This window comes from Callithrix jacchus, chromosome 14 (assembly GCF_049354715.1).
Source record: "Callithrix jacchus isolate 240 chromosome 14, calJac240_pri, whole genome shotgun sequence".
NCBI lineage: Eukaryota > Metazoa > Chordata > Mammalia > Primates > Cebidae > Callithrix > Callithrix jacchus.
Window position 1 is genome coordinate 21,238,298 of NC_133515.1, and position 71,146 is coordinate 21,309,443.

General features: G+C 46.1%; 1 protein-coding gene, 1 long non-coding RNA gene and 2 pseudogenes across 4 annotated transcripts in view; 3 read left to right on the plus strand and 1 right to left on the minus strand.

Moving 5' to 3' along the window:
• The first annotated feature begins 2,963 nt into the window (after positions 1–2,963).
• Positions 2,964–3,982, plus strand: LOC144579374 (uncharacterized). Its single transcript, XR_013526797.1, has 3 exons — positions 2,964–3,518; positions 3,686–3,841; positions 3,944–3,982. It is a non-coding gene; the product is annotated as an uncharacterized LOC144579374 (long non-coding RNA).
• A 2,643-nt stretch (positions 3,983–6,625) lies between these two features.
• Positions 6,626–43,644, plus strand: MALL (mal, T cell differentiation protein like). Of its 2 annotated transcripts, XM_035271907.3 has the most exons (4): positions 6,626–6,757; positions 35,647–35,814; positions 39,681–39,803; positions 42,382–43,644. In XM_035271907.3, the coding sequence occupies exons 1-4, from the start codon at positions 6,653–6,655 to the stop codon at positions 42,442–42,444; spliced, it is 459 nt and encodes a 152-aa protein (XP_035127798.1). In that variant the 5' UTR covers positions 6,626–6,652; the 3' UTR covers positions 42,445–43,644. The 2 variants fall into 2 exon arrangements, with proteins under 2 accessions (XP_035127798.1, XP_035127799.1); XM_035271908.3 differs by lacking the exon at positions 39,681–39,803.
• On the plus strand, positions 9,538–11,289 carry LOC118147240 (lon protease homolog, mitochondrial pseudogene; annotated as a pseudogene).
• Positions 43,645–66,057: 22,413 nt separating the features above from the next.
• LOC128929517 (protein canopy homolog 2 pseudogene) overlaps positions 66,058–71,146 on the minus strand; it is a 5,485-nt pseudogene continuing 396 nt past the window's right edge. The window contains exon 2 of the transcript XR_013526035.1: positions 66,058–67,328. The product of XR_013526035.1 is annotated as a protein canopy homolog 2 pseudogene (transcript). The remainder of the gene's footprint in view (positions 67,329–71,146) is intronic.

The following is a 71,146-nucleotide window of genomic DNA, read 5'->3' on the forward strand; positions in this document are numbered from 1 at the left end:
ACCTAAACTTAACTTGAGCCCCAGTCTTGGAAATTAACATGGTGTGAAAGAGTTTCCAGGCCAGGCACAGTGGCTCACGCCTGTAATTCCAGCACTTTGGGAGGCCAAGGCAGGTGGATCACCTGAGGTCAGGAGTTCGAGACCACCCTGGCCAACATGGTGAAACCCATCTCTACTAAAAATACAAAATTGGCTGGGCATGGTGGTGCGTGCCTGTAATCCCAGCTACTTGGGAGGCTGAAGCAGGAAAATTGCTTGAACCCAGGAGGTAGGTGGAGGTTGCAGTGAGCCGAGATTGCGCCTAGGCACTCCAGCCTTGTTGCACTCCAGCCTAGGTAACAAGGGTGAAACTCTGCCTCAAAAAAAAAAAGGAAGAAAGGGTTCCCAGGCACAAATGTGACAAGTGAGAACTGGGCCTTAGAAAAAGATTTCATTCTCCAGGAACTGGTTTTAGGAGCTCTCTCCCTGTGTGTGCCCTTTTACCCTCAACCACACAACACAAGGCTAAGTATGGCAGACACCTTCCTTTTGCCCAACAGCTGCCTGGGCATGATTACAAAGTGGTGCTCCCACTTCTCTAGCATGGCGGCCCTCCCCAGCTCCTGCTCTCAGGAAGAGGGCTTTGCCTTTCACATGGAGGTGGTAAATGTGCACAGAGACTTTTTTTCCTACTGTTACTGAGTTGGCTTATCTTACTCTTAGTCCCCTGCAGTCCTGTTTTTGAAAGAACATAAGCCCATATCACTCCTTACTGTGACAGTCATTTCTCTGTAGAATCTATAATTCCTAAGCTTCACCTTTTTATTTTTTATTTTTATTTATTTTTTGAGGCAGGGTCTCACCCTGTCACCTAGGCTGTAGTGCAATGGTGCAATCACAGCTCACTGCAGCCTCAACTTCCCTGGGCTCAGGTGATCTCCCACCTCAGTCTCCTGAATAGCTGAGAGCACACACAGATGCCACCGTGCCTGGCTAATTTTTGTATTTATTTATTTATTTTTTTTGTAGAAACTGTCTTACTGTGTTGCCCAGACTGGTCTCTAACTCCTAGATTCAAGCAATTCTCCTGCCTCAGCCTCCCAAAGTACTGGGAATACAGAGCCACAATTCCTGGCCATCTTTTTATTTTTTATTTTTAACAATTTGGCTTATTTTTAGCATTTAGCCATGGGTGGGGCATTTTGAATGAAAGAAAATGCGAGTGAATTTCTTTCAGTGCATATACAATATGAAAGAAAAGAAAGCTTTTTTTCAGAATGTATTTTCCAAGACTGTCTTCCATGTTCATTTGAGAATGTGCCATGAGCTGACAAATGTGGACAACCTCATAGTGTCTGACACATTAGGAAAATATGGGGACACCAGAGAAAAAGTTTCAGTGAAGCTTTGGCCAAAAAGTGAGGTACATCTAGAAGGGAGAGACCCAGGGGTGTGGGCATTTCTGCCGTAAGAGACTCCATCTTCTCTTCAGTCAGTGGAATCATTTTTTTTTTTCCAAACAACAAAATCTCTGTGACTTTAAAGGCCACTTACTGGCTTCCAAAACAGGAAGAGGTTGTCAAGGAGCCAAAAACATCTTGGAAATGAGTCCTCCTAGGTCTGTGTCAAGGAGTGTGACTTTAGCAACTCACTGAATTAATCATAAGAGTCATGGTGGTGGGTGGGCAGGCAGCAGCAGGGTGACCAGCAGGCCTTCGCTGAGTGACCACACATGTGGTGCCTACCTGTGAGACCAGGGGAACTCACCACATCTGAACCACGGAAAGACGGGCAGTGTGGGGAGTCTGAACTGCGAACTCCCGTGGCCCACTCCTCCCCACCCCCTCAACCTCTTTTCATTGGTTGAGTGTCATATTTATCAGGTCCACAGAGGTGAAAAATGTTGCAACTCACTTGCCTGGGTGCTTGGGATGAATGTCTAGGGGCAGAGGCAGATATTAAAAGGCAGGTATAGTCTCTGTCTTCAATGGTTTTATGATCTAATGTGCAAGGCCAGAGCAACTCACATAAAACCAGCTGAAATACAGAATACCGTGTACAAATGGAGCAAGTTTGACTTGCCAACCCAGTAGCAGTTGGGAAACTATCAGTGTAACATAGGAGGCCAGCAGTGTCCTCTTTCCGCAGAGGGCTTTGTCAGTTTGCAGCATTATAGGACATCCTTTGCTGTGAACTGCCTCAGCTTCCTCTTGTGTGAAGCATTCTAAGTTGGGAGGCTTTCTTGGATTGTGGAGGTGATCAGAGACAGCTGTCACCTAGCTGCTGTGATTTGCTTCCTCAAGACAGAGAGGCAGAGAGAGAACCTTACTTAGGGCACTTTGCGTCTAAGTGTTATGACTGTCCATTCCTCATTTACTCAACAAGTGTTATTGAGCACCTACTGTGCTCCAGGCATAGCATTGGGCTTTGAAGATAGAGTGAGAGCAGCGCTGGCAAGATCTCTGTCCTTAGAATGCATGAGGTGGGCAGTAATCACACAACACAAAATTCATTGCAACAATCCTATGGCTTGGGCTGTTAATGGCCCTGTGGCAGGCACAAAGTCAATGGCCATTAACGGGGCAGGCATCCTTCCTGTCCTCTCTGTCCCTCTCCCAACCCCACTGTCTGTTGTTCAGGACCAGTTAGATTCAACTAAGTTTTCAAATGAATCCCTTACTATCTGAATTCCCACATTTACCATCTGAATTCTCACATTTACTGTCTGATACATGGATTTGGTAACACTGTATCCCTCAAAACTCAAACTTGCTATCTGAATTCTGGTATTTGAATGCAGTAACCAAGTCTATTTGGATACAGATGGATGGGTATAAAGATAAGTGAATGGGCCAGGTGCAGTTCCTCACACCTTTGGGAGGCCAAATCAGCAGATTGCTTGAGACCTGGAATGCAAGACTAGCTTGGGCAACATGGCGACACCCCCATCTCTACAAAAAATACAAAAACTAGCTGGGTGTCATCATGCAGGTCTGTAGTTCCAGCTACTCAGGAGGCAGTTAGAGGATTGAGTCCAGAAGGTTGAGTCTGCAGTGAGCTGTGAAAGGCTATACTGTCTCATAGGCAGGAATATGGAGGTTGAGGATGTTCTGACTCAGTGATGACTGATACTGAATGAGGCATCAGGTCTGTGCACCAATATAAAACAGAAATCATTAATGGAATACAGCTCACACTCGGGACTTTGGTAGTGTGTCTGTCCTTCAGTCTTTTTCTGACTATATATATGACAGACTGGACCTTAACCTGCTCATTTGCATCTGACTTTGCCAGCAAAGATTAATAACTTTGCAGAACTTCGTCCTTTCAAAGAGGCCATTTTGGGGAATACAAGGGTCTCCATGCTTTCTGAACTCTTCTCCAGGTAGGAATCTCCGGATGACCCAGACATTATCCAGTTGAGTCCTTCCTATTTCCTGGCAGCTGTGCTGTACCTGCCCAACTCCAGAGACACAAGAAGCCAGACTCAATTCTGCCTCATGGCTATGAACATTAACCACGTCTTCCCAAGTCAATCGGTGTGTGCATTCTGTCTACTCCATTTGAGAGTTAAAGAGACGTTGAGTGTCATATCTGTCAGATCTGCAGAGGTGAAAAATGTTGCAAGCCACTAGCAAGCCAGGGCCAGTGGGACATGTGTGCTCTTGCAGCAGAAAAGGTGAAAGCTGTGCTTCTATTTTTACAGTGGGAAGCTACTGTAGTGGCATCTGGTGTTTCTGCTGCCCAGCCTCCATATACTTCTGTCCTGGTAATGTCACCTCCTCCTCGAGTGACATTGTTCAAGTCATTGGATGAAGTCTAGCCTGAAGCCATTTTTACTCTGAACTTCTAACTTCCTAAGGTAATAAGTTCCCTTCATGACTAAAGCCAGTTAGAATGGATTTTTCTAACATTTATTATTGAAAGAATCCCAATGGATACAACTGCCTATTCTTTCCCCCAGGTATCTCTGGATTTCTTCTGGCCCCTCTCTTCTTTTTCATGCAAGTAGTAAATTGCTTCTGAAAAAACAGATAAAGCAATTTCTTAGTGGGAAAAGAGTTTAATGAAGAGGAGTCAATAAGGAGATAAGCAATTGTCTCCAAAGTCTTTATGACTGTTTTCATGACTGTTTCAATCATTTAAAAACATTTATTCAAAAAATATGATTTATTGAGTACCTTCTGTGTACCAGGCAGTATTCAAGATGATGGACATGGCTGTGGTTCACCACATGAACAAAGTTATAGCTCTCCTTAAGCCCACAACCTAGAGAGCAGCAGGGGCGGGGGCAGGGAGACAAACAATAGGCAAATTAATACATTGGGGAAATCTTGGGTAGTGAAAAGTGCAGAGTTCAGCAGGATGTTACCGTTTGGGCTCTGGTCAAGTAGAGAGGGATACTCCCCCTCTTCCTTTCACTAAATGCAATTAACAGCCCTGGACAGAATGCATGGAGAACTAACTGAGGATTCTTTAAAAAAGAGAAAAAAAAAGGAGGATTTGGGAAGGAAACCAGATTCTACAGCTGTTTTTCCTCTGGTACCTCTTAGCTGGGGCCCAGAGACCACCTGAAACCCAGAACTGTACACAGGATGCAGACAAAGATGTTTCCCAGAGAATCCCTGTTTCTGGTCTGGGGAATGGGAAAGAGAGCCCCAAAGGGTCAGGGAGCGTTTAGAAAATCCCTGTTTATTTACTTATTTATTTTTTTCATTCTGTCCTTCCTCAGTTCCTGGGCAATCTAGTGACAGTGGCGGTGGCAATGGAGTAGCAGCCAGGCAGGTACCTGGAACTCTGAGAAAGGGGAACCTTTGTCTCTGACCAGAGGAACCATCATTCTAAAAGCATGGGGGAATAATTGTCACATCTGTGTTTCCCTCTTTCTCTCTCTCATTGCTTTTGGTCCTGAAGACAGACACAGTCACAAGAAGTGCACAGCAGAGCAGGAAAATGAAAACCCTGGTCTTTAGCCAGAGGACCAAGGCATATCTTAATTTCTTAACATACTAATTGCTTCAGTAGGTGGAAGTGGCTCAGACCCTCTCAACTTAAGAGTCTAAGGAGTTATGGGTTATGTTATCTCCATTTCATAGATGAGATATAAGCCTAAGAAGGTTGTTTTTCTTCTTAAGCTTCTCCTACTATGCCATGTTGTCCATGGGCAAGTCAAAGGTATACTACAGCCTGTAAGAGTGGCACAGTGCTTATTTTCAACCATTAAGAGGGTTGGCAAGATGTGAGATAAATGAAGAAACTCCCGCTTTGCTTGGATTCATCCTGTAAACAAGGTGGTGTAGGTGAGATTAGGGTTGGCAGGTGGGATTACGGTCTCCCTTCCTTCCTAGTTTCCATAGCCTGGGAAAAGGGCTGATCCGCCTGGTTTGAGATCCACTGCAATGCCTTTGCTTTAGGCTTCATTTGTCCAAACTCCTCTCTCCCTTAGCCCTCCCCAGACCAGGCAAAGGCCTAGTTGGCTGGTTTCCCCACCTGTGGCCCTGAGGGCAGGACCTGAAATTCACCATTTCTGCTAATGAAGTCAGGACGTGGAGTCTTCTAATTACTGCAGCCCTCACACAACCTTCCCCACATCCTCTCCACACTAGAGAGCAGCGAGGGGCAGGAAGAAGGGACCCAACCCCAGGCATCCTGAGTAGACTCTGGGACACCAGGCCTTTCAGGGTGGGTCAGGAAAATGAAGGTTCGCCAACTCAAAGGTGGTGGGGAAAATGGTTCGGCCTTTGGAACTTGTATTTGGTGTGAAATGAGTTCCTTGCCTCTGGGTCACGCCCTGCAGCCAGTTCCCCTACTTGCCTAGGAGTCAGGAAGAAACTTCTTGGTCCCAAGCCCAGTTAGGGGTGAGGCACTAGCTGGGAGGAAGGCCAGGGAGGGAAGGAGGGTGGGTGACCACTAGGGGTAGCAGCCAGCCAGCCCAGCCCATCTGGGGTGCCTGCTGGTGTGGTCCTCTCCCAGAGAGGGGGGCCTTCCTCCATCTGCCCCTTGAGGAAAAGAGGAGTGGAGGGCCATGAACAGGGATCCAGAGAAAGGAAACACCAAGTCCCAGCGGCATGTGCTGGAAGGGAGGGCTGCTCCTCCCAGGGGAGGTTAAGGACTGAGAGCTGCCCCCAAGAGTGGAAAAGGAGGGAGCTGGGCAAAACCCAGCATTGTTAGTGAGCAGTTCTGTGACCTTGACCTGACCTCACTGATTCTCAGTGTCCTCACTTATAAAAGGGCCAAACAGCCACGCGCAGGCGTGGTGGGCAGCCGGGCTGTCTGAAGATCGCTTGGCTCGAAGCTGGCCCTCATTACACAGCCCTCATCTCCAAGCAGCCTGAGCCTGCACTCTGGGCCCAGGGGAGTGGCTGTCGCTGGCATCCCCTGGAATAACACGCTCCAGGAGTCAAAGATTCCTTAGTTGGAAAGGTCAAGAAAGACTCCCACTGCTTGCCTTCTGCACCAGCGCTGTGCCCCAGCCTGCCAGGCAGAGCCCTCTGATGCCGCAGCGCGCGGCTCACTGAGGATCTGTTGGCTGCAGCGAGTGGAAGGACCTGCTCAACTGGAACTTTTTTTTCCCCTTCCTGGCGACGTCCGATGGGTGTGTCCGGCAGGAGGTGATATTTGACGGGTTGCGCGCGGGCGAGCTGCCGCAGAGTGCCCAGCAGGGGCTGACAGCATGGCCTCCCGCGACCCGCCCGTCACCAGCTACGCCCCGCCCGACGTGCCGTCGGGGGTCGCGCTGCTCCTCACCATCCCCTTCGCCTTTTTCCTGCCCGAGCTGGTGAGTGCGGCCCGCCGGCCACCTGCAGAGAGGGAGGGGCTGTGAAACCTGCCTAGGCCCCAGACCCGACCTCGGTCAGCTCCCTAGAGAAGGGGGACCCAGGGCAGAGGCTGCGGTGGCTGAGGGTCTCCCATGGACGCACAGCAGGATGCAGCTGTACTCAAGCAGCAGATCCCACTCTGTGCTCCCTCTTTGGCCACCAGGGGTTCCTTCCTCCAAAACAAAACCCACCTGGGTGTGGAGGCCTGGGGAAACGTTGCTAAAACGTCCAGGATTCCCAGGAAGAAGTTGGAAATTAATTTTAATAACGTGGAGTCCCTTTCTCCAACTATGTGTGCGTTTTTGGTTTGCAGTGGGAGACTGTTTCCCTCTAAGAGCAGGCCTTCAAGTGTTTTATTGTCATGTCCGCTGACTTTGAACTTTGACTTTGTGGGTCCCCACACAGGGTAGCTATGGCAACATCTGACATGAAACAGTCTGTGAGGCACCCTGGTTGCAAATGAGAACCTGTCACTGTGTTACTCCCTGGGGTGCCCCACAGCTGAGTTGTGTCCCTGATCCCTGGGGAGCCTGGCTGCTCCCATCTGCAGAGCTGTGCGGATGCAGTGTTCTGCACTGCACAAGTCCCCTCTGAACCGGTTGGTACCACACCCTCTTCATGGAGGAGCACTCTCAAGTCTGGGGTCCAGTCAGGACAAAGGAGTGTGTTTTGTTTTTCCAGCACCTTCTGAAATATCTAGCTTGTAGGTGATATTTTCTTACCTGCCCTGACATGCTGTCCCTGACGTGCTGTCCCTGAGCAGGGAGGAAAAGATAGAAAGTGGATTTACTTTTAAATTGGACGGGAGGTGACTAGTCCTTCTCATTCTTGTCATCTGCCTGGAAAGTGGGACCTGATGGAGCCACTTTTAGGCAAACTGGCTAAAGCATGGCCATTGATGGCAACCAGAGAGAACCAGGCAGGGTGGGCCTAGCATCTGGGTGGCTCGGGCTGAAAGCCCACCGAAGAGGCAGGTTTCTGCCAGGGTTGCCACCCCTGGCAGAGCCAGACAGTGGGCATCCTGCCAGACTGATGACATTACTGTGCTCTGATGAGTCCTATGTGCCAGGCCCTAGGTGTGCCCCTCACGTTGGAGCAGCTGCAAGGGCAACTGGGTTACTGGTTGACTCCACCTCTTTTTATTGAGCCTGTGGTTTATGTCAGTCCTGCAGGCCCCCAGTGACAGGGCACTGACTCCTGGTGGTCTCCTGTCTGCCAGGGAGTCGTGAGTGTCTCCTCCCCACAGTTGAACAGTGGCCCCAGCAAGGAGGGATCTGAACCCTCCAGGCCAGGGAGGGGTCCAGGCCTGCCACCAAGAGTTGGACCTCAAAGAACAGGTATTTCTAGGCTGGGGGGAAGAGAGGGAAAGGCCTAGAGGCCAAGGGAGAATTCCTGGCAGGAGGCTAGAGGCATGGAGTGTCTGGAATCAGGAAAACGCCCAGGATGAGAACTGTGAGAGGTCATGGTGGCCCCACCTGCCCTGCTCCTGCCAGTGCAACTCCTGGAAGAGCAAAGCATACACTCTTGTTGGACTCTGGGGACTTACATGCTGTGGGAGATGAAGGGCTCAGTGACAATCAAAATTGACATTGGCCCAATTTTCTTCATTTATTTGTACTGTTAAGTAACGTTAGATTTACAGTCAGGCTGCAATGATAGTACAGAAAGTTCTGTGTACTCTTCCCTCAGTTGCCCCTAATGCCCACATCTTCCACCATACAGCTATTGAAATCAGGAAACTAACACTGATACTGTGCTATAGAGTACTCTATAAACCTTACTCAAATTTTGCTGATTTCCCCACTAATGTCCTTTTACTGGTTCAGGATCCTGGCCAGGATCCCACATTGTACTTAGTTGTCGTATCTCTTTCATCTCCTTTAATCTGGGACAATCTGGGTCTTTCTCTTGACACTTCTGAAGAGTACTGATCAGTTTTTTTGTTGTTGTTTTGCTTTTCAAAAATGTATTTTTCCATAAGCTATTGGGGTACAGGTAGAATCTGGTTACATGAGTAAATTCTTCAGTGGTGAAAAACTTACAGTTCTTCCAGCAGGCCCCGCTTGCTGAGCTCCTCATCCACCATGTCCATCACGTGCTTGGGGACCACAAGCTCCTTCAGCCGCTTTTTTTTTTTTGGCCATAAAAATACTTCATTAGGCCAAACTACACACTATAAAAATGCTTTAAAATGTAGCAGGAGGAGATGTAGTTCCCCCGCTCCCTGGGAAAGCGTTTTGCATCAGCTTCCTTTTAGAGGCGATGATAGAATCTTTGGTGACAATTTTATTGAGGAAAGAAAACAAGGGCTGGAGCAGTTTATAAACAAGGTTCCTGGTCATCCTCTGGCACAGAATGAACATTGTCTTCACATGTTTTTACAAGACGAAATAATAGATAAAAGCTATACTCCATCTAAAATAAGACATGCCTGAAATTTGGCAAGAAGGGGCAAAAACGTGACTATTAGTGATTGATATGCACCAGTGAAGAAGTTCTAACTTTTAGCATGCTGCTCAGAAACTGGTATGACATGCCTTCAGTATACTAACACTCATGCTCGGTTTTGTTTTGGCAGTTGACAAGAGGTTAATTTGCTTTAGTGAAAAATCCCTCATTCCAGCCTTTCTATATGAATAGCTTTCTTGCTGTTTTAATGTGGTGCACACTATAGCCTCACAAACCTGTTATTCCAATGTGATCTGCAGTGTCCTAACTAAAGTTGCTGGCTTGGTCTTAAAAAAAAAAAAAAAAAAAAAAGCAGCTGCAGGAGCTTGTGGTCCCCAAGCACGTCATGCACGTGGTGGACGAGGAGCTCAGCAAGCTGGGCCTGCTGGATAACCACTCGTCGGAGTTCAACGTCACCCGAAACTACTTAGATTGGCTCACATCCATCCCTTGGGGCAAGTACAGCAAGGAGAACCTGGACCTGGCACGGGCCCAGGCACTGCTAGAGGAAGACCACTACCGCATGGAGGACGTCAAGATACGCATCCTGGAGTTCATCACCGTCAGCCAGCTCCGAGGCTCCACCCAGGGCAAGATCCTCTGCTTCTGTGGGCCCTCTGGTGTGGGCAAGACCAGCATCGACTGCTCCATCACCTGCGCCCTCAACAGAGAGTACTTCTACTTCAGCATCGGGGGCATGATGGACGTGGCTGAGATCAAGGGGCACAGGCGGACCTACTAGGTGCTAGGCCCGGGAAAATCATCCAGTGTCTGAAGAAGACCAAGACGGAGAACCCCCTGATCCTCATCAACGAGGTGGACAAGATCGGCCGGAGCTACCAGGGGGACCCTTCATCGGCGCTGCTGGAGCTGCTGGACCCAGAGCAGAACACCAACTTCCTGGACCACTACCTGGACGTGCCCGTGGACTTGTCCAAGGTACTGTTCATCTGCACGACCAATGTCACGGACACCATCCCTGAGCCACTGCGGGACCGCATGGAGATGATCAACGTTTCCGGCTACGTGGCCCAGGAGAAGCTGGCTATCGCAGAGCATTACCTGGTGCCCCAGGCCCGCGCCCTATGTGGCCTGGAAGAGAACAAGGCCAAGCTGTCGTCCGACGTGCTGTCACTGCTCATTAAGCAGTACTGCCGCGAGAGCGGTGTTCGCAACCTGCAGAAGCAGGTGGAGAAGGTGTTGCGGAAGTCGGCCTACAAGATTGTCAGCGGCAAGGCCGAGTCCGTGTAGGTGACAGCCGGGAACCTGCAGGACTTTGTGGGGAAGCCTATGTACAACGTGACGCCACCCGGAGTGGTCATGGGCCTGGCCTGGACAGCCATGGGAGGCTCCACATTGTTTGTGGAGACATCCCTGAGGCGGCCACGGGACAAAGATGCCAAGGGTGAAAAGGACGGCAGCCTGGAGGTGATAGGCCAGCTAGGGAAGGTGATGAAGGAGAGTGCCCGCATCGCCTACACCTTGGCCAGGGCCTTCCTCATGCAGCACACCCCTGACAACAAGTACCTGGTGACCTCACACATCCACCTGTATGTACCTGAGAGTGCCATCCCCAAGGACGGCCCAAGCGCAGGCTGCACCATCGTCACGGCCCTGCTGTCCCTGGCCATGGGCAGGCCCGTCTGGCAGAACCTGGCCATGACTGGTGAGGACTCTCTCAGAGGCAAGATCCTCCCTGTTGGCGGCATCAAGGAGAGGACCATCGCGGCCAAGCACTCAGGCATGACGTGCATCGTCCTACCAGTTGAGAACAAGAAGGACTTCTGCGACCTGGCAGGCTTCATCACCGAGGGCTTGGAGGTGCACTTCATGGAGGACTACCGCCAGATCTTCGACCTCGCCTTCCCGGAGAAGCAGGCAGAGGCGCTCGCTGTGGAGCGGTGATGGTCACCCCAGGACTGCAGGCGGCAGATGTCCGGCCCTATCTGGGCCCGAACTGAGCCCTTCGGGGAGCGCAGCAGGGCCTGGCAGCAGAGCCACCGAGCAAGCAGCTTGGTCCAGCGGCCCAGATCCCAGGGACCCCCAGTCAGTTTAATCAGTGTTGCATAGGACCTATTTAATCATTAAAGTCATTTCCAGTAAAAAAAAAAAAAAAAAAAAGATTTTGGTGCACTCATCACCCATGTATACACTGCACCGTATTTGTAGTTTTTTATCCCTCATCTCCCTCCCACTCTTCCCCCGAAGTCCCCAAAGTCCATTGTACCATTCTTGTGCTTTTGTGTCCTCATAGCTTAGCTCCCACATATCAGTGAGAACATATGATGTTTGGTTTTCTATTCCTGAGTTACATCACTTAGAATAAGAGTCGCCAATCTTATCCAGGTCACTGAAAATGCTGTTAAGTCATTCCTTTTTATGGCTGCATAGTATTCCATATATATATATACCACAGTTTCTTTATCCACCCGTTGATTGATGGGCATTTGGGTTGGTTCCACAATTTTGTAATTTTGAATCGTGCTCCTATAAACATGCATGTGCAAGTATCTTTTTTGAATAACATCTTCTTTTCCTATGGATAGATACCCAGTAGTGGGATTGCTGGATTGGATGGTAATTCTACTTTTAGTTCTTTAAGGAAACTCCATACTGTTTTCCATAGTGGATATACTAGTTTGCATTCCCACCAGAAGGGCAGAAGTGTTTCCTGTTCACTATATCCACACCAACATCTGTTGATTTTTTGATTATGGCCATTCTTGGGGGAGTAAGGTGGGATTGCTTTGTGGTTTTGATTTGCATTTCCCTGATCGTTAGTGATGTTGAGCATTTTTTCATATGTTTGTTGGCCATTTGCATATCTTCTTTTGAGAATTGTCTATTCATGTTCTTAGCCCACTTTTTGATGGGATTTTTTGTTTGTTTGTTATGTTTTGTTTTGTTTTGCTTTTGAGACAGAGTCTCGCTCTTTCACCCAGGCTGGAGTGCAGTGGCACGATCATGGCTCACTGCAATCTCCTCTTCCCAGGTTCAAGTAATTCTCCTGTTTCAGCCTCCCAAGTAGCTGGGACTATAGGGGCGTGCTACCATGCCCGGCTAATTTTTTGTATTTTTAGTAGAGATGGGGTTTCACCATGTTAGCCAGGATGGTCTTGATCTCCAGACCTCGTGATCTGCCTGCCTTGGCCTCCCAGAGTGCTGGGATTACAGGCATGAGCCATTGTGCCCTGTCTGTTTGTTTTTTTCTTACTGATTTGTTTGACTTCCTTGTAGTTTCTGGATATTAATCCTTTGTCAGATGAATACTTTGAGAATATTTTCTCCCACTCTGTGGGTTGTCTGTTTACTCTACTGTCTGTACCTTTTGCTATGCAAAAGCTCTTTAGTTTAATTAGGTCCCAGCTATTTATCTTTGTTTTTATTGCATTTGCTCTTGGGTTTTTTGTCATGAAATCCTTGCCTAAGCCAATGTCTAGAAAGGTTTTTTCAATGTTATTTTCTAGAATTTTTATACTTCCAGGCCTTAGGTTTAAATCCTTAATCCATCTTGAGTTGATTTTTGCATAAGGTGAGAGATGAAGATCCACTTTCATTCTCCTACGTGTGGCTTGCTGATTATCCCAGAACCATTTGTTGAAAAGGGTGTCCTTTCCCCAGTTTATGTTTTTGTTCGCTTCGTCACAGATCAGTTGACTGTAAGTATTTGGGTTTATTTCTGGGTTCTCTACTGTTCCATGGGTCTATGTGCCTTATTTTATACCAGTACCACACTGTTTTGGTGACTATGGTCTTATAGTATAGCTTGAAATCAGGTAGTGTGATGCCTCCAGATTTGTTCTTTTTGCTTTGTCTTGCTTTGGCTATGTGGGCTGTTTTTTTTGGTTCCATATTAATTTTAGATTTTTTTTTCTAATTCTGTGAAGAATGATGTTGGGATTCTGATAGGGATTGTGTTGAATTTGTAGATTGCTTTTGGCAGTATGGTTGTTTTCACTATATTGATTCTACCCATCCATGAGCATGGGATGTGTTTCCATTTGTGTCATCTGTGATTTATTTCAGCAGTGTTTTGTAATTTTCCTTGTAGAGGCCTTTCGACTTCTTGGTTAGGTATATTCCTCAGTATTTTATTTATTTATTTTTTTCAGCTATCGAGAAAGGGGTTGAGTTCTTGATTTGATTCTCTGGTCATTGTTGGTGTATAGAAAAGCTACTGATTTGTGTACACTAATCTTGTATCTGGAAACTTTGCTGAATTCTTGTATCAGTTCTAGGAGATTTCTGGAAGAGTCCGTAGAATTTTCAAGGTAAATGATCGAATCATCAGCAAACAGTGACAGTTTGACTTCCTCTTTACCAATTTGGATGCCCTTTATTTCTTTCTCTTTTCTGATTGCTCTGGCTAGGACTTCCAGGTTGAAAAGGAGTGGTGAGAGTGGGCATCCTTGTCTTGTTCCAGTTCTCAGAAGGGATGTTTTCAACTTTTCCCTATTCAGTGTTATGTTGGCTGTGGGTTTATCATAGGTGGCTTTTGTTACATTAAGGTATGTCTCTTGTATGCCAATTTTGCTGAGAGTTTTGACCATAAAGGGATGCTGGATTTTGTCAAATGCTTTTTCTGCATCTGTTGAAATGATCGTGTGATTTTTGTTTTTAATTCTGTTTATGTAGTGTATCACATTTATTGACTCGCATATGTTAAACCATCCCTGCATCCCTGGTATGAAACCCACTTGATCATGGTAGATTATTTTTTTGATATGTTATTGGATTCGGTTAGCTAATATGGATTTTAGCATCTATATTCATCAGTGATATTGGTCTGTAGTTTTTTGGTTATGTCCTTTCCTGATTTTGGTATTAGGATGATGCTGGCTTCACAGAATAAATTAGGGAGGGTTCCTTCTTTCTCTATCTTGTGGAATAGTGTCAAAAGGATTTATACCAATTCTTCTTTGAATATCTGGTAGAATTCTGCTGTGAATCCATCTGGTCCTGGACTTTTTTTGTTGGTAATTTTTAAATTACCATTTCAATCTTGCAGCTTACTATTGGTCTGTTCAGCGTATCTAATTCTTCCAGATTTAAGCTAGGAGGGTTGTGTTTTTACAGGATTTCATCCATCTCTTCTAGGTTTTCTAGTTTATGTGTGTAAAGGTGTACATAGTAGCCTTGAATAATCTTTTGTATTTTGGTGGTGTCAGTTGTAAAGTGTCCTGTTTCATTTCTTAGTTAGGTTATTTGGATTTTCTCTCTTCCTTCTTTGGTTAATCTTGCTAATGGTCTATTGATTTAATTTATCTTTTCAAAGAATCAACTTTTTGTTTCATTTATCTTTTTTTTTTCTTTTTTTGAGACAGAGTCTCGCTCTTGTTGCCCAGGCTGGAGTGCAATGGCGTGATCTTAGCTCACTGCAACCTCTGCCTCCTGAATTCAAGTGATTCTCCTGCTTCAGCCTCCCAAGTAGCTGGGTTTATAGGGATGTGCCACCATGCCTGGCCAATTTTTGTATTTTTAGTAGAAATGGGATTTCTCCATTTTAGTTGGTCTTGAACTCTTGACCTAAGGTGATCCGCCTGCCTTGGCCTCCCAAAGTGCTGGGATTACAGGCATGAGCCACTGCTCCTGGCCTGTTTCATTTATCTTTTATGTTTTTCGTTTGTTTGTTTCAATTTCATTTGGTTCTGCTCTGATCTTGGTTATTTCCTTTCTTCTGCTGGGTTTGGGTTTGGGTTGTTCTTGTTTCTCTAGTTCCTTGAGGTGCAACTTTAGATTGTCTATTTGTGCTCTTTCAGACTTTTTGATGTAAGTGTTTAGGGCTACGAACTTTCTATTTAACATCCCATTTGCTATATCCCAGAGATTTTAATAAGTTGTATCATTATTGTCATTCAGTTTGGAGAATTTTTAAATTTTCATCTTGATTTTGTTTTTGACGCAATGCTCATTCAGGAGCAGGTTATTTAATTTCCATGTATTTGCATGGTCTTGAAGATTCCTTTTGAACTTGATTTCCAGTTTTATACCACTGTGATCTGAGATAGTGCTTGATATAATTTCAATTTTCTTAAATTTATTGAGTCTCAATTATGGCCTATCATATGGTCTATCTTGGAGAAAGTTCCACGCACTGTTGAATAGAATGTATATTTCACAGTTTTTGAATGAAATGTTCTGTATATGTGTATGTGCCTAAAATATCTTTTAAGTCCATTTGTTCCAAGGTATAGTTTAAATCCATTGTTTCTTCCTTGATTTCTGTCTTGATGACCTGTGTAGTGCTGGTGGTGGAGTATGGAAGTCCCCCACTATTATTGTGTTGCTGTCTATCTCTTTTCTTAGGTCTATTAGTAATTGTTTTATAAATTTGGGAGCTCCAGTGTTAGGTGCATATATGTTTAGGATTGTGATATTTTCCTGTTGGACAAGGCCTTTTACCATTACATTCTGTCCCTCTTTGACTCTTTTAACTGATGTTGCTTTAAAGTTTGTTTTGTCTGATATAAGAATAGCTACCCCTGCTCACTTTTGGTGTCCATTTGCATGAAATGACTTTTTCTGACCTTATACATTAAGTTTATGTGAGTCCTTATGTGTTAGGTGAGTCTCCTCAAGGTAGCAGATAGTTGGTTGGTGAGTTCTTATCCATTCTGAAGTTCTGTATCTTTTTAAGTGGAGTATTTAGGCCATTTACACTCAATGTTAGTATTGAAATGTGAGGCACTTTTGCATTCACCATGCTCTTTGTTGCCTGTGTACTTTGTTTTTTGCTTTTTAACTTGTATTTTTGTTTTATAGGTCCTGTGTTATTTATGCGTTAAAGTGGTTCTGTTTTGATGTGTTTCCAGGATTTGTTTCAAGATTTAGAGCTCCTTTTAGCAGTTCTTGTAGTGGTGGTTTGGTAATGATGAATTCTCTCAGCATTTTTTTGTCTGAAAATGACTGTATCTTTCCTTCATATATGATGTTTAATTTTACTGGATACAAAATTCTTGGCCGATAATTGTTTTTTGTTTGAGAAGGCTGAAGATAGGTCCCCAATCCCTTCTAGCTTGTCGGGTTTCTGATGAGAAATCTGCTGTTAATCTGATAGGTTTTCCTTTATAAATTACCTGGTGCTTCTGTTTCATAGCTCTTAAGATTCTTTCCTTCATCTTAACTTTGGATAACTTGATGACAATGTGCCTAGGGGAAGATCTTTTTGCAATGAATTTCCCATGTGATCTTTGTGCTTCTTGTATTTGGCTGTCTATGTCTCTCACAAGGCTGGGAAAGATTTCCTTGATTATTCCTCCAAATATATTTTCCAGGGTTTTAGAATTCTCTTCTTCCTCAGGTACACTAATTATTTTCAGATTTGGTCATTTAACATAATCCCAGACATCTTGGAGGTTTTGCTCATGTTTTCTTATTCTTTTTTCTTTGTCTTTGTTGAATTGGGTTAATAATTCAAAGACTTTGTCTTCAAGTTCTGAATTTCTTTCTTCTACTTACTTGTTCAACTCTATTGCTGAGACTTCCCAGAGCATTTCACATTTCTAAAAGTGTGTCCAAAGTTTCTTGGATTCTGTTGTCCTACAGGGCATTTTCTTTGTATAGTACTCTCCCCTTTTTCCTATGGATGTGGCTTCCTGTGAGCCAAACTGCAGTAATTGTTGTCTTTCTTCTGGATCTAGCCACCCAGTGAGTCTACCCAGCTGCAGGCTGGTATTGGGGATTGTCTGCACAGAGTCCTGTGATGTAGGTCTCTTAGCCATGGATAACAGTGCCTGTTCTGGTGGAGGTGGTGGAGGGTACAATGGAGTCTGTGAGGGTCCTTACTTTGGTGGTTTAATGCTGTATTTTTGTGCTGGTTGGCCCACTGCCGGGAGGTGGCACTTTCCAGAAAGCAACAGCTGTAGTAGTGTGGAGAGGAGCTGGTGGTGGGTGGGGCCCTAGAACTCCCAAGATCATATGCCTTTTGTCTTCCACCAGGGTGGATAGGGAAGGACCATTAGGTGGGGGTAGAGCTAGGTTTGTCTGAGTTCAGACTCTCCTTGGGTGGGTCTTGCTGTGGCTGCTGTGGGAGATGGAGGTGAGATTCCCAAGTCACTGGAGTTGTGTGCCTAGGAAGATTATGGCTGCCTCTGCTAAGTCATGCAGGTTGTCAGGGAAGTGGGGAAGGCCAGCAGTCACAAGCCTCACCCAGCTCCCACACAAACTGAAGGGCCAGTTTCACTCCAACTGTGTTGCCCGCGACAGCCCTGAGTCTGTTTCCAGGCAGAGGGCAAGATGGATTTGAAAACCTGCCCAAGGCTATCTGCCTCCCAGCTGTGAGAGAAAAGGGCTTTAGTTCTTCCCCCACCTATAAAGTCTGTACACTGGATGCATGCCCTCCCCTGAGTTTTGGCTAGGAGGCTTCTCTCCCCATTCAAATTGTTACAGAGTTCAGCTACAGAAGTCCTTCTCCCTGTGTAGTTTTACCTTCTGCTCCTCTGGCCACCCTCCCGATGGATCCCTATGGTGCTAGGCAGGAATGGGCTGCTTGGGGACCCAGTGAGCTCCCAGGGTCTTTCTGCTGCTTCCTCTACCCCTATATTTTGTTTGGCTCACTAACTTGACTCAACTCTAGGTAAAGTTGGAAACTTCTCCCACAAACGAAACTTCAGCTTCTCCAGTGGGGATGTGTGTTTGGGAGAGGAGGGTCTCCCCTTCCCACTTCCTCATTTGGGGTACTCACAGTATTTGGGGTGTCTCCTGGTTCCTGCAGGAGCAGTCTGCTTCTTTCAGAGGGTCTGTGGGTCCTCTCAGGATTGCTGGTTTGTTCTTGCAGTCAATCTGGAGCTAAAATTCGCAATGCAAGCCTCCACATGCTGCTGTGTTGGGAGCTGCAATCTAGTCCTGTCTCCCATACACCATGACCTCCTCCGCCTTCTGATTAGTTATTTTTGTACAGTATCTTTTAATTTGGTCTTGTCTGATGTTTCCTCATTATAACTTCGTTTATCTTTAATTCAGGAGTAATCCTATTCATGATTGAAAACTGAGAAAGTTCAGAAATAAATATGATCATATATGTGCACATACTCATATATGTGCATACACCTATTTAATGGGGTTATTCTGTACCTGCTTTTCCCTCAAATTAGCATTCCTAGCACAGAAGTAGAATTGCCTTATATCCAGAGTGAGGAATGGGGAGGTAAATAGGAGAGAGGGAGAATGCCAAGGTGAGTGAGTGATTATGAGCCCACTGAACAGAAGACGTGCTGGCTGAGAGGCAAGTACAGAATCAGCCTAGCACAAGCCCCTTCTCTGACTTGGTCTTTTGGGGGTGCAGCTGCTGCTGCCCACTGGGGCTGAACCCAGAGCACTAGGCCTTGGGGGCCCAGCAGATTCTGTCTTAGGGCCTAAGACCTCATGGATAGGCCTGTTTTTCTAAGTATGTGAGTACAGAGAGTGGGTTGTAAAACCAGGCCAGCAAAGAGACAAATAACTCAAAATCCAGTAATGGGATTCTGCTGCTGTCCATGGTGGAGGCAGCCCAGGGAGGACCCTTCCATCCAGCTGCTGCTGATGAGGTACCCTAAGGACTTGAGAGCAGGTCCATGCTGCAGACTTTCTATATGAACAAGAGGCCAGATGTGACAGGAGGGCATAGTCAGACAGGTTCCCATGAGACCTGAGCTCCTCCTCCAGCTTCCCCAGGCTTGGAGCCACCCAGCTGGCTAGGCCGGCTCCCCTGTGTTTCTTGGTGATGACAGACTGGGATAGGCCAGGCCCTGGGGAGTCTGCAGTTTCTTTACCACTTTTGCTCCCCTCAGCTTGCTCTCATGGATCATTGCCTAAAATGGTTTATTTTCAAGTCTTTGCCAGTGAAATTCACATTTTTAAACTTTTTATTTTGTAGTAATTATAGATTCGTAGGAAGTTGCAAAGATAGTTCAGACAGGCCTCCTGTCCCTGTCCCCAGCTTCCCCCCACCGGCCGCATCTTTCCTAACGGTAGTACAGTATCAGAGCCCAGAAGCTGCCCTTGGTACCTTAGGGCTCCACTTTTCTCTTCCATGTGGAGATTTGGGGAATCATCACTGCATCATGTACAGGGCTGCCACTCACCGCAAGGATCTCTCTCACGCTACTCTTTCAGAGTGCACCTCTCCCGCCCCCCTCTCCCTCACCCGCTCCTGAACAAACCCCTAAAATCTGCTACTTTCATCCCCATAATTTTGTTATTTCCAAAAAGTTACATAAATAAATGGAATCACACAGTATATGGGCCTTCAAGGTTGGCTTCTTCCACTCAGCCTAATGCTCTTGAGCCTGTTCAAGCTGTGGCCCATGTCAATAGCTCCTTCCTTCTTACTGCTGAGTAGCGTTCAGTGGTCTGGCTTTGCCATTGTTTAACCATCTGCCTATTGAGAAATAGTTTGCTTGTTTCCAGTTCTTGGCTGTTCCAAATAAAGCTTCTGTGGAAACTTGTGTGCAGGTTTTTCTGTAGGGGTAATGGTCAGTTCTCCTGGAAAATGCCCCTACATGATTGCTGGGTGGTGTAGTAAGTGTATGCTTTACGAAGAAAGTGACAAACTGTTTTCCAGAGTGGCTGGAGAATAACTTTTGCGCTTTATATTCCCACTATTGATTTTGAGACTTTAGCATTAAAGTTCATGTTTCATGCAGTTTACTGGTGAATTTAGATTTCTTACATAAAGACAATATTAATTTTCAAACATAATCTCCAAGTGCAAAAAAAGGTTTGAATGGATAATTTTAAGATGAGAACAGATATCCATTTATTTTCTCTCTCCTTTATGCAGCGAGTGTGTGTGCCTCGGGGGAGCCTGGGGTGAGTGCCACGCACACCCCTCCCCTGCTCTGGGGCCAGCTGTCTGCATGTGCTGGGGGCTGACCATGCCATTACCTGTGTGATGTGAGGTGACTCATCAGCTTTTTTATAAGCTGAAGGGTGGAAGCTGCAAGCTAACCCAGGTGACTGTGAACAAGGAAATGCTTTGTGAATATGACTCCAATAAATTCTTTTAACTTTCAACCTTGTCACTAGTTGACTTACGAGATTTTTGACTAGTTTAAAAAAAACAGCTAAGATTTCTAGAGGCTCAGAAAGTTAAAGAGGGAGATGTGAACTCTTTGTTTGATATTAGATGTTTTCCTTTCAGCTGCTTAACTCACTGTCCTATCAGTCAGAGGAAAATCCTCTGAGCCCTTAGAAGTTTATCCCAAGTTCTTCGAGTTTGGCAAGTTCATCGTACGTCTTACCCAAATGGCCAGTATCACCTTCATTCCAACCTGCTGCTGCTTCTACTCTGTTTATATGGAAGAGCCTGTTTGAAACTCACTGAGGCCAGGGGCGCCCCAGGAGGCCCCTAGGGCTGATTCTGTGTGGACTGCAAGTGAGTGGGTGGGGCTGGGAGAAGGAATTGGGGCTCCTCTTAGTCCTGGCCTTAGGGCAGGTGTCTTCCTCTTCCTTCTAATGTTGCCTTAGAAGTTGAGTTTTCCACAAGAAAAAATCATCTCTCTTCCTTTCCTCTGCTCCCATCAGTTCTCCATACTTCCAGGAGCAGCAAAGTTTAACTCAATATACTCCAGTTTCTGTTCATGCTTCTGCCTTCTTGTCTCTGTCCTTCCCTTCACTTCCCTCACTGCCACGTGGCCTCTTCCCGTCTTTGGTCCAGCTACCGCAGGCCAGCGCCCTTCCCTTCTGTTCTCCTGCAGGACATGAGAGCCACTGACCTCTGTGCCCACAGGACCACAGAGTTCCATTGGAATAATGCCCAAGAATGTCCCCTGGAAGACAAGGAAGGGAGAACATGAGGAAAGGGACGGCCTTGGGCTGGGGAAGAGCAGGGCCTCCCAGGAGAGATGAGAGGGGCCATGGGACAGGAGTTGGATGTGAGCCTCCCCACACTGCCTGTGGCCACCTTGGCCTTCCTTCCCCTTGGCCAGGCCCAGCCCCTACTCTGGGAGACCACAGTGTGTTCACATTCAATAAAATAGAGTCAGTCATGATGGGGTCTAAACTCTGGCTCTGCTTCTTCATTGCTGTGAGACCCTGGGCAGTTTACTTAATCACTCTGAACCACGGTTTCATCAACAATGGAAAGAGTTAACCAAAAGGAGAACAGGGATCCTATAAGACAGTTGTGGGGTTTGAATGTGGACTTCACAGGAAGTGTCAGGACATGGCAAGTGAGTGCTCCATAAAGTCAGCCCATGCTACTTTATCATTGGCGGTTATCGGACCTCTTACTAGAAAGCACAGGTCTCTTGTAAGACAAGTAACAACTGTAAGTCAGTAAGTGTTTGTTGAAACATCACTGCCACTCTAGCCCCATGCTCTGCTCTTAGGGGCATACAAAAATAATATGGTCATTGAGAGGATAAGTTAAGGCATGAGCCTCTCTTAAAGGAGTGGTGCAACAAACACACTGAAGATGCAACAAGCACCCCAGGAAACCACGAGACAGGTGGAAAGCAGAGGCTGCAGAGGCTGCACAGCCACAGTTGCCAAGGAGTGCTGGAAGCCAGGTGGTGTCAGGACAGCTGACTCAAGGAGGAGCTTGATGTTTTTGAAGGGCTTGGATTGATTGGTGACACATTTGGTTGTTGAGATGAGGACTGCTTAGGACCAGGAAGTTAATAAATATATCAAGTCAGGGTATAAGGACTGAAACCCCCCACTTCAATCTCAAGTATTCGTTCCAGCTGACCACCTACTCTCTCTCTGCCAAGCACTGGCGATACAAAAATAAGTCAGACATGGTCCCTGCCTAAGGAGCCTGATGAGTAAAGAGGGAGATGGAGAACAGCCAAGGATATCCGCAAAGGGCGCTGTGCCTCTCACGGTCTAGTAGGAAATGGAAACCATGATAGGTGCTTCACAAGGAGAGGAGTCAATACAGGGACTTGTTCACAGTCGTTGTTGGAAGGCTGGCTGAACAGAAAGGGAACTGAACAATCCAGAGAATAATAAGCACTCACAGCAGCTGCCGCCCATTCCCAGAATCAGGGACAGAAGAGCAGCAAGGCTGATGCTCAAACCTCTAGAGGAAGCTGTCCCTGCCTTGCCAGTGCTCAGACCTGTATGGGGGTACTGGGAGACAGTGGCCACCCCAAAGAAAGGGCACAGGGACCTTCATCTCCAGCTGCTGCTGCTGATTCTGCAGAGACTATGGCAAGGCCCAGAAAGGCAGCAGGAAGCCCCCACTCCTCACCTAACATCCCAGCCTCCCTCCAATCCTCCTCTGCCAGAACCTAGCAAGGATCTCACATCACACAGCAGAGAATCACTGGGAACCAGCTGGCCTGGCCCTGCATCCCTGCCCACTCCAGCCCCTGTCTGAACTTCCAGCCCTGGTCTTTCCCCGGATGTCCAGTGGGACCCTGAGTAACCTTCCCTGAACCAGTGGACTCTCTCAGCTCAGCCAAGACAGGCAACCAAGCACACTGTCAGAAGGCCAGCCCACCCGGCGGGGTCCAAAAAATTGATGGCTGCCCTGAAGGAGCCACCAGCTGCTGGCGTGGAGCCTAACAGAGAGGCCCCAGGCAGTCCCACCCACTGGACCCAGGGCGAGCTCCAGATAAGGAGCCTTGCCAAGTGGAAGTGCTGCTTCTATCTGCCATTCCCAAGAGTTTTTTCCCTGGAGAACTTTCCCCGGGGCAGGGCAGATCTGTGGGAGTCCGGAGAGGCTTCTAGAGTGTTGTTCAGATTAGCAACACTCAGGGCAAAGGGCCCTAGTGGGGAGGAGCTCGAGGACTCTGGCCTTTGCCCCTCATCTCTATCCAGCCTCCCCCCTGCCTCATCCATCCCTGCCAGCCAACCCCTAGCCTCAGGCCCGCTTTGCCTTCTGAAGAGACCAGCCTGTTCCTCAGTCACCACCTGGTCAAGCCTTCCCCATCTCTGCCAGAATGGATGGCTACTCAGGCCCCACACGGGCCCCACCCCATTGGACAGGGCCAGCTTGTATCCATGTTTTACAGCACTAGCTCCCTGGATTATCACTTCCTGTCCCCTGGCCACAAGCTGTCCCTAGAAGGTACCAGCACGGCCCCGGAACACAGCCTCAGTGGGCTCCCCATGCAGAGGGCCTGGATATCATGGGTCTGGGACGCCAGAATTTCTGACCTCTTTCAAAGAAGACTGGATTTTTTTGAGCTTTGCTTTTCTGCCTCAGCACTATTCACAGATTCCCCTCACCAGCCTCCCTCCAACACTGCCCATCTGGACCCTCTCTCTGCCCTAGTGATGTTGGGGGAAGCATAGAGGGGAATGTGTATTTATTTGAGCACTTTCCTCTCTGACAGCAGTTTTTTATAGTCCGTCCTACGAACTGGGGCCGTGAGGCATCTCAGGATACAAGGGGTGCCAGTGGGGTCAGGGTGGAGACAAGGTGGTGGAAAAAGCCTTCCTGGGGAAGACTGAGGGAAGGTTTCTCCCTGCTGGGAGAATTTCTGGGGCCTGGGAGGTGATGGAGCAGGAAATGGGTGAGGATAAAACAAATAAGCATTTGTCCCCATTTGGTTCAGGTTTCTGGCAGGAACGCCCATCTGCGGCTGGGCTACAGTGGAAGGCCCAGAAGGTGGCAAGCAGTGCCACCTTCATGGGTCTCCATCCAAGGAAGCTGAGGCTGTGAGCAGCTAGTGAGTGGTGTGTCCAGCAGCTGCCTCCTCCTTTCTTAAGTGAGTCAGTGACATGTACTAAGCACTTGCTTTATGCCAGGCTCTGTGCTTTACTCTAGGGACAAGGACCTCAGGGCACAGTCCTGCCTCCAGGAGCTCAGACTCCTGGCAGGAGGCAGGGAAGAGACAAAGAGAGACAATGAAAATGGAGCATGACCCTAAGGGAAGTATGGCAGGAGGCTTGGTAGTCAAGGGTGGCTTCCTGGAGAAGGTGACAAGGTCTGGTTCCTGCCTTTCAGGGTCTGGTCATAGATAGACTGGGGGTCAGCTGAGGAGATATAAGCAGGCAATCAATCAACCAGGACTAAGTGACCTGGTGCCTAATGAAGGTCAGGAACATAGTTACTAGTCACAAAATGTCTGTGGGCTCCTGAGGGGAAAGGAGGGAGTGGGGGCTTACCCTGAGCCTGAGTCAAGGGCTCATCAGGCAACTTCTTGTGAGGACATAGGGACATGAAGTGAATCCATGTACAGGGGCCAAACAGGGAGAGTGAAAAAGAGTTTGCCAGGTGGGGTTGAGGGGGCAGGGAGAGTGGGGAAGCCCAGCCACAGGGCCACAGAGGGAGCAGGATGCCTTCCCCTCGCTGCTTTACAGACTTCCTGCGGCTTTGTAAGGTATACAGGTAGATAAAAGGGAAAATATGCCTTCCCAAATGCTGGTTTGATTTTGTCCTCTTCCTTTTTTTTTGGGTGGGGGGACAAGAAGGAAAAGGCCTTCAGACTTTGAATGGAAAAGAATGTTCTAATTAGTCCATTTTATGTGACATTGTGAGGGCAGTCTGTCTGAATGGGCGGACATGGTCCTGGGGGAGGAGGAAGCAGGAATGGGAGGCCTGGCCCTGACTCAGGGCTCCTCCCAAACTGTGCTTCCTGCCACTCTGGTGCACCCACTTCAGGAAGGCCAGGCGCACTGCCAGTCCCATTCTAAGAGTGCTTATAGGTACCAAGGACCTCCTTATATGACTCACTCAGCCAGCAGCAGCTGCAGATTTCCTGCCAGCACTGTTCTCCAGTGGGAGATGGGACAGGGCCCTCACTGGAGGCCTAAGGGGCCCGGGCTGGCAATTTCCTGCTAGCCTTAAAGCCACAGAAATAGGAAATTCTCCCTCCATGAGTCAGGACCCAGTGACTCAGGGTTTGGAAGTGCACTAGGTTGAACTGTGGAGTGTGGAACTTTCATATAATGCTACTTGTTTTTGGGGTCCTCTTGGGGTGCTGGAGACAGGCCTGCCATACACCTGCTGGGTATCTGAGGATGCCCCTCTGCCTTTAGAGCCAGTATCCTCCTGTATTCAAAGCATAAAGGAGATAAGGACGGCTGCTCAGAAGGCTTCTTGAGACTGCAGGGCCAGCGAGAGAGGGGTGGAAGCAGTCGGCCAAAAGCAGCACCCAGGTGGGCTCTGGGTCTCGGAGCCACCCACAGGGAGACTTGCAGTCAAGTGAGCCCTGCCCAGGAGCACCCAGCACCACCTTGCTGGGTCCCTGGCTTCTAGCTGAGGCACTTGGGGTAGCAGCACGCGTGTGGAAGACCCTAGCTGGGGTACAGGGAGTTCCAGTCACACAGAGGTAGGACACTGCAGAGCTCCTCCCACTCTCCCTGACAACTGGCCTGTCATCTTACCACATGTCCCTTTACCTTCCTCAGTGGCTCCCTCTCCCACTCAGGCCCCTGTATTGACCCTTAGGCCCTGGGATGGTGCTCCTGCTGCAGCCATCAGGCTGGGGCCTGTGCTGGGCTGAGGCCTGTGCTGGGCTGGGGCCTGTCCACGGTGCAGTGCTGTGAAGGAGAGGAGTGGTCCGGGCTGGGGCCTGTCCATGGTGCAGTGCTGTGAAGGAGAGGAGTGGTCCGGGCTGGGGCCTGTCCACGGTGCAGTGCTGTGAAGGAGAGGAGTGGTCCGGGCTGGGGCCTGTGCTGGGCTGGGGCCTGTCCACAGTGCAGTGCTGTGAAGGAGAGGAGTGGTCCGGGCTGGGGCCTGTCCACGGTGCAGTGCTGTGAAGGAGAGGAGTGGTCCAGGCTGGGGCCTGTCCACGGTGCAGTGCTGTGAAGGAGAGGAGTGGTCCAGGCTGGGGCCTGTCCACGGTGCAGTGTGTGAAGGAGAGGAGTGGTCCGGGCGGGCAGGAAGGAAGGCGTGCTGGAGCAAGGGCTTCCACAAGCTCATCCACAGAAAGAGAGATTTCCATCATAACCTTATAAATTACAGGCAGGTGTGGGTGTGTGTGTAAGTGAAACAAAAGATCCAGGATTTCCTATCCTGTAGACAATACACTCCTATACTTTATATCCTAGTCTGCTTAAGTTCCTTTTCTGTTTTTGTTTTTTTTAAGAGACAGGGTCTTGCTCTGTCTCCCAGGCTGGAATGCAGTGGTACAAGTATAGCTCCCTGCAGCCTGGAACTCCTGGGCTCAACGGATCCTCCCACTCAGCCTCCCAAGTAGCTAGGACTACAGGTGTGTGTCACCATGCTTGGTTAATTTTTTGAAATGTCTCCTAGAGACAGGATCTCACTTTGTTTCCTAGACTGACCTCAAATGACTAACCTCAAGGAATCCTCCTACCTCAGCTTCCCAAAGTGCTGGGATTACAGGTGTGAGCCATTATGTCCATTCGGCTTCAATTCTTAATGCTGGTTGATAATCCAATAAATGGAGTCACAATCCATGAATGAATCTCACTCACAGTTTGCCAGTCCCAGGGCTGGGGGAACTGGTGGAGGCTTGGGGAGCCTGGCATAGAGGCAGAGGGTAGGTGGCCTGAGTTTGGCCTAGGAGTTATGGGAGGCAGTGGAGTGTTTGAAGAGAGGGTGAGGGGTATGGGTGACCTGCACAGACTTGAATCCCAGGGACTCCTCAGCAGTGCTGTGAAAGGGCTGTCGCTGTCACTGTCCAGGACTGGCCTCAATAGAAGGGAAATGCACTATCTCATGTCCCGTGATCTGGGTCAGCACCTCAGTTTGTGTCATCTGGGAGCCAGTCTCCTTCCATCTCTTTCCTCCTCCATTTCACAGCCTAAACCTCTCACCAGTAAGGCCAGCTGGGGAACTCATTCCACGGAAACAGTTTAGAGTGAGAGGACTTTTTCTGCAACAGGTGTTTGCAGCATCATCTGTAATAGGAAAAGGCTAGAAACCCCCATATACCTTGACTAGGGCCTAATTGAGTAAATGAGGTTTTATCAACTCGATGGAAGATAATTTTGGCATTGAAAATACAGTGGACCCTTGGAACTCCTGGATTCTGTATTTGCATATTGACCCACTGCTAAGATATATTTGTAACTCCCAAATTAATACACTTGGCACTTTCACAGTCATTCATAGACATGCTCAGAGCAGCAAAGAACTTGAGATGCCAAATACGCACACACATTCCCAGCTGAGGTCAAGCAAGGTGACCCTCTGCTTCGGATTTGGGTTCTTGGACTGTAAAGTGTCCTTTTCAAGGTCCCTTTAGTGCTGAATGTTCAGAACCAAACTCCTACTCATTTTGGGTGAACAGAACCAAACTCCCAAAGGTTGCAATAGTGGCAGGAACGTGGGCACATCTGTTTGTCGGAACTGTGACTCTTGAAGCATTTTACACGGCAACTGCCTGATGGGGTCTGAAGCACAGCCCCAGGATAGGCCTTGCCTTGTTTTTTCCTTTTTCTTGAGACAGGGTCTTACTCTGTCACCCATAATGGCACAATCAAGGTTGTCTGCCTCCTGAGCTCAAGTGATCCTCCTCCCATCTCAGCCTCCCAAGTAGCTGGGACTAGAGTCATGTGCCATCATGTCTGGCTAATTTTTCTATTTTTTTTTTTTAGAGATAGGTTTCATCATGTTGCCCAGGCTGCTTTTGAACTCTTGGGCTCAAGTGATCCCCACCTTGGCCTTTCAAAGTCCTGGGATTACGGTGTGAGCCACTCACCTGGCTGTTTTTTCCTTTTAAGGGGTGTGCATCAAAGAGCTGTTTGGACACCATGTTCATAGCAGCATTGTTCACAATAGCCAAAAGGTGGAAGCAACCCAAATGTGTATAAGCAGGTGAGTGGATAAACCAAATGTGACACACAAATGCAATGGAATATTATTCGGTCTTGGAAAAGAAGGAAATTCTAACACATGCTACAACACAGATGAACTTTGAGAACATCATGCTAAGTGAGAAAAGGCAGTCGCAAAAGGACAAAGACTGCATGATTCCATTCATATCAGGTACCCAGAGTAGACAGAAAGTAGAATGGTGGTTGCCAGGGGCTGTGGGGAGGGAAGAATGGGGAGTTGTGGTTTAATGGGTGCAGAGTTTCGGATCTGCAAGATGAAAAGCACTCTGGAGGTGGATGGTGGTGATGGTCTCACGACAGTGTGAGTGAACATGAATACCACTGAACTGTACACTTAAAAGTGGTTAAAATGGTTGATTTTGTTATATGTATTTAACCACAATTTTTAAAAAGAGAGAGAGGTATAAAGCAGACAAGAGAGCCTGGACTTAAACAGCATGCACTCTGCATACCTGAATGTGAGGGACGATCATTTCCTTCATCCTGAAACATCACAATGGCACAGAGAGCCTTCGGGGCATCCAGGTTCCCGCCATGGGCAACGCCCACGTGTGTCCTTTACAGAGCCCTTTCCTGCCTGGCCCGTGGTGGGACCAGGAGACCCCAGCTCACTTGTGTGCTGATGATATGAGCCACACCCAACTTGACTGGGGCCTTTTCCTCTGAGCCTGAAATTTTTGAGGCTTCATAGTACAGCCTGTGGTCACCTGAGTACCAGAAAAGAGAGGGAGAGGCAACGCTGTCATGAAAGTTAAGACAAACAGTAAGAAAAGGAATTCGGGGTTGTCAGTACGTGAAACCTGCCATGCTGAAGCAATGCCCAGCTATGCAGAAAAACCTGCCATAGGTACCCACCCCGGCACTCCCCTCTGCTTCTCAGCTCCTCTGCCCCACCCCAAACCCACACTTCTCAACCACGCCCGAAGCCCTGACCACACAGACCTGCGACCACGCATCTTTTTGACACCTCCTTCACCCTTCCCAGGGGTGGATTACTCAGGCAGTGTCTGTCTCAGAACCTCTCAGTGTGTGAGCCCGGCCCCTGCAGCAGCCCCTCGCCTGCCCATGAGGGGCTCCAGCTGCTCTGTGCAGGTGAGCAGGTCCATTCTCCCCAGAGGCCATCCTCCTTATTTCTTCCCATTCAGAATTCTCTAGTGAGCCTCCAATGCCCATACAACTTCATTTCCTTTTTACATTTACATAATTTTTGTTTTGGATTAGTTTAAATATGAACATGGCCCTACATTCAGAACTGTCTCCAAGCCAAGACGTTCTGCTTCTCCAAAACCAAGACACTGACTGGCTGATTGGGTCTCATTCTGGAAATACTCTGTTGACCTGCAACAAATGCACATACACACAGACACTCACACATGCATTTTCTTATTTTTCTGCACAAAAATCTTAGCACACTGGATACACTGGTCTGTGCCTTTACAACTCTTGGATTTTGTTCCATTTTGGGATATAGAATTTTCTCTCTCTCTCTTTTTTTTTGAAGATTGTAGAGTGTTTCACTTTGCAGACATAGTTGATTTAACTGCTCCCCTCTGGATGAAGGGATCATTTCCTAGCTTTTCTGTAAGCAACAGGCTGCAATAAAAAACATATATATATATAGATATTTGTCACTTTGCTCATGTTCATCATTCGTAGGACAAATTCCATCAAGTGAATTTACTGAATTGAACAGTATGTGCATTTAATGTTTTGATCAATGTCGCCAAAATAACAGTCGTTGATGCCACAGTTATTTAACCTGGAGGTGGCAATGGACTTCAACTGGGGGCTTGCAGACAGACAAACAGATATTGGGGGTCTGTGAGTCCCCAGATTTGTAGGCAAAAATTGTGTATGTGTATAGTACATTTTTCTTGGTGACGAAAGCTTTCATCAACTCATAAGAATGGTCTGTGCCCTCTAAATGTTATCTTGCCCACCCAGCTGATTGATCTTTCATCCCTCCTTCCCAAAAGTAAACTTCCTATCCTTTAGAGAGGCCTCTCTTGGACATTCCCCTGTCTTTGTCTTTCTCACAGAATGTCCCCTCCTGCCCTCTGTGCCATTCCAAATGGCTACAGCCAACATTTGCCATGTGCCAGAGAGACTTGCCAAACCTTCACAAGGGCCGGATGATAGAGGGGTCAGTGAGACCCCCACCTCCTCTATTTGATGGACAGGGACACAGAGGCACAGAGAAGCTAAATGACCTGTCCACCAGGCAGAGCTGGGATTCAAACAGGAGGAATAGCACTGCATGGTGCATGAACTGGAGGTGAGAGTAGAAGCAGAGAGCTGGACTCAGGCTTTCTCAGCCTTGGCCACCTTGCCTGGGGAACTCCAAACAATGCTGCTTCCCTTACCTGTTCAAGCAGACTCTTTGGGGCAGAACACAGACCCTGGGGCTTTCTTGAAGTCCCAAAGGGTTCTAGGAGCAGCAGGGCTTAGAGTGCTGCCTGGAGGGTAGTGCTCAGGTATGCATGTATTTGAAAAGCTCTTTACCCCCCATACCACAGCCTTTTTTTCTTTTAAAGCACTTTTCAAAATAATAAGCATCCTCCAAAGGTGACAAAAGAAGTTTTTGTTTTAAGTATCATTTTGAACTTGTGGATTTCACCTTAGTTGGCATCTTCCAATCCATTGTAGCTATAGGAAGCTCAAGTGGTCCCATCTTCGGCCAGGAGGAGCCTGCTGAGTCCTTTTGAGCAGACCTCAGGAGCCTTTGGAAGTTACTATTTGGTGTAGTAACATCCAGACTCAACCTCCCTCTTCAAACCTCACATCCGCCCTTTATTCCTGGACCCCAACCTGGGTGTTGTTACTGGAGTTATTATATTCAAGTTCTTATCCAACTTTCTAGACCTGAAGGAGATCTTCTCCATGTTCTAGAGAAGAACAGGTTTTAAAAACCTATTGTTAAGCTCCATCTTTCCTTAAGAAGTCCTTTCAAGTTTCAGTTCAGCCTTTGAAAAATTTATATATGACTGTGTGTGCTAACTTATAAGAAAAGGTTTCTGCCAAAGTTTTGCTTGAAATCTACTAGCTCAATGGCTCTCTGTAATGAAATATTTCTCCACTTTGAGGGCCAGCCCCAACCATTGACAATATCTCCTGCTCTGAGGAAATGCAAAAATAAGCATTAAAATGGGAAAGCTGTTTAGGCCACCAGGAAATGTGGAAAGCTAAATATGAGCTTTAAGAACAAGTAAAAGCACTTATTTAGCTGTCTACGGACAACAGCCACTCCCTGGACACGGACAGCATCATCACTGAGGTCAAGGTGCAGTATTAGGAGAATGCCAACTGCAGCGGGGCTGAGGCGGAGAGCGTATGTCAGATCAAGTATGAGGAGCTGCGGTCGCTGGCTGGGAAGCACGGGGATGACCTGCGGCGGACGAAGACAGATCTCCGAGATGAACCGGAGCATCAGCCGGCTCCAGGCTGAGATCGAGGGCCTTAAAGGCCAGAGGGCTTCCCTGGAGGCCGCCATTGCAGATGCTGAGCAGTGCGGGGAGCGGGCACTCAAGGATGCTCATGCCAAGCAGCAGGAGCTGGAGACCGGCCGGCAGCGGGCCAAGCAAGACACGGCAGGGCAGCTGCGTGAGTACCAGGAGTTGATGAATGTCAAACTGGCCCTGGACATCGAGATCGCCACTTACCGCAAGCTACTGGAGGACGACTGGAGGACGAGGAGAGCCGGCTCGAGTCCGGGATGCAGAACAGGAATATCCACACGAAGACCGCCGGCGGCTATGCAGGTGGTCTGAGCTCTGCCTATGGGGGCCTCACAAGCCCCGGCCTCAGCTACGGCCTGGGCTCCAGCTTTGGCTCTGTCATGGGCTCCAGCTCCTTCAGCCGCACCAATTCCACCAAGGCTGTGGTTGTGAAGAAGATTGAGACCCGCAGCGGGAGGCTGGTGTCCGAGTCCTCTGACTTCCTGCCCAAGTGAACAGCTGCAACAGCCCCTCCCAGCCTGCCCCTCCTGAGGCTGCCCCAGAGCCCAGGAGGGAGGCCGCTGTGCAGGGGAGCACAGGGAACAGGAGACCCACCCGACGCTCAGCCCTAGCCCTGAACCCACCTGCGGGGAGTTTACTGCCTGGGGATCCCCCCTGCCTATGCCTCCAGCTGCAAAACAATTCAATTGCTTTTTTTTTTTTTTTTGGTCCAAAATAAAATCTCAGCTGGCTCAGAAACAAACAAACAAAAATACGAACAAGTAAAAACAAATACGCAAAGTTTTCACATCTATAAAGAATCCAACCTAGACTACTTGAGATAGAAATGAGAAAACAAACTTTACTGGGTTTAAATCCACCTGTAGTCCTTGGCTCTGGTCCCTCCTACTGTTTAGGAGGTAGAGGGGTGTGGAAATAAGAAGTGAGTAACATTCTTCTGCAGAACATTGACTACACAACACTGAAGCCATTGCAGGAAGGTTCTCATGATGTTTGAATAGATTCCCAAATGCTCAGAAGACCCTGGCCTGTTGTGAAAGGTAGGACAGGCCAAATATAGCTGGAACCTGGAGAGAGGAGGCTGCTGATGAGCTCCCTGAGACTGCAGTTATGATGTCCCCATCAGGGCCCCTAGTGCTCCTGACAGACTTTGGCTGAGGCTCTAGCAGGCCACCCTCTGGGGCAATCTAGGAGCCTCTACCTGACCCTGACCTTGGCCTTGAAATCTGGCTTTTGGGGCAAGAACCACAAGTGTCCTAGAACATGTCTGAGTCCCACCCTGCACTGCTTGTGTGACCTCAGGCCCCAGTCCCCTCGGTACAGTAATACCTCATGAACTGTGGCAAGGATTACATGCAAATGTAAGTAACATGCATATGGCTGTGTCTGGCCAGGGAAGCTTCTGATGTTAAGAGGGGGACTGGGACCCCTCTGCAGGCAGCGACTGGCAAGATGGGGCTGAGGCACCCTTCCTGTCCCCATGCCTGGCACAGGTGAGCTGGTAGTAAGCAGTGAGAGGTATCAAATGGCAGTTCTCTGGTATTTCCAAGTGAGTTAGAATTGTTATGTGGACTAAATGAAGCAGTCTGAATGAATGCATTTTATAAACTGCAAAATATCCAGTGAACTACTGATAACCAGCATTGTTTGGGTGCTGTTCATGTGCCAGCATTTTAATGCACTTCTCTTGGCTTGGCAGGGAGGTCACTTGGCAAGTGCCTTAAAGCTGAGCCCTGGTACCTTTCTGAAGCATCAGCAGCCTTTGTAACTGGGACTGACAGGCAACAGCATAGTTGAGGTGGAGCCAGAGGACAGCAACTTTCATCCCTCACCACCCCCTCCCTAGGACAAGCTGGCCTTGACTCATTCTCTGGCAGTCTCAGACCAGCCTAGGACTTCCAAAATTCACTTGGATATTGATTATTAAGGGGGAATTTGCTCCCAGACTGCTGCTTTAAGAGATGGCCAGCTTGCTGGAGTTGTTTCCCAGCCCTGTAAAGCTATGATTGCACTCCTTGCTGAGGAGTCTGTGCCTTGTCGTCAACTTCCTATTCTATTCTGACTTCTCCTTTTCCCCTTTTCTCCTTAAGCCCATGAATACTCCATAAATTCAAAGACAACAGCCAGACAACAGCAAGTGGAAACCTCAGAAAGGAAAGGGTGACATACCAGTCTCTATGTATTGGCCAGTTGTAAGATAAGAACTGCTAGTCCCAGAAAGCCAGGGATTTATTTTGGAAAGCAAAACTGAAGTTGTATATCTTTTGGCTGAGCTACATAGAAGGGAGTGAAGACAGGGCACAAGTGGCTCATGCCTGTAATCTCAGCACTTTGGGAGGCCAAGGCAGGAGGATTGCTTGAGGTCAGGAGTTTCAGACCAGCCTGGGCAACACAGCAAGAACCTGTCTCTACAAAATGTAAAATGAAAATTGACTAGGTGTGGTCGTATGCCCCTCTAGTCCTAGCTAATTAGGATGCTGAGGTGGAAGGATCATTTGATTTCAGGAGTTGGAAGGTGCAGTGAACCATGATTGCACCTCTGCACTCTCTGCCTGAGTGACAGAGAAAGACTCTCTCAAAAAAATAGTGAGTGAAATTGTTTGGTCAAGAAAGTTCCTAATACATCATTCAGAACTGAGCTACCTCCACAGACATGAGCTTCCAATCAAAATTCACTGAACAAAAGATGAAACAAGTGAAAAAGAATGAAAGTTAATGGAAGCCACAAACTGTTGAATCAACCTATTAAGGCTCCAGTGAATGGAATTTTCAGGTATTGAAAGTAGAATGAATACCAAGCAGGAGTAATAAAAAGATATACACATCTTGACACATTGTATCATTGTTTCACAAATTGTAGAATGCCAAAGACAGAGTGAAGACTAAATACAGCCAAATAACAAATACAGATTTCTACAAAGCAAGAGTTCAACTGACAGCTGACCTTTCAACAACAACAGTGGAAGCTAGAATGCAACAGAATAATATGGAAAAATATACAACACAGTGGAAATATATCTTGGAAGTGTGGAGAGAAAATAATTGTCAGGGGAAATTTAAGGTCATTTTCTTTTTTTTTTTTTTTAATTTTTTATTGGATTTTAGGTTTTGGGGTACATGAGCAGAGCATGCAAGACAGTTGCGTAGGAACACACATGGCAGTGTGCTTTTCTTTCCTTCTCCCCTTCACCCACATTTGGCATTTCTCCCCAGGCTATCCCTCCCCACCTCCCCCTCCCACTGGCCCTCCCCTTTTCCCCCCAATAGACCCCAGTGTTTAGTAAGGTCATTTTCTAATAAATCAAATTGACTACTCCCCACTGACCTTCACTAAAGAGACGACTAAAGGGTACATTTCAGAAAGAAAGAAAATTATCTCAGAAGGACAATCTGGGATGTAAGAATATCTTCATGACTCAAAATAGAGAAGAATTTCTTAAACTTGATAAAAAATATGATAAAGAAACAGATTGACATACTCAACAGCATTAAAATTATGGGCTTAGTTATCAAAGGAAACCATGAAGTATGTGCATGTTAGCAGCATAGATTTGCAATGTTTATGACAGTCCAAGAAAGCCGCACTATTAGCAAGAATTCCTATGAATCAATAAGAAAAAGAAAAATCTATTTTAAAATATTTCACTGACAAAAAAAACTTTATAGAGGAGAAAATATTAATGGCTAATGAATATACAAAAATAAGTTCTATGTCATTAGTAAACAATTCCACAGTGTCAGTGAGCAACTGGGAATGTGCCACAGCATGATGTGAGGTTAGTGGGGTAGGGGATATGGTTCACTGAGGACTCCAGGTCATTTTTAAAGAAACAGTCACTACTCATTCCAGCCTACTCTGGCCTGAGAAATGGGTACACTGTGGCCAGAACCATGGATTTTTAAAGAAATGTCCAAAATCTGGGCTTTTTTCATGTGAAATATCCTGTTTTAAATGTTGACAACTTATTCAGAATTGTTTAAAAGTGTATATGCCAATACTGCTTGAGCCAAGAAGGCACATTCACAGGCCAGACTTGGCCAAGAGTCCCTCTGTTCACAATCTCTGCATTAACCCCTTGAATTTTCTATCAATAGGACCTGACTTTACCGTGACTCGGAGGGGCCAAACTGACTTCCCCATTTCTCTCTTGGTTCCCTCCTCACTTCACCTGAGCTTTTAACTAGAGACAGAAAAGAGATGCCCTGCAAAGGGAAACATGCTCCACACTAGCTAATGAAGCTCCTTTTATGCTTTTATCTTCCAGATATTTGGGTTCTGGGTCTGGATCCTGGTAGCTGCCACCCAGGTAGCAAACCCATTGCTGCAAGGATGGGTGATGTATGTCTCAGTCACCTCGTTTCTCATCTCCCTGATGTTCCTTTTGTCTTACTTGTTTGGATTTTACAAAAGATTTGAATCCTGGAGAGTTCTGGTAAGAACCAGCAGCATGGCTCCTCCTGGGTGGACGTCCTGGGTTGGGTGAGGACAATTGGTCTTTCCAGGCAAATAGGGATACTGGGCTAGGCTCCTGTGGAACCAAGACTTTTTATCTTAATATGTTTACTACCAGGCCAAAATGAAGACATTTCTCTGCAGGACAAAAACTTTCCTTGTATTCCCCTTCACTGCCTTCCCTGTGAGGAGAATTTACAGTGCCTTGTGATAAAGCATATTCTGTTGTGTTTCCCCTAAATTTTCTTCCTGGTAAAATCCTTGGAGAAACACTGAAGAAAACGCTAGTAGGAAAAATATTACTCTAGTCTCAAGGCTCTATCACAATCTGTGACAAATTATTTCTTCCATCCCACATGAATTTTATATGTATATATAAATTATACTCTACAGATAATTTTGGATGTAGATGCTTTCATGTAATATTACATCATTAGTTTTTATGTTGTTGTATCATCTCAAAAAACCATTTAAAAGTATTCCATACTGAACAATTGAAGACATATTTAAAAGTACAGAATATTGTATTATAGCCCTTCATGTAGCCATAACCCAGATTCCAGTATTATCAAGATCTTACCACATTAGTTTCATCTAGCCTGTTTCCCTACTAAGGAATATTAAAGCAAACTCCAGACATCATGTCATCCTATTCCACATGCTTCCGTATGTTTCCAAAAAAACCCACAAACTTTCTCACATTATCACAGATATACAAAGTTAACAATTCCTCAGCATACCTAAGACAGTATACAGTGGTTCCCCCTATCTCTGGAGGATAAGTCCCCAGACCCCCAGGGGATGGCTGAATTCTCAGATAGTACTGAACCTCGATTATACTATGCATGCACTTCTCTTTCCTTCTTTACGATTTAACAGATAGACAATTCATTCTTACTGTAGATCTTAACGATCTCAGCGTATTTTTTTCTTTCCTTATTAAGTTGAAAGCTTTCACTTTTTCACTTAAAGAAAGCACTCTATGACTTCTCTTTGGCACATCCAAATTGCAAGCATCACTACTCTTGCGATGTGGGGCTATTATGAAGTAAAATAAGGTTTCCTTTAATGCAAGCATTGCAGTACCACAACAGTTGATCTGATAGCCTATTCACTTTGTAGATGGCTACAAAGTGAATAGCATGGATGGCATTGGCAGTGTGGATGTGCTGGACAAAGGGATGATTCAGGTCCCAGGAGGCACAGGGTAGAACAGCATGAGATTTCATGATGATACTCAGAAAGACACACATTTAATTGTTAATTTCTGGAATTTTTCATTTAACATTTCAGACCAAGATTGACACTAGAAAACCAAAACATACTGATCTTTATTAATCTGCCATTACTTACAACATAGATATTACATTTAAAACACAGTGTATTAATCTATTCTCACACTGCTATAAAGAGCTACTTGGGACTGGATAAATCCTAAAGAAAAGAGGTTTAATTGACTCATAGTTCCTCATGGTTATGGAGGCCTCAGGAAATTTGCAATCATGGTGGAAGGTGAAGGGGAAGCAAGGTACGTCTTACATGGCAGCAGGAAAGAGGGAGGAGGGGAATGTGTCATACTTTTAAACCATCAGATCCCTTGAGAACTCATTCATCATCATGAGAACAGCATAGGGGAAACTGTCCTCATGATCCAATCACCTCCAACCAGGTCCTTCCCTTGATACATGTGGATTACAATTGGAGATGAGATCTGGGGAGGGACAAAGTACCAAACCATATTATTAAGCCTTGGGCCCCTCCCAAATCTCATGTCCTTCTTACATTTAAAGACACAATCATGCCTTCCTAACAGTCCACCAAAGTTTTAACTTATTCTAGCATTAACCCAAAAGTTCAAGTCCAAAGCCTCATCTAAGACAAGAGAAGTCTCTTCTGCCTGTGAACCTGTAAAATCAAAAGTAAGTTAGTAATTTCCAACACACAATGAGGGTACAGGCATTGGGTAAATGCTTCCATTCCAAATGGGAGAAATTGGTCAAAACAAGGAGTCTCCTGGCCCCATGCAAGTTCAAAATCCAGCAGGGCAGCCATTAAATGTCAACACTCCAAAATCTCCTTTGACTTCATGTCTCACATTCAAGTCAGACTGTTTCAAAGGGTGGGCATCTAAGGCCTTGGGCAGCTCCACCCCTGTAGCTCTGTAGAGTACAGTCCCTGCAGCTCCTTTCACAAAGTGGTGTTGAGTGCCTGTGGCTTTTCCAGGTGTCTGGTGCTAGCTGTCAGTGGACCTACCATTCTGGGGTCTGAAGGATGGTGGCCCTCTTCTCACAGCTCTACTAGGCAGTGTTGCAGCAGGGACTCTGCGTGGGGGCTCTGACACCACATTTTGCTTCCACACTGCCCTAGTAGAGGTTCTTCACAAGGGCTCCACTCCTGCAACAGACTTCTGCCTGGACATCCAGGCATGTTCATACATCCTCTGAAACCTTGGCAGAGGTTCCAAAACCTCACTTCTTGCCTTCTGCACACCTGTAGGCTCAACACCATGTGAAAGCTGCCAAGGCTTGGAGCTTATATCCTCTGAAGCAATGTCCCAAGCTGTACCTTGGCCCCTGCTACTGTAGCTGGAGCAGCTGGGATGTAGGGTGTTGTATCCCAGGACTGCACAGAACAACGGCCCTGAGCCTGATCCACAAAACCAATTTTCCCTCCTAGGTCTCTGAACCTGTGATGGGAGGGGCTGCTGTGAAGATCTCTGAAATGCCCTAGAGATATCTTCTCCATTGTTTAGAGGCCCCTCATTACTTATGCAAATTTCTGCAGCTGACAGCTTGAATTTCTCCAAAGAAAATGTGTGTTTTTTTTTTCTACCACATGGTCAGGCTGCAAATTTTTCAAACTTTTATGTGCTGCTTTTCTTTTAAACATAAGTTCCAATTTTGGACCATCTCTTTGTGAATGCATATGATTGTACAGTTTCAGGAAAAGTCAGGTCATATCTTGAATGCTTTACTGCTTAGAAATTACTTCTGCCAGATACCACAACTCATCTTTCTTAAGTTCAAAGTGCCACAGATCTCTCGGGCAGAGGTGTAATGCCACCAGTCTCTTTGCTAAAGCATAGCAAGAATGACCTTTATTCTAATTCCCAATAAGTTCCTCATCTCCATCTGAGACCACCTCAGCCTGGATTTCATTGTCCATATCACTATCATCATTTTGGTCAAAATCATTCAACAAGTCTCTAGGAAGCTCTAAACTTTTCCACATCTTCCTGTCTTCTTCTGAGTACTCCAAACTGTTTCAACCACTTCCCATTACCCAGTTCCAAAGTTACTTCTACATTTTCAGTTATCTTTACAGCAGTGCCTGACTTCCAGTACCAGTTTTCTATATTAATCTATTTTCACTGATATAAAGAACTACCTGAGACTGGGTAATTTATAAAGAAAAGAGGTTTAATTGGCTCACAGTTATGCATGGCTTGGGAGGTCTCAGGAAAATTACAATCTTGATGGAAGGTAAAGGGGAAGCAAGGCATGCATTACATGGTAGCAGGAGAGAGAATGAGAGAGGGGAAATTTCACACTTTTAAACCATCAGATCTTATGAGAACTCTCTCACTATCACAAGAACAGCATGGGGAAACCACCCCCATGATCCAGTCATCTCCCACCACATCCATCCCTCAACACATGGGGATTACAATTTGAGATGAGATTTGGGTGGAGACACAGAGCCAAACCAAATTACACTGCAGAAAAAAAAAATCAGGAGTCTGGGGGCTGGCTGCCTTGTTTGCTCATTCTTTACAGCTATGTAGCCAGAGAGGAAAGTGCACCCCTGAGTGACATGTCCATGTATGGCTCTACTCTGCGTTTCCAGGACAGCCTATACCATGGGACCACTGGCATCCTGTACATGAGCGCTGCCGTCCTGCAAGTACATGCCACAATTGTTTCTGAGACCCTGGACCTGAAAAACTACTACATTAACACAGCAGCCTCGGTGAGTGGGCTTGCCATGGACAGCAGTTTTGGCCAAAGGATGTCTAGTGCAGGAGGCTGTCTCTGCCTTGTGCTGTATAGACCCTGAGCCCTCAAGTGGAAGGAGCCATGAAGGCAGGGGAAAGGGATGTGTGTCCCTATAAACACATGCACCCACCTTCAGGGGTCCTCTCTTACTTACTATCCTTCCCACCCCCAGCTTTCCTCTCTCTTAGACCCCCTACACTGTCCGCAGAGTTTTTTTTTCCAAAACACAAATTGGAACAGGTGTCACTCTCCTACTGAAAATCCTTCAATGGCTCCCACTGCCTTTGGAAAGGGACCCACATCCCTCAGCATGACTGAACTATTCCAGTGTTCTTTGTGTCAATCACAGTAGCCTACAGGAGTAATGTACTGGCTGCAGGACCCCAGGTGAGGTGGTCCAGCCACAGGGTGGTGAGAGCAGGCTCCCCAGGCTGCAGGTCCCCTGGAGCCTCCCGAGTCTGCCTCTCACCAGCCAGCTCTCCTCTCCTTCCCTTGAAGGATGGTGCCGTCACATGGCAGAGAGCTCACAGCGATACATTCCTCCTTTGGAATGTGTATTAGTCCATTTTCACACTGATAAAGACATACCCGAGACTGAGCAATTCACAAAAGAAAGAGGTTTATTGGACTCACAGTTCCACATGGCTGGGGAGGCCTCACAATTATGGCAGAAGGCAAGGAGGAGCAAGTTACATCTTACATGGATGGCAGCAGGCAAAGAGAGAGCTTGTGCAGAGAAACTCGCATTTTTAAATCCGTTAGATCTTGTGAGACCCATTTACTATCACAAGAACAGCACAGGAAAGACCCACCCCCATGATTCAATAATCTCCCACTGGGTCCCTCCCACAACATGGGGGAATTATGGGAGCTACAAGATGAGATTTGGGTGGGGACCCAGAGCCAAGCCATATCAGAGTGGCCTGACCTTCCTGAATCCTACCTTGAAAACTTCCAAGGAGGGACTCCAACACCAAGGCTACATTTGTTCCCATCCCTGGATGAGTCACTGTGGCCAGAAGATCCCATGTCAGCCTGGTCGCTCTTGCAGGCTCATGTGGCTATGGTAGGAGGAAGAGGTACATGGTGGGGTGTTGTCATGAGAGTAAGGATTCAGTTCCAGGGAGCACTGTGACCCTCTGGGGTGGTCACAAGATATTTCAGCTGCCTTCCAGCCTGTCTGCCTCCCTTCACTCCTCATCAAGTGAGTTTAACTTCTTAAACTTGCAAGTCCAGCAATGGCCCCTTGGGCCCTCCATGGCCCAGCCTGTCCCCAGCATAGCCCCCTGCTGCTCACCTAAGCTCAGCTGCCCCCAGCTACATCTCCCTCCTGGCTGTCTTTGAGCACACAGATATGCGCTTATGTGGGACCTTGGCAGGGGTAACTGCCTGGTGGCTCCTGCCTCCTTCAGTCTTCTTGACAGGGCCTTCTCTGATGCCCCCTCCCCTGAGACCTTGGCATTCTACTTTCCCCTTCCTTGCTTCATCTTGTCCCGCCCTTACCTCCCTCTGGCCCGTGTATGTGCTACTCATCTATCTTGTTGCTGCTTCTTATCTCTCAAATGTAAGCTCCATGAGGGCAGGAATTTTTGAATTTTTTTTTCACTGTTATAGCCACAGTTCTTGAAGGAAAGTAGGTGCTTGAAAAATACTTGTTGACTGACTGACTGAATAAGGAGCATGTGAGTGAACAGTGGGGCAGATTGGGGCTGGGATAGTTGGCAGGGCCCAAAAGGTGTTGAAGGTGGTGGCCCCTACCCTGAGAAAAGCAGAGCCATCACACAGCTTCAACACGGTCGTGTGTTCTCACTATGAGTGAGAAGTGTCTTCGCTTGTCCACTTCCGCCTGCTCTGCCCAAATCATGGAGCAAATTCAAGGGGCAGGGCAGGCAGAAGTAAGGCCATGAGGAGTCCTCATGAGGGATGCTGGTGGCTGAGACAAGGGAGAACTGCATGTCCCAAGAACTAGGCAAGGAACTCAGTAGCATTTGGGGTGGCTTTGCACATGGCTGACAAGGGAGGCTGGAGCAGTCGAGGGCCACAGGTGTCAGACATGGAGAGCAGGGTGAGAGGAGGACCCTGGGGCCCACTGGGCTTGTGAGGCTTGTGAGGAAACATCAGGGGCTCAGTGTGAGCCAGGAAGAGCTGGAGGAGGTCTGAACATTCACAGAAAGCTGACAAGCAGCCACTGAGAGCAAGCCAGTGAGTGGAGCTGTAGGGGTGGTCAGAGCAGGGGTTTGCTGGAGGTGGACAGAGGAGAGTGGGTCTTGGGCAGGAGGTCATTGTGGGATGTGGGCCCAGGGCCAGGGTGGAGGTGAGCCTGCTTCACAGACAGGTGCAGATGAGATGGAGACTGCAGTCGGGGCAGGACAGCAGGATGGCCCCAGGGAGGCCCTGATAGGAGTTGGCCAGGGGTTGCAGCCCTCAGGCCAGGCAGGAGGAAAGGAAGCAGGGTCATGTGCGGCCTCCTGGGCAGTGGGGCTGAGGATCCCTGGGAAAAGGGCAGGAGCTGGTACTGCTGTCTCTAACAGTCACTCTCCGTCTCCTTCCAGTTCTTCGCCTTTGTCACCACGCTGCTCTACATTCTCCATGCCTTCAGCATCTATTACCACTGACACACAGGTGCCCGGCCAAGGGGAGAAATGCTCTTTGAAAGCCCTGATTATTGGTCCCCCAAAACAGCGTCCAACAATTGCCATCTGGATGATAAATAGAAGATCCACTAAAAGGTCCACGGGATAAACAGAGCATCCTTGCAGACTGAGCGATGTCACACTTTGATTGGACATTTAAATTCACTCTACTGAATAGAAGGAAGCTTTTGTTTTATTTTTTTCTGGGAAAAAAAAACTGTCTTTTGGAATTATCTGACCATGAACTTGCTCTTCTAGAAAACTCACATCAGAGCCCTCACCGTTGAGAATCCCAATGCCACTAATGTCAAGCCTGTTTGGGGATTTTGCCTCAGCTGTGGCGTTCCCTAGAGTAGGTTCAGGGAGAATATTCAGTCTGATTCTCTTATAATTGAAGCGGTGCCGCCAAGGCCTTCAGATGTAATGCAGACGCACAGACCTTGTTCCTGATACTTGTTCATTCAGCCTGTACTTCGGAGCCATGGTCCTGAGTTCCCAGGTAGGCTGACAGGGTCAAGCCACCCTGCCCACCCCGTTCTCACTTCCCCTCCCCTTTCCTCTCCAGCATTGGGATCCAAGGAAAATCTACAAGAAGCCAATTTTGAGGGTAGATTTGTGGGGGAAATAAATCATTATACAGTAAGACCTGGGGCTTGAGGGGTGGGGAGTGGAGAAGGAAGGGCATAGCCTTGCTCTTCCATGAGTCTGACATCTCAGAAAATGTGCAGCTGCCGGATGCCTGGGTCTGGACTCAAGACCCCACCTTTAGGGACTGCAAGATGCCGGGTTCCTCAGAAAATACCCTCAGGGAACAAGTAAAAAATGTTTGGTCTATGGATTCTCCTGGCACAACCACATTGGAAGAAAAGGCTGCTGCATCATCTCAGTGGGGAGTGAAGGACCCATGTCCCGGGTACCGAGCTCCTCCACCTGCACTCACCCCCCTCACATCCTTTTAAGCACCCCATGGCCCTCTGAGGCCTGGCATAATGGTGGTGCCCATTGGGTTGGACCAGGGCTCACGAGGACCTCGAATGGCAAAGTTGTGCACACTGAAATATCAAATCAAGGTGCTTGGTTGTTTGTTTTTTTTTTTAAGTTCAAACTCATTTCCCTTTTATTAAAGTACAGGTTACCATTACATGGCTTGGTACTCAATAAAGGAAAATTTGTTCAAATAAGGTAATATGTTATCATCAGTATTTCCAGGTGACTGTTTACACTCAAGTAACAATATCAATAAATCCTTGGGAAGCCCATCCATGGGGTTTACACTTTGTCAAGGCCCAGTTCCTCTGGAGTGGAGATTCCCAGTTCATTTAAAGTTGGTCTAAGTTCCTGGATGACATATGCATAGATTTCCTTATGAGGTCCTGCTTTGTCCTCAACAGCCTCTAGGATGCGAACTGTACTAGCAAAATCATTTGCCAGGCGTGGTGGCTCAAGCCTGTAATCCCAGCACTTTGGGAGGCCGAGGCGGGTGGATCATGAGGTCAAGAGATTGAGACCATCCTGGTCAACATGGTGAAACCCCATCTCTACTAAAAATACAAAAAATTAGCTGGGCATGGTGGCACATGCCTGTAATCCCAGCTACTCAGGAGGCTGAGGCAGGAGAATTGCCTGAACCCAGGAGGTGGAGGTTGCAGTGAGCCGAGATTGTGCCATTGCATTCCAGCCTGGGTAACAAAAGTGAAACTCTGTCTCAAAAAAAAAAAAAAAAAAAGAAATCCAAGATGACAAAATCTGTTCCCCACTGTGGTCAGCTCATGATACGTGTAGCCAAATGCACTGCACCCTGGTAGAAGTACTCTTTCTCACCTTCCACTTCCTCCAAAAGCCCACCAGGGCCTTCCCTTCAATGCCTGGTTCTCCCTTAGGCCCGATCCAGAGACTCTACTTCCAAAATGGATCTGTAATTGTCCTTCTTCCTCCTACCTCCCAGGCCCTGCCCATGCCCTCATCACTGGGTATTGCAAAATCTGCACCCCAGAGTCAGGCAGCATCTCCAAGGACTTGTAGTCAGTCTCTCAGCCATGGTCAGATTCTACCCATCTGTGGCCCCTAATCCTTCCCTGCCCTCAGGGTAAAGTACAAACCTTTTGGAAAGTGACCTCCCAGGCCTTGATTGCAAGTATGTCCTTGCCTTATGTCCAGCTACATGTCCTACCACCCCCATCGCCCAGCCCTGATGGAACAGTGTCAGCATGGCAGCTGTGGCCAGCTCAGCCCTGGGGTTGCATCCATGCACACGGTGGACATTCTATTCCCTCTCCCTGGGGATATGAAGCTGTCTTCTTGTCTCATTTCATCTACGTGAAAAAACTCTTTTTATCTTTTTATCTCAAAGTCTTTCTCAAACCCCTCACCCTTTCATACAGTTAATCATTGCCTCCTTGGGTACCTCTGCCCCCGGGTGTGTGCTGTGCTGTGCTGTGTTACCCCTCATGCAGTGCTGGTCTGTCCCACAAGACTATGAGATGCCATGGGCAGGAATTCTTGGATGTCTCATTAATTCTTGGATGTTTTTATCATCTTTGCCTTTCCCTATGCCCAGCACCCTTCCCTGACCCCACCAACCTCAGCTCTGAGTGCTCTGCTCACACTGTTGACAGGAATGGGGATTTGCAAAAGCCACAGCCAGGCTACAGGAATGGATGACGTGGCTGACTCTTAAGCTCTCCTAGTCTTCACCACCAAGCCACAGTCTACATCTCAGGGGAAAGGGGTGGTCTCTGCTTCTTTCCCTTTTTTCTTGGCCTGCACTATGGTGGATTAGCTTCTTTTACTCTAGATTCCCATCTGTACAAAGAGGAAGAGACTGGCCTGCCACCGCCAGGACCTAGTCCAGTTTTGGTGGCCCTGCAGGGCCATGTACCATGCAGAGGCTGCCCTGGCTTTAGGGAAGGCTGGCTAGCTGTGGAAGGTTCCAGCTTGATTCCAGGCCACCCCTGGCTATGGGCCCAGTAGGGCCCAGCACTAGTAGGTGTTGACTTAAAAGGAAGAGGTTGAGGCACAAAATATAAAGAGTTTACTTGACCCAAAGTGAGGACAGCTGCCTGCAAGACACAAGTAAGCTTGGAAATGAGCTTCATCGGGTTTTTGTTACAAGCAGTTTTTTAAAGGCAAAAGTGGGGGACAAGAAGTGAGTTGATTTAAATCCATCAGGAATTCTCATTGGTTTATAGAAATAACATTGAGGTCAGGCATGGTGGCTCACACCAGTAATCCCAACACTTTGGGAGGCCGAGGCTGGCGGATCACTTGAGATCAGGAGTTTGAGGTCAGCCTGGCCAACATGGTGAAAACCCATCTCTACTAAAAACACAAAAAAAATTAGCCAAGCATGGTGGCGTTTACCCAGTTACTCAGGAGGCTGACACAGGAGAATTGCTTGAACCAGGGAGGCAGAGGTTGCAGTGAGCTGAGATGCACGCCACTGCACTCCAGCCTGGGGGACAGAACAAAACACCATCTCAAAAAAAAAAAGAAAAGGAAAAAAAAAATGACATTGGCTGTACATTGTTAGGTTATACTGAGTGGTTTATAGTGCCTGGTGTGGCTTTATTAGGTTAATTAAAGCTCCTTGTTGTTAGCAAGCAGTTTTAGGAGATGAATACATAGCTCGAGAGTTGATTACTGTCTCATTTTATTGTCTCTCTAGGCCTCATAATTTAAAAGGACTCTCATTCCTCAGATAAAAGTTCTTTTCTTTCTTCATAGTGCTGATAAAAATGCGTAAAGTGCCCCCAGAGCCCCAAAGACCTGTGTATGGGGGACCTCTTCTGAGGGGACTGCTAAAACAATGCCTCCAAAAGTGTCAGAGCCAAACTGGAGAAGCAGGTGCATTTGAGGGACAGGAGTGGCAACTGTCCCCTCTAAGTGAGATGGATCAGAGGTCTTCATACTCCCCCTGGAGGAAGCCCGAACTGGCTGGAGCAGCTCTCCTCAGGCCACCTCCTTCCTCTGCCTTTGCTTGTTATGTGAAGACTGACATTGTGACTTATAATAAGAAATGGAGCTCCTAAAATCCTTGGAATCTCCAAAATGATATATGCCTTTTTGTAACTAATGAGATGACTAGGGGGATGGGGGCTCCTGGGTGGCCTCAGGATGGCACTAGTTGACAGGGAAACCAACCATGTGATTAGACAGTTGAAATATTCAAGCCTGGCTGACCACTGACTTCTGGTTTGGGAGAGGAGCTGGAGATGAAGTTAATCACCAGTGGTCAATGATTTAATCAATTATGCCGACAAAGTGAAGCCTCCATTGAAACATGCCGACATCGTGACTGTCCATACATTGTTCAAAGCCAACCTGTTTCCTTCATCAGCAGCTGCTGTGTGGTATGTATCCAGATCTCTAGAAGCTTACAGGGGCACCTTGACCTGCCCCAGCTCCCACCCTCCCTCTTCAAGGCCCTAGAAAACGAATTTACACAGGTGTTTCTCACACCCTGGGCCCTGTTATTTGGCTCCACCTGCTGCTGAAATTCTGCCCCTGGGTCTGAGGAGGGGCTTCCCCAGCGAGGAACTGACTCCCACACTCTGGGGCACATGTCCTCTCCGTGCCTCAGTTTACTTATCTGTGGACTGATGGACATACACAGATCTCCTCCAAGTCCCTCCCAGGTCACTACAACCTCCTAGAGGGGCAGAGTGCACCACCGGGCCACTTTCATGCAGTGAAAGGGCAGATCATGAGGCCCGAGTCAAACCCCTCCCTTTTTTTTTTCTTTGCATTGGAGTTTCGCTCTTGTTGCCCAGGCTGGAGTGCAATGGTGCGATCTTGGCTCACTGCAACCTTTACCTCCCAGGTTCAAGCCAGTTTCCTGCCTCAGTCTCCCAAGTAGCTGGGATTACAGGCATGCTCCACCACACCCAGCTAATTCTTTTTTTTTTTTTTTTTTTTTTAGCAGAGACGGGGTTTCTCCATGTTGGTCCGGCTGGTCTCAAACTCTCGACCTCAAGTGATCTGCCTGCCTCAGTCTCCCAAAGTGCTGGGATTACAGGGGTGAGCCACCATGCCTGGTCTTTTTTTTTTTTTTGGTTTTGTTTAAACAGGGTCTCACTCTGTTGCAGAGGCTGGAGAGTAGTGGCTAGATCATAGCTCACTGCAGCCTTGGCCTGTGAGGCTCAAAGGATTCTCCCACCTCAGCCTCCCGAGTAACTGGGACTACAGGCATGTGCCACCACCCTTACTAATTTTTGTATTTTTTGAGGAAACAGATTTAGCCAGGTTGCCCCACCCACCTTTCTAATTTTTGTATTTTTTGTGGAGACACATTTGGGCATGTTGCCCAGGCTGGTCTCAAACTCCTAGGCTGAACCATCTGCCTGCCTCAGAGTGCTGGGATTACAGGCATCCATGCCCTGTCCTGGGGTCCCTTCCTTATCAGGCTCCTTTGGTGTGGATTCAGGAAACACAGATGTGGGAGAGGCTGAGATCTTCTGGAAAGGGTACAACCCTGGGGGCACATGCCTGCTGGGACAGCCATGATGTTTGGTTTCAGCTGGAAAAATTAGTTCTGTAGCATGCAAGTCTGCCCTGGGACAGGCCCTCCTGCTTTCAAGAAACCGGAAGGCCAGGAGCGGAATGAGACAGACCTAGAGGCCTCACTTCTTAGGGTGAGGGGTCACTGGCCCCAGCTGAAAGTGGAGCAGAGGGGAGGGGAGGGACTTATTTGGGGCCTCCTAGAAAGTGTGACCTCCTGAAGGTTACTAGAATGATTGATAGTCAAGCACATGGATCCCTCTGGTTCAGGATCACCCTGTTGGAGCTCTGGAGGATGAAGGGAGCTTGGTCAGGGAGTACACTGGGAACAGCATGAGGAAGGGCACCGGCACAGCAGCAGCCAGCTGGCTGGTGACTGGCAATAGGGCCTGGGCTAGGGTCCAGCTCACAGGGATTGGCTGTTGCTGTGACTTCCTGCAGGGAATGGGGAGCTCTAAGTAAGGTGGGGATTTAAGCCGTGAGTGGCAGATCCTTGTGCCTTCACTGGCCACCTGGGAGGGTGGCCACTGCAGGGAGGTGACCTGATTCTCTTTGGTGGTTGTGTCCTTCTCAAGAATCTGTGTACTTTGAATTCACTAAGAACTAAACATTGCCATTTTGGGTCCACATCAGGATACATATGGAGATAATTATACTTTTTATTAGGCTTAGTAATTATTATAATAGCAATGTTCTCAGAGCCTCGGAGGATCGAAGCCCTTGCATGAACATTTTCTCCATGGCCATTGGGGTGTCTACTTGTCAGCAGATGTGGCAGATATTGGATGACACCCTCACTGTCCCCCAGGGAGTGCTGACTTCTGGGTGAGGTTGGCCCTAGGGCTGCCATCTCAGAACCCTGTAGACCCAGAGGTCGTATCTCTGAAGGATCCAAGGATTCTCCTGGATGACTTGCAAGCTCTGAGCAGGCTCCAGCTTACCAGCATTGGGGAAAATCTTCAACCCTGGCCTCCGTCATTCCTACATGGAGCCCATATCTCCAAGAAGGCTGGGAGGTCATGTTTGGGGGTCAATTTAAATGTAAGGAAGCAGAATATGGAGAGTTTGGGAACCCAAGGAGGGGACAAAAGACAGAATCAGGACCCAGTCTTAAATACTTTTTGACAGATTGCTGGCCACCTACTCATGCCAAGCTTGGCCCTGGGTACTGGATGCTAGGATAAATGAGAAATGGCTTCTGTCCATGAGGGGCTCACAGACACTGGAAAAGACAAACCAGGGGAGCCAGAAAGTGGGAGGGCAAGGTGCTGGGGAACTGAGCCCCAAACCCCATTTCTCACTCTTACTGCCCGTGCCCCCTGCATCGGATCATGGCCAGAATTTGTCCTTGCCTTGTGCCTTTAACTGTGGAGAATCCTGGAATTTTTTAGAAAGCCAGTTTCACAGAATAAAAGATTTTCTTTTTCAGATGTGATCCACTAAAACTATAAGTTAATTTCATTTTGATGCTTCTTTAAAATTCTTTGATGTAAATAACTTACACATTTAAAAAAGCCAAATTTAGTTTTGGAAATTACAGCCTGCATATTTCACACAAGTTTACTTCCCAGTCACACACACACTCACAGGCACACACACAGGGTGCTGCTCACCATGGGAGCACAGCCTGAACTTGCACATGTGGATATATGCATTCGGGCTCAGACCCCAAGTAAAGGCCAGAAGAACAGCTGTCACTGTGTGAGAATTGGCTGGAAGCTGCAGGGAACACTTGTAGGAACTGTTGGGGAGCCCTCCTGCCTCTGGCCACCTCTGTTGGAGTAGGTCAGGTAAGGAGAAGTGGAGAAAGGTAGAGGGATGGTAGACAGGATGGGTTCTTCCCCAAACATAGCCTGCTGCTTTCTTACTGCTTCCCATGGGCTCATTTCAAAGGTGCCTCTGGTAGCACAGCCCAGTTGGTCACTAGGTCCCATTTCCCTGGGATGAAGGTTTGGGCCCAGCTCAGCTGAGGGATCATGGAGGATAAGGGAAAGGACATGAGGTGGGACTTAGGATGTGCCAGGCACATGACACCTGGTCCCTCCACCCCACCATGGCCCTGGGCAGGGTTCCTCACCCAACTGGGCTCAGAGAGGTCAGGCTGCCAGCCCACAGCTCACAGAGTGGGTGACTGAAGAGGTTGCATTCTGGCTTAGGTCTGACCTGCTGAAACGCCCAGGGCCTGTGCTACCAAGAGGAAGGTTCAGAGGAGACAGGGCTCTTCCCCTGATCTCACAGGCAACTGTGTCCTCAGACAGCTTGTGTGACAAATGGGTACTATTTCCCATGTGTTCAGGAAGAGGGCAAGATCAGCAAGGTTCCCCCGAATACCCCCCACCTTGGGAAACCACTCTCTGCAAAAATAAATAGATAAATAAATAAAAGGTATTGTTTTCTTTGCATTCCACGGCGTGTAAAAGGTTAGGAAGTAAATAAAATATAAGAAGGTTCTACTACGTACCACGCTTCTTCTGTTTTTATTATTTGGCTCCCCTCCTGCCCAAGTACACTCACAACACCCAAGGCAGGTGGACTCCTGGGCCCATGGCATCCGTGTTTTCAGCTCTGAATTAGACCAGAGTATTCTGTAGCTCCAGGTCAAACCACTTGCACAGGAAAAAAACCAGTCAGCCTCTTAGGCACCTCTAACTAGTGCCACTTACATGAAATGCTTGTCTTTCATTTCACACACGGAGTAGAAATAATCCTGTAGAAATAAATGCATTCTAAGGTGTGAATGGTAGACGTAGGTCATTTCTTCCTTTGGCAGGTGTCTCTTGAGAGGCAGCTGGTTAGGAGTCAGAGGCTTTTCCTGGGCAGTTCACTCACCTTTTTGTCTTCTGTTGTGAGAATTAAATAAAGAAATATGGCTCAAGAGCCTGACACAGTAAAACCTTCTTATATTTTACTTCCCAATCTTTTTACACATCATGGAATGCATAGAAAATAATACACTTTTTTTTGCACAATGGAATAAAGTAGGATAATTATATGGGGCTTAGTGAAAAAAATTATTACCTTTCTGTATGCATTTAATTTTCTTAAAAATAATTTCAAAGGTATTGGGGAGGTATTAAAGGTGGAATTGATATGCCACATCAAAATAAAGGCTTTTTAAAAAACTTAATGAGAAACCTGGGCTTGCATTTATGTACATACTTTTTTGTGTGTAAGTCTATTTGCTTGAACCAGCTACAGTCACTGATTAAGACTTTTAGATTATTTCTTAGGGGAGTGAGTGAAATTGCCAATGAGTTCTGCAGGCAACTGGGATAGCAATTGTCCTTCCCAGTAGTCTCACACATGCCAATCTCAGAAGAATTTGCATGAGTTCAGGAAGGTTTAGGTGTTAATGCCTTGGTGTTCAGAAGAAGTCTGCACATTTGAAATTTTCTGCAGATAATATGTTAGAGATTTGAGACCCAGACTCTGGTGTATAATTGCATAGTTGCTTTAGACTGTGGTTTTAGGTTGAAATCTAAGTCAACAAACTGTTGGAATATTTAATAGAATATAAATTTCATCATATTTCACATTTAATTTACTTGATACAAAGACTCATTTAAGAGACTAAAAACCAATTTATTGTCAGACCACTGACATAGTTAAAAAGGAAAATGAGTATATTAAACTTACAAAGGCAGTTTAGAATGTTGGAAGATATTTCCTTAATTAAGTTTGCAGTTGCACCAAATGTTGGCAAGATATAGTAGTTAACCTTGTTCCGTAATCCCAGAACTTTGAGAGGCCAAGTCAGGAGAATCGCTTGAGCCGAGGAATTTGAGACCAGCTTGGGCAACATTGTGAGACCGCCCCCCCCAACTAAAGCAGCAAATGATTTTCATCAAAGGCCTATTAAAAGTGATCGCTGGCTAAACATTAATATTAAACAATCCAAAAGAATAATTAAGAAAACAATTTCATGTAAATAGCATCAAAAAGAAAAAACAAGTAAATTATATTAAAAAGTGCAAGATTTGTATACTGCAACCTACAAAACACTGTTGAACTAAATTTAAAAACTTCTGAATAGCTAGAAAGAAATCCTTGTTCATGTATTGGAAGACCTAATATTAAGAAGGCTGTATTTCTCAAATTTATCTACAGATGAATGCAATCCCTAGCAAACCCCAATGGGAAATGGCAATTTTGGAGAAATCGACAAGCTGACCCTAAAATTCAAGTGGAAATGCAAAGGAGCCAGAATAGCCCAAATGATTTTGACCTTGAAAAAGAAGGATAAAAGTAGAGAGCTCACATTTCTTACTTTCAAAACTTAGTACAAAGCTACACTAATCAATACAGTAAAAGTAAGTGATATTAATTAGCAAAAGTCTAGACGTCACAACAACAGCATATAATTAAGGGTTCAGAAACAACCCGCCACATTCACAGTCAACTGAGTTTTGGCAAGGATGCTGTATTAATCTGTTTTCACACTTCTGATAAAGACATACCCAAGACTAGGTAAACTATAAAGAAAATGAGGTTTAATGGATTCAAAGTTCCACCTGGCTGGGGAGGCCTCACAATCACGGCAGAAGGTGAAAGGCACATTTTACATTGGTGGCAGGCAAGAGAGAGAATGAAAGCCAAGCAAGAATGGTTTCGCCTTATAAAACCACCAGATCTCGTGAGACTTAATCACTGCCATAAGAACAGTATGGGGGAATCCACCCCCATTATTCAATGATATCCCACTGGGTCCCTCACACAAGTGGAGATTATGGGAGGTACAATTAGATGTGATTTAGGTGGGAACACAGCCAGACCATATCAGATGCAAAAACAATCCAGTGGAGAAAGAATAGTCTTAACAAATGGTACTGGAATGACTCGATATCCACAAGCAAAAGAATGAAGAGGGACCCTTACTTCACACCAGATACAAAACTAACTCAAAATGTATGAAAGATGTAAAACATAAGAATTAAAACTACTAAAGTCTTAGGAGAAAAAACAGGAGTGTCCATGACCTTGGATTAGGCAGAGGTTGCTTAGGTGTGATGGTGAAAGTCTCAGCAACAGAAGAAAAAAATAAAGTGGACCTTGCCTTAAAACACAGATGGCAGAGAAGAAAAAATACTTTACCAAAATTAAAAACTTTTTGCTTCAAGGATACCATCAAGAAAAGTGAAATGATAACATATAAAATGGAGAAAAGCATATATCTGATGAGGGACTTGTATCTAGAATACAGAAAGAACTCTTACTCTCAATAATATTATTCTCAATAATAAAAAGACAAAAATTCCATTAAAAAGTGGATAAAGGATCTGAATGGTTTTATATATATATATATAAACAAATAGCTAAGAGCCACATTCAAAAATACTGAACTTTGTTTGCTAGCAGAGAAATAAAAATTAAAACCACAAAGAGATATACCACACACCTATTAGAATGACTAAAATAAAAAAGGCTGACAACCAGCACCTGCACTCCTGGGCACTTATTTATGTCAGAGAAATGAAAGCTTCCATTCATGCAAAAACCTGTACACAATGTTGATAGCAGCTTTATTTGTAATAGCCCCAATCTAAAAACAGCCCAAATGTCCTTTGTCTGGTTAAACGCACTGTGGCACATCCATCCCATAGAAGACTTCAATAATAGAAGAAATGAACTCCTGATATATACAACTTGGATAAATTTCCAGAGATTCATGCAGAGTTTCAAAATTTGATCCTAAAATGTTACATAGGGTGTGATTCTAAAATGTTACACATGGTGTAAATAATCTCTTGAAATGACAAAATTTTATACATAAAAAACAAATTAGTGGGTCTCGGGTTAAGGAGGGGAGGAACAGGAGAGAAGTGGATTTGGCAGAAAAAGGGCAGCATGAGGGATCCCTGTAAAGAAGGAGATATTCTGCATCTTTCCTTTTTCAAGAGACAGGGATCTTGCTATGTTGCCCAGTAACTGCACTCCAGGGTAGAGTGCAGTGACTATTACGGGTACAATCCCATGACTCATCAGGGCAGGAATTTTGATGTGCTCCGTTTCTGACCTGGGCCAGTTCATTTCTTAGGCAACCTGTTTGTCCCTTGCTCCTGGGAAATCCCCACATTGACGCCTAACTTAGTGTGGACACCAGATCGGCATAGCGCACTACAGCCCAGAACTCCTGGACTCAAAACGATGTGCCTGCCTCTGCTTTCCAAGCATCTGGGACTACAGGTGCATGCCACCGTGCCCAGCAGATGTTCTGCATCTTGTAGTGGATACACAAACCTATTCTGTGTGCTGTGTAGAACTAAATACACATATGCACACACAGAAACACAAGTGAGTACAAGTAAAACTGAGGAAATCTGAAAATCACTGGAAAGTATCAATGTCAATATCCTGGTTGTGATGTACTATGGTTTTGCAAGGTTATTTTGTAGGGAAACTGACAAAGGGTAAACAGAATATCAGTATTATTTCTTACAACTATGTGTGAGTCTACAATGACCTCAAAATAAGAAGATTGCTTTTTTTTTTTTCCTTAAAGTGCTTTGGATCAGGAAGCAGGAGGCCTGGGATCTGTCCATGTCTGTTCCAAGTCACTGTGTGACCTTAGACACGTCTCTTCTTATTGCTTCTGCTTTTTTGTTTCCTTATCTAGAAAATAAAGGTTTAAATTTCCCAAAGGTGTCCTCCAGTGTAGACAGCCTGGAGTCAAGGTTATGGTGGTGGTGTAGCCTCAGGCCTCAGGTCTAAGAGCTGCTCTTCAGGTACACAAAATGGACAGGCTTCTATAGGCATACCCTGCCCCCTGGGAGGACCTCAGTGCCAGGCACAGCACAGAGCATTAGGTATTAGGATGAGGAGTCCTGGCCTGAAGGAGTCACTTGCTGCCTCAGGGTCAGCCAAGCTGGCCTTAGGCCAGATGCTTCCTGTTATGAACTGCACCTGCTCTCTGTGGGAGGCAGAAAACAAAGCCGGGGCAAAATGCATTAGAGCCACACAGGACTGCAGATGGAAAAGCAAGGAGGAGGATGCTACACACTGAGCTAGCCAGGCTGAGTCTACAGTGACCTCAAAATGAAAAGGTTGCTTTTTCTTTAATTCAGGGCCCTGATGACAAATGGGTTTCAAGACAGGAGTCCAAAGGTGGACAAGAGGTAACCCAGAGATTAATGACCATGGGGAATCGGTGTAGCCCTTAGAACTGGAGGAGCACAAGACAGGAGGTCCTGGTGTCTGATCCCAGGAGTGCACTGCTGCTGACAGGCTGCAGTCAGACTGGCCCATGGGTATGAGGGGTGGGGATCGCTAAGCTCCTGGAGTGGGGAGATGCCTGCTGCAGCCAGGGATCCCCAGAAGTCAACTCAACAATGGTGTCTTTCCTCCACCCACCTTCCAACAGCCTGCCAGAGCCCACTGCTGGCCAAACGTAACTAAACCCCAGCAGCAAGGCACCTGGGGAAGGAAGCAGAGAGAGCAAGGCCTCAGAGGTGCTCTTTAAGAAGTTTGACTCCAAATACACCACACCCAGTGTACCCATATGTGTGAGCACAGACATGCACAAAAGCACCTATTTACTTTTTTCCTGATGTATAGTTTTTGGAAAATGTTCACATTCTTATTTTATTTGACTCCAGGAAGTTACTGGTTTTTTTTTTAATCTCACTATAAAAATAACAAATTACAGAAATTTAAAAAGTATTTTAGAAATTTCATGACTCATACAACAGAAATCACTTGGAACATTCTTCTTCCCAGTGATGGCCAATGTGAATATTTTGGTGCTGGTGTGGCAGGTCCTTCCTTGCTATATTTGTAAATGTATTGGGTAAAAATGGGGTCTTGGTGTCTCCATGGAGAGCAGGATTTGCCAAAGGATCACCATGATAAAGGTCCAGCCATGTAGGACTTTCCAAGGGGGTGTTCTGCCAGTGACTTTGGCTAATACAAGCCTTACAACCCAAAGGTCTTGCTGGGTTGCCCATCACCAACCAAACTGACAGCTGAGGTAAAAGGGCCATAGGGATGGGCTAAACTGGAAGGCTTGCCTACAGGCTAATGCTGCAGCTCCCATCTCAGCCACAGATAATTTCATTGGCAAACAATCTGACATCCTATTAACAACAGACACTGGGCCAGATGTGGTAGCTCAAGCTTGTAACCCCTGCACCTTGAGAGTCTGAGGCTGGAGAATTGCTTGAGCCCAGGAGCTTGAGGCTACAGTGAGCTATGATCGCATCAGTGCACTCCAGCCTGGGCAACAGAGTGAAGCTTTGTCTCAAAAAAATAAACAAATAAATAAATAAACATCCAATAGGGCCATATGATTTAAAAACCTTTTGATTATTCATAATGTCGCTTGAACCCTTGAACGAACTATGTCCCTGCGAGGGTGATCAACTCAGCCTGGCTTGCCTTGGACTTTCCTGGCTTTAAAACCCAAAGTTTTGCCTCCTGGGAAGCCTCTCTGTCCAGGTAAACTGAGATGATTGATGATCTTACCTGGGACTCATGCCTAGCCACTGAAGCTCCAACCACGTCTATTCACCTATTTCACAGCAAGATGATTGAGGGAACCTTGTGTTGAAGTTAGAGTTGTGAACATGGTGACTTGAGCTGTAATTTTGTCTCTGGGGTTGTTTTGCCATGGGGTTGTTTCAGTCACTGGACTTGGGACCCTCATGGACCCCATCTCTTTCTAACCTGTAGGAGCTGTCAGCCCCTGCTGTAGGCTTGGGCATGTCCTTTCTGGTTAAACAATGAGGATGGACAGAGCATAAAGTAGCCTCCAAACCTGGAGTCTCCAATCAAGCCGAGGCCACTCAGCATGTCCAAGACACTTGCTCCATGTCTCAGGCTGTGGCTGACCCATTTCAGAGGTAAGAGGCATCAGGACAATTCTGCGCTACTTGGTCATGGCCAGCCACAAAAAGGAACACATTGGATCCAACTTCCTCAACTCTCCCCTGTCAAACTACAGAATTTTCAAAGTTTTTCAAGGAGGTAGTTTTTTTGGTTGGTTGGTTGTTTCTTTGCTTGCTTCCTTCCTTCCTTCCTTCCTTCCTTCCTTCCTTCCTTCCTTCCTTCCTTCCTTCCTTCCTTTCTTTCTTTTTTTTAAATTCAGTTAAGGCCTCCTGTGTAAAGAGATAGATTTTTATCTCCTTATCTCTTTTTGTTTTAGCTAAAAATCACCCTTCATAAAGTTTTATGTTTTAGAGGTCAAAGGAAAACTCCTATGCCCTCGGAGGATTTGCTGAAAAACCATTTGCAAAAGGTAGATTAATAGGAGAAAAAGGCATACAAATTTATTTTAAAGCACATAGCATAGGGGAATTGCAGATGAACTACTCAATAACCCAGTGGAGTCTAGATGCTTATATAACTTTCTTCATAACAGAGGGAGGAGGTGGACAATGTAGGTAATTCTTTTCAGGGACAATCAATTAGGATTAGGGAGAATCTGTTTTAGGAAAAATTTGGCAAGAGAAAGTTTGTTTCTGTGAACATGTGTTTGGCACTTCAGGATACATTCTTTTGTATTTTATTTATATTTGATGTGTCTATGTCTTCCTGGTGGCTTTATAAACATTTTGAGGAGGGAAAGTATGATTTTGTTTCTTTGAATTTTTACTTCTCACCACCCATAATGTAGCGCACATAAATATCTGTAAATATGCAGTTGGGACTTTGCATCACTAATGAGTTAATTAAACTATTAAAGCCAAAAATATGTTCTATGGGCCCTCAAGTGCCAGGCACAGTTTTGGGCACTTGGGATACAAAATGAGCAAGCTCATGGTCTAGTCTGAGACCAGGCCAGGAGCCACACAGTAGAGGCACCTCTCCCTGGGGTGCCTGAAATTATTCCTGTGAACCCTAAATATTTGAGACAGGGCTTGGCCAATTTAGGAAGTTTTCCTTGCCAAAGTTAAGGATGCTCCTGTGACACAGCCTCCAGAGGTCCTGATGAAATATACCCAAGGTAGTTGGGGCACAGCTTGCTTTTATACATTGTAGGGAGACAAGACAATCAGTAGTAATGAAACATGTATGTTGGTTTGGTCTGGTAAGGTAGGACAATGCAAAGTGGGGGCATCCAAGTTAGAAGTAGATAAGAGAGAAAAGCTTTCATATTTTGAGTCCTTGATCAACCTTCCATTGACTATACAATTTGGTCTGGCTCAGTGAATCTACATTTTTACATAAACAATAGGACAGAGGAAGCAATTAGATAGGGATTTGTCTCATATAAGCCTCAGAGGGATGACTTTGAATAGATGGGTGAGAGGTTTGCCCTAAGCAGTTCCAAGCTTGACTTGTCCCTTTAGCTTAGTGACGTTGTGGTTCCAAGATTTATTTTCCTTTCACATTCCTAAGGCACATTTGTCATGTAGTAAAAATTCTTGAACACCTTAATGGAGGCACCATGTTTGAGATTTACTCCCTTGCTATTGAAAAGCAGACATAACCAATTTCTTGTTCACTGTTGGAAAAGGTTGCTTTCTCTTTGGTTGGGCACCAGTTGAAGACTTGCACTTGAGAGCTATTTTGGCCAAAACTATTTCTCCTTAAAGGTGATTCCCACTGGGGAAAATCCAGGTGCTCCTGGCCTCAGCATCTTGTAAAAATGACAGGCACAGATAGAGTGAGGGATGCACTCCTCTACCTTCCACTCCGCATCCACCCTGGGCTATAGCTAGGATGACACACAGAATGCCAGGTACTGTCTGAATAATATTTTTTTAAATTTGCTGTCTTTGCTTAAGCACTTATATGATCTTGTCCTGTGACTCACCAATCCTGAAGCTCATCCTAATATCTGAACACTGGGCTCGAGGGAAAAAAGTGACCCTGGATACCAAAAAGACAGCTGGCTCATGGGAAAGCTGCCCATGGCAGGCAAAACTGGAGGACAGAGAAACGCACTAACCTTGGGTGATGCAGTTTGAATGTTGGTCCCCTCCAAATCTCACATTGAAATGGGATCCCCAATGTTGGAGGTGGGCCCTGGTGGGAGGTGTTTGGGTCACGGGTGAGGATCACTCATGAAGGACTGAGTGCCCTCCCTATAGTACTAAGCCTTGTCCTACTTGTACCTGCAAAATTGGATATTTAATCTGGCACCTCCATCCTTTTCTCTCCCGCTCCCTCTCTAACATGTGACATGCCTGCTCCCCTTTGGCCATGACTAAAAGCTTCCTGAGTCCTTACCAGAAGCAGATGCTGGTGCCATGCTTCTTATACAGTCTTCAGTACCACAAGCCAAATAAACCTCTTTTCTTTATGAATACCCAGACTCAGTTATTCCCAGCAACACAAATGGACTAAAGCATTGGGTTTCCCAAATGAAGGAGGAAAATTCCCTGACTCCCTTGCAGGACTTGTGATGAGGTGTGGGTTGTTTGCTCAGCTGCTCAAACCCCTTATGGGAAGGGGAGCATGCAGATGGGTAGGTGCAGCAGCTGGAGTAAGCACTTTTGGGCTCCAGCCCCATGGTAGCATCTAGGGGTATGTTACAATTAATGCTCTTTTAGCAGTTGCTGTCCATGGATAGAAAGTGTTAAACCAGCTCAGTGAAGAGTCAGAGTGACAGTCTTTTACACCTTGCCTTCTTGGTACCTCAGTCCTTGTCCAGCATCCAGGAAGAATTAGGTCATTCACACTTGTAGGTTGATGAATGCAGGGATTTTTATTGAATGATGGAGGTGGCTGTCAGTGGGATAAATAAGGAGTGGAAAGGGGATCGAGTGGGAAGATGATCTTCCCCTGGACTTCAGTCATGCTGTGGCCAATCTCCTCTCTGACCATCCCCAGCTGAACTCCTTTCAACATTCAGATGCTCCTTCACTTCTCTCCTTCTCTGCCACTCCACTGTGCTGCTCTGCTGCTCTGCCACTCTTCTACTCTTGTGTACCTCTGTTAGTGGAGCCTGAGGTTTATATGGGCACAGGATAGGGATGTGGTGGTCCAGAGTGTTCTTGCAAAAGGCAACATTTGGCTGTGAAAGCAGGAATATCTGTTCCCACTTAGGGCTGTTGGTTTCCAGGCTTGAGGGTGTGGCCTTTGACAGGCAACTGCCCTCTTCTACCCAGTATTTCCCTGCCTCCTGTCTGTATCACCAAGATAGCACACTGCAAATGTGGGAAGGAGCTTGGAAAGAACCATGGGAAGAAATTTGATGTGATCAGAACACCCCCACCGAGGGCAGGTGCTCAGCAGGGCACCTCTCTCTGAGTTAGCAGTGGCAAGGACCCTCCCCTGGAAGACACTGGCTGCAGGGTGAGGCTGCCAGCCTCCACCAGGGACATCTGGAAGCTGGTCTTGGTGGCTTCTGTGGAGACTGAAGGCAGCTTTCCCAGCAGGTTGCCGGCTCTCTGGAGGCTCTCGGGGCACATTTTACCCTCGGGGGACCTGGGCGGGAAGTGTCCGCCGACTGTGCTCCTGGGTCACTCATGGATGCTTCTTTTCATGCTCCAAAATAAATCCAAAGAGAGAAAAATCCTAGCATCTGCCAAGTGCAAACACCCAGCCATACAGCACGAGCACATCCAAGGGGCCTGATGAGCAGCACCTGTTCTCCCACTGACTCAGACACTTGAAGCTACTGAATTTATATGTAACTAAAGACTCAAGTGCAGACCATGTTTCAAAAGAGACATTTAGTTAGAGATAGGAGACCTTCCTCATCAGGTGGTTTTGTTTTGCTTTTCCTCTGCATATGGGCCTTACAATTTTCCAGAGAAAGGTTATAGGAGCCACAGTTGTTTTGTTTGGAGATGAGAAAGCTCAAAGAATGACCTAACTACTGTCTTCAAATATGCAAAGCGTTTATTACAAGAAGGGAAAGGCTGGCTGTTTTCTTCTTAAACTGCAAGAAAAGGCAGCTCACCTGAAGTCCTAAAGACCTGCACACATGGCCCTCCACACTCAACCCTCCCCCAGAGCACCTTGCACATAGCAAGCACTTCTTGCCATAAAACCCAGGACTGCCTGCCTTTGAGAAGGAACCTTAGGCCTTGACCATAGTTGAGGAAGGAGGCCCCAGTATCTATTTTAGAGAAATCTAGTAGGTTCTGCTTGGTGGTTGGCTGCCAGGACACTGACTTTATGGCAGAGGCATGACTATTTTTAAAAATTAAGGATTCTTAGGGAGGCCTTGGCAGGGCCCTTTGTGTGGCTGTTAGGTGGGGCATGAAAGCTCTGGCGCAGATGTGGCTGGACTGAACTCCTCCGAATAATAGAGGTTGGGAACATGGAAGCCTATAGCTATGAGGAAATCCAGGAGGAGATGGGAGAAGCTTTAACCTGTCCAGAAGGAGGGGCAGCTGAAGGAAGGAGAAAGGAGGGAAGAGGGTGGTCCAGGCAGGCGCAGAAGGTTCCAAACAGGCTGGGCCTGCACTGGACCACCCTCTTTCCTCCTTCCTGTGACTTTCCCTTCTTCTGGACAGGTAAAAGTTCTTCCATGTTTTCAGTGGCATGGAGGGAGCCCAAGAAGAGCAAACGTTGACATTGCCACCACTGCCCACAGTAGTGAGACCACAGGCATGGTTTCTTTTGAAAGGGTTGTATCCTGCACCAGCACTTCCTTGACTCTCTCTCTCCTAAAGCCTCTGGAGAGCCCTTAAATTTGTGGTCCTTGAAGCTATTGTAAAGGTAAAATTTTGTTTTTCTTCCCAGGCCTTACCCATTCTGACTTTTCAAGTTTGTGGTGTCTCTGATAATTTCTGCTCCTGTTCTTTGAGACAATCTTTCTCACGCTCCACTCTCCAGCATGGTACCTGTAAAGTCTCTTCCAGGGATCTGTGGCTGCATTCCAGGGTCTCTTTGTACTGAGCTGTCTGAGACCTCAAACTGTCATGGCAGGGATCTAATCCAACATCATCCTTCTTTCTTCTGCTTCCTTAGAGGGCTACAATTCAGCGTGTTTGTAGAGGACTCTCTGTGTAAGGGTCTGAAGGAAATTTCCAATTTGATGCAGGAGAAGGAAGGGAGAGAGAGACTAAAAATTGGTTGATGGGCACCATGTGCCAGATGTTCCCAATACAATCTCAAACTCATCACATCTCCTGCCAATGCATTCACCCCCTTAACCAGTTGCACTCGGAGCTCCATCTCCCAGACAAGCAAAGGCCATGTGGGGACTTTGGAGTCAGGTGCGTCCATTCCATCTCAGGTGTTACTGTGGGAAAGTCATTTAATCTCTTTGAGCCTCAGTTCCTTCCCTTGTAAAATGGACCTATGAGTTCCTCACATAGGGTTGCCTGGGGCCAGGATGGCCAGATAAAATATAGGACAGCTGCTATAAAAGTTGTGTAGGACGTACTTATACTACATAGTTTCTCCAGCTTGTTATAACTCTATGAGCCCTACATGACAAAGCAAAGACCACAAACACAAAGAAACAACAGGAAGAGAAAAAAGCGTGCACTTGGAGAGCAGACATCAAGGAACACTATTTCTGCTCTGTGTCAAGCCAGGCTGTCACTCTAACTGATAATTAAATGATTCTGTACCTCACTGACTCCTCTGTGCCATAGGAACCTAAAAGGCCCTCACATGGCACAACTAAGTATTTTAAAAACAATAAAAGCATGAAAACAGTATGTTTTACTCTCTATCCAGGATGAGCTTGTAGTGGTGGCTCACACCTGTAATCTTAGCACTTTGGGAGGCTGAGGCAGGTGAATCCCTTGAGGTTGGGTGTTTGAGACCAGTCTGGCCAACATGGCGAGACCCTGTTTCTATTCCAAATACAAAAATTAGCTAGGTGTGGTGGCGGGCCAGCTTCCCGGGAGGCTAATGCAGAAGAATTGTTTGAACCCAGGAGGCAGAGATTGCAGTGAGCTGAGTTCGCACCACTGCACTTCAACCTGGGTGACAGAACAAGACTCCAGCTCAAAATAAATAAATACAGGAAAAGTATGCCTAGGATGCCTGGAGCCCCGCTGCCCTTGCTCCCAGGCCCTGCACTGTCATTTGCCGCTTCCGATGCTTGACCCCGGCGCACTCGCGTCCGCGACGGGTGATGACAGGCGCGGGTGCGCCAAGCGGTCCCATGTGCCCCCTCCCTCTCGCGGCCGCTGCAGTCGTCGCGCCCGGAGCCCTGCTCCGGCTCCTCTGCAGAGGGCTCGCCCCCGCCATGTCTACCACCCGGCCACTCATATCCGTGGACTACGAGGTGTTCGGGAGAGTGCAGGGTGTTTGCTTCAGAATGTATACCGAAGATGAAGCTAAGAAGATAGGGAGGCCGGGCGCGGTGGCTCACACCTGTAATCCCAGCACTTTGGGAGGCCGAGGTGGTGAAGAGATCGAGACCATCCTGGTCAACAAGGTAAAAACCCCGTCTCTACTAAAAATACAAAAATTAGCTGGGCATGGTGGCGCACGTCTGTAATCCCAGCTACTCGGGAGGCTGAGGCAGGAGAATTGCCTGAATCCAGGAGGCGGAGGTTGCGGTGAGCCGAGATCGCGCCATTGCACTCCAGTCTGGGTAACTACAGTGAAACTCTGTCTCAAAAAGAAAAAAGAAAAAACCATCTCTAAACTTGAATACTCTGATTTTAGTATCAGATACTAATAGAAGAGAAAAATCATAAAGTATCTCCACAACAGATACTGTATCTTCTTAAGACTATGTCTATTAGAAAAATGGTAGCAGAGTAGCGTAAAAAAGAAACTTTCTGTTCTGAAAACTAGCTGATTGTATGTATTAGTAAAAATGTCTGACACTGAAGTAATTTTACTCAACTGTGTTTTCAACAAGCAAAAAATATAGTATTCTAAGATTAAAATGTCATTACAAGATATTTAGTATGAACATTTGAACTTGTCTCATGGAATCTTAAATTTCAAAGAATATTCCAGCATATATGCTATTTGGTGAGACATAACACAATAAAGTTAACCATCTAAAAATTAATAATTACATAAATATAAATATCCAGGATGTGTGTAGTGCTATGCCAATAACTTCATAGAGTTTCACTTTATATCCCTCCCTCCTGCACCAAAAAAAAAAACTCTTCCATCTAAGACACTCAAGAATGAAACAAACCTTGACAGAAAAATCGAGCCTGTTCCTTCTAATCAGCAGGACTGCACTGGAACCATCATGGAGATTACCATCTTGTTGTATTTTTGAATACCTCCAGGGAAGCAGATTCTACAAACTGCCTTGGCAACTGATGTGCTAGCACACTGTAGAATAACTTCTAAATCCAGTCAGAGCCAAGGAGAGCCTCCAGAATGCAGCCCAGCATCCTGTGCACTTGTGGGGCCCTGACACACAGCTAAGGAACATTCTGAAACTCAAGCCATCCCTCTCATCACTCCTCTTCCTTTTAATTGCAATTGACCCTTCAGAAGTCAATTAAGGGGTGGGGGGAGAAGACTTTGTGCTAGTAAGACAGATTCTGAAAAATGTAAAAAGAAGTAATACCAAACACAGAAATATAATACTTTAGGCAGAAATAAGGGAGTAAAGAGGTAGAGGGAAGCATTTTTCCTCCCAGTATATAGTAGGTCCTCAGTAAACATTTGTTAAATGAATACATTCCTAGGGACAATCTCCTTATCCATATTAATGAGAAATGTTTTCTTGATACACTATTTGGAAGTGGCCATAGTACAGCTGATTTAATGGTAAGGCCACCAAGTCTGCATTTCATCCCTCTGCCTGGGACTGGCTCCAAGAACCTGTTCTCTATCAACACAGCAAGACCGTTGACTTAGAGCATCTCATGTACACAGCAGGAATAAAAGGAGAGGAGAAATGGAGAATGAAACCTGGCCTGATCTTCCTTATCTAACCCTTTCTAATTCCTCTAGATACCTTTTCTAATTCTTCACAAAGACACTATGTAAGTTTTCAGAAGCTTTAGCTGGGCCACATCTCTAGGTTTCCAGGATTTGAAGAGTTATCTCAACATAGAGACCGATTTCTGGACACTGAATAGAAAATCCGAAATCACTCTAAATTGGTGATTGTCAACTGTCAGGGTCGCCACCTGTGGGGATCTGTCCTGAAGACCCTGACTCAACAATGAAGTTGAGTTGATGAATGAAGTACACTGACACACAGATTTATGGCTTGCCAGTCTGGCTGAGGGTGACCAGGTGCCTTACAGGCACCCTGGAGTGTGCTGTGAACAGTTGCAACCACCAGCCCCACCAGCCAGTGAGACTCGCATTTGTTTAGTAAAGTTTTATTGACAAAGGATTGAGTCAACACCGCTAGAGTGAAAGATTAAAGCACAGGTTCCAATGTCCACAGCAAATATCACTAGAGGATAATATCCCTGGTCAACCTCCCCTGCAGTGGGACTTTAAGACTACATGAGTAAACAAATTAGGTAAGCTCCCCCACATGTCCTAGCAATTTGCTTTACTTATTAATTAAATGTAAGGGGGATTTAGGCTGCTTTCAGTGGAAACTTTCACTGAAACTATGAAAAAATCCTTAGACCTTCCAAAAGGGTTTGAGACTATATTTTATAAACTTTCTCTACTACTTTTCCCTTAGTATTTTTGCCACCATCCTGAATGAATTCCTTTAGTCAATAGGATGGTTTTGCTCCAGGGGACATTTGGCACCACCTAGAGACATTTTTTTAATTGTCACAACTAGTGGTTCTTATTGGCATTTAGTGGGTAGAGGTCAGGGATGCTGCTTAAGTGCCTGTAATACACAGGACAGTGGTCCACAAGCAAGAATTATCTCAGTATCTCAGCAAAGAATTATATCAATAATGCCACAACTGAGAAGCACTGTGCTAGATTGAAATCTCTTCTACAGTGTCTTCTCAGACCAAAGTTTTACCTGTGACAACTTATAGTAACCTATCTGCTTTGGTGTCCACCCTTAATTTACCAGATATGTACCAAATGCCAATAGCTCTCTACCAGGCATGCAAGCAAGCAAAAAGCAACAACTTTCCTCAAAACAAAACCATAGAAGTTAGTTAGAAAAGAAAGTGCAAAACAGAGGGTGTCTTCTCAAAGAAATAAACCAAACAAAATATCCAGAAGGTAGCCAACCACAGAAATGCATATAGGGTTTTTGTGACTACTGAGGAAATGAGTTAGAATATGAATGGCTCAGGCCTCCTAGGTTAAATTTGAAGTTTTTTTGTTTGTTTGTTTGTTTTTTACTTTTGGTTTCATATTTTTTCAGTTCGTTTTAGTAAAAACATAATATATAAAAGGCAATGCCACCATGTTCCCCTCCTGGGGGTGATCCATCAAGCCAATGTGGGCTGCTCCAGTGTGATTCAGAGCTCATGATGCGATATGTGCAGGGCATGGTCTCAAAGATCTGTTCGCTTACTGCAAAGTTTGTCTTTTTTTTTTTTTTTTTTTTTTTTTGAGACAGAGTTTCGCTCTTGTTACCCAGGCTGGAGTGCAATGGCGCGATCTCGGCTCACTGCAACCTCCGCCTCCTGGGTTCAGGCAATTCTTCTGCCTCAGCCTCCTGAGTAGCTGGGATTACAGGCATGCGCCACGACGCCCAGCTATTTTTTTGTATTTTTAGTAAAGACGGGGTTTCACCATGTTGACCAGGATGGTCTCGATCTCTTGATCTCGTGATCCACCTGCCTCGGCCTCCCATGGTGCTGGGATTACAGGCTTGAGCCACCGCGCCCAGCCCGCAAAGTTTGTCTTTAACATTGTCAGCCTCTCGGGAAAAGAATTCAATGAGTTCATCCTCGTATTCCTCCACAACGCTCTCACACGCAAACTTGAGGGTGCCACTGATACCTGAGTCAATTCAGATGCCTTGTAGGTCCAGTTCACTGGATTCTCCATTCCGGCTCACTACACGTACATAGTTCTTGCGATGGGTGGAAGGATCAATCTGTTCCCCATACTCCTTCATCCGGTCAGATATCTCCTCCAGCAGCTCTGTGCGGTGGGCCTCTGAGAGGGCATAAGGCACGTCCACCGCTGACTGGCTGCCATCTGGATTGATACGGAAAGGTCCCATCTGAATGGTTTTCTTGGGGTCCACCTTGGCAATTTCCCATTCTAGTTCATCCACCAGAGCCCTGCACACTCCATAGGGGAGATCCTGGCTCCTCCGAGCCCAGGCAGTTCCCAGCATGGCCCCCAGAAGCAGGGCCACCAATCCCAGGCTTTCATCTTTATTGTAATGGGGTCGCTCCACCTCTGCGCCCAGGGCCGCCACCGTGGCCCAGGCACTGGAAGACCTCTGGACTCTCACTTTGGCCTCAGTGGCTCCCGAAACTACACCAGGCTGCGCAGAGCAGGGCTGACTGGGATTCTCCAGAGCACTTCGCTGCTTGCCACACACGGGGTGTCCTGGCGACCGCCTGACCCAGCTCCCTGGGCGCCAACTGGTATCTAAGTGGGTCTCGGGTGTGCTGCGGTGAGCTTGTTTTTTTTTTTTTTTAAAAAAGCTAGTAAGTTGAAAAAAATGGGCGAAGGCAGTTTGGTTTAGTGTGTTCTGTGGAACGTTTGCCTTTCTCCCATAGAAAAAGTTCACAAATGGTAGTTCAGTTCCAGGTCAGCCCAGATGAGCTTACTGAACCATGATCCAGCTGAGGCTCCAAAACCACAGGAGTCTGGGGATACACAAGCCCTGAGCTTTCTTGGAAGAAAGACAAACAGATTTTCTGTTTCTTCTCTCCTCAGATTTCCTAAGTCCCCTGCTCTACACCACCTCTCTCAAAGGTAAGGGTAATCCTAGAAAATCTTTAACTAGTTTTTAAAAAATTTGTAAGTGAAGTACATACAAATTAAAAATATGCTCCTGGAAAAAAAAATCCTACCTCAGACCTTTATCCCCAGACTTCTTTCATAGAGACAAAGTCACTATTTATTACACTTCTTCCAGAAATCGTGTCCGCATATACTCTAATGTATGCATGCACATATCACCTTTCAAATTATAGGCAGAAATGGAAGCATGCAGTCTGTCCTGCACTTTTTTTCCAATTTATTTCAAGTTCAGGGGTACATGTGTGGGATGTGCAGGTTTGTTACATAGGTGCACAGATCAACCCATTAATTACCTCGGTATTAAGCCCAGCATCCATTAGCTGTTCTTCTGATGCTCTCCCTCCCCCTACCCCCATGACAGGCCCCAGTGTGTGTTGTTCCCCACCCATGTGTCTTTGTGTTCTCATTGTTCAGCTCCCACTCATAAGTGAGAACGTGAGGTATTTTGTTTTCTGTTCCTGAGTTAGTTTGCTGAGGATAATGGCTTCCAGCTCCAACCATGTCCCTGCCAAGGTCATTTTCATGTTCCCTGTTTGGCTGAATACTATTCCACAGAGTAGATGTACCACATTTTCTTTATCCAGTCGATCATTGATGGGCATTTGGGGTGATTCCATGTCTTTGCTATTGTGAATAGTGCTGCAATGAATGTATGCTTGCATGTATCTTTATAATAGAATTATTTATATTGCTTTGGGTATATACCCAATAATAGGATTGCTGGGTCAAATGGTATTTCTGCTTCTAGATCTTCGAGGAATTGCCACACTGTCTTCCACAATGGTTGAACTAATTTACATTCTCACCAACACGTATAAAAACATTCCTTTTTCTCTGCAACCTTTCCAGCATCTGTTTTTTCTGGACTTTTTCATAATTGCCATTCTGACTGGCATGAGATGGTATCTAATTGTGGTTTTTAATTTGCGTTTCTCAAATGATCAGTGATGTTGAGCTTTTCTTCATATGTTTATTGGCTGCACAAATGTCTTCTTTTGGGAAGTATCTGTTCATGTTCTTTGCCCATTTTTAATGATTTTTTTTCCTTGTAAACTTGTTTAGGTTCCTTGTAGACTCTGGATATTAGACTTTCATCAGGTGGAGAGATTGCAAAAAATTTTCCCCATTCTGTAGGTTGTCTGTTCATTCTGATGATAGTTTCTATTGCTGTGCAGAAATTCTTAAGTTTAATTAGATTCCATTTGTCAGTTTTTGCTTTTGTTGCAATTGTTTTTGGTATTTTTGTCATGAAATCTTTGCCTGTGTCTATGTCCTAAATGATGTTGCCTAGATTTTCTTCTAGGGTTTTTACAGTTTTGAGTTTTACCTTTAAGTCTTTAATTCATCTTGAGTTGATTTTTTTTCATAAAGTGTAAAGAAGGGGGTTACAATTTTCTACATATGGGTAGCCAGTTCTCCCAGCACCATATATTAAATAAGGAATCCTTTCCCCAATTGCTTGTTTTTATCAGGATTGTTGAAGATCAGATGGTTTTAGATGTGTGGTCTTATTTCTGAGTTCTTTATTCTGTTTCCTTGGTCTATGTGTCTGTTTTTATACCAGTACCATGATGTTTTGGTTACTGTGTCTCTGTAGTATAGTTTCAAGTTGGGTAACATGATGCCTCCAGCTTTGTTCTTTTTGTTAGGACTGTCTTGGCTGTTTGGGCTCCTTTTTGGTTCTATGTGAATTTTAAAATAGTCTTTTCTAATTCTTTGAAGAATGTCAATGGTAGCTTAATGGGAATTGCATTGAATCTATAAATTACTTTGGGCAGTATGGCCATTTTCATCATATTGATTCTTCCTATCTATGAGCATGAAATGTTTTCCATTTGTTTGTTTCCTCTCTGATTTCCTTGAGCAGTGGTTTGTAGTTCTCCTTAAGGAGGTCCTTCACTTCCCTTGTTATCTATATTCCTAGATATTTTATTCTTTTGTGTCAATTGTAAATGGGACTTCATTTATGATTTGGCTCGTTGCTTGACTGTTGTTGGTATTCTAGAATGCTAGCAATTTTTGCACATTGATTTTGTAAGTTGAGACTTTGCTGAAGTTGCTTATCAGCTTAAGAAGCTTTTGCCTGAGATGATGGAGTTTTCTAAATATAGGATTATGTTATCTGCAAACAGGGATAGTTTGACTTCCTATATGACTTTCTCTTGCCTGATTGTCCTGGCCAGAACTTCCAATACTATGTTAAATAGGAGTAGTGAGAGAAGGCATCCTTGTCTTGGTACACTTTCTTTTTTGCCATAAATCTACCTTACTTCTTTAATGGCTGCAGAATATCCCATGATATGGATGTACTATTGGTATCAACATTAGGACAGTGCCCAGGAATATTTTGAAAGCAAAAGTTTGTCTTTTCCCTCTTACTACCTCTTATCCCTACCCCTGTCCTCCATATAGAGCTGCCTTGAACCCTTCACCTTATCTCTCTTGACTGGTTTTACTCTATCCCCTTTCCCAAAGGATTTATCCTCCAAAAGCAGGGACTTTCTGACTCCAACCAAAAACTCACCTTCTTTCAGAGTGGCTGGCCTGACTTTGTTCCAAAAGAAAGTAATTTGATTCAAACTAATTATTATATGAATTACTGCTAACTCCTTAACCCTCTCATTTAGAAAGGAGATGTTAACTAAGTTAGCACATCATTGGAATTTCAGAGAGCAAAAACTGATTAAAATAACAGAACAGAACGGAAGCTGCTGAGAGCATACAATTTTGGGTTGGGATAAGCCATACTGGCTATTATCTCATGTCAGAAAATCTAGGCACAGAGAGCTTCCTCTAACTGATGACAGAGGCAATTTTTTCATTTCCTTTAGCCAAAAGTCCAATTATTTTTCAAAAGCTCTAAGGTTTTACACAATACTCTTAGTAAGGGGCCTGGAAAGACCAGGCCAGCTGTCTATAGGTATGGGCCATTAGTAAACAGGTATGCATATCATATGGATCCACCATTCTGAGACTGGCCATCAGTCAATTGAGAAAGAGTATGGCATCACTTGCAGATGCTCACAAGAGAACTTGGACATATAGAGGAGGGATAACTGAGTGAGACTGGAGTTGTGCAGAATATATATATATGTATATAAAAAAATATATATGGATAACTACACATATTAATATATGTACAATTTTAAAAGAACACAAACAGAAACACATACATAACACAAATGCAGTTATATTAATAGTGGGGGCCAGAGGGTCCTTTTGTCACCTACTATCAGTGAAGGGATCCAAAATGATCACAAGAGTCTTTTTCTGCCAGTTTTCAGACTCTATCCTGATAGCAAACACCAGGACAATGTCTTTAACCAGAGCTAGCCCAAGGCTCATCACCCTCTAATGGAAAAGCTATCTACTACCCAAACTTTTCAATCAGGACAGGCACTCTTCTTTTGAATATCCAAGGTGGAGAGGAAAAATGGCTAAGTCTGAGCCCTCAGGATGGGCAGGGGCCGCACAAGTGTGGATAGCATCAGATGGT

Coding starts and splice junctions, on each gene's coding strand:
- MALL (XM_035271907.3), top strand. CDS start 6,653: ATGGCCTCCCGCGACCCGCCCGTCACCAGCTACGCCCCGCCCGACGTG. Junction 6,758..35,646: donor CCTTTTTCCTGCCCGAGCTG/GTGAGTGCGGCC, acceptor TTTATCTTCCAG/ATATTTGGGTTCTGGGTCTG. Junction 35,815..39,680: donor TTGAATCCTGGAGAGTTCTG/GTAAGAACCAGC, acceptor CTGCGTTTCCAG/GACAGCCTATACCATGGGAC.